The sequence below is a fragment of the Perca flavescens genome, chromosome 23, assembly GCF_004354835.1.
Source record: "Perca flavescens isolate YP-PL-M2 chromosome 23, PFLA_1.0, whole genome shotgun sequence".
Taxonomy (NCBI): Eukaryota; Metazoa; Chordata; class Actinopteri; order Perciformes; family Percidae; genus Perca; species Perca flavescens.
Genome location: NC_041353.1, coordinates 10498730 through 10570818, shown reverse-complemented (window position 1 = coordinate 10570818; position 72089 = coordinate 10498730).

Genomic DNA, 72089 nt, shown 5'->3' with positions numbered 1-72089 from the left:
CAAATGGGGTCTAAGCAGGAGCGACACTCCTCTGAGGGGACATGGAGTCCAGGTTTCAACGCATATACACACATTAACACACTGTGTTTTTATTTTACACACACACCTATACGCACTCAACCGTGTGCATATGTGTACCCCTCCATACAGAGTCTGAGCCTACATGGGAAATAAGTCTGAAAGAGAAGGTCAATTTATCAAACTTGAGCTACAGACAAAAAAGAAATCTCACAAATTTAAAACAGGCAAAAAAAGTCACACTCATGCATTCAACCACACATTTGCGCACATGAGAAAGAGATGCCTATTATACTTTGGCCCTTATCTTCAAAAAACATAATTATTCTTTATTTTTCTTTGAAATAGTCATCACGACTGGCATCTATTCGGGTTTCAGGTGTCATTGAGAATAATCTGAGCTGCCCCAAATAATAAGAGCTTCTACAAGGCAGAATCGTCAAGGTATGACTTAAAAAGAAAAAGGGGCGCTTGAGCTGCCTACGAACTGTGCTGCCATAATCACCATTAAATATAACTACTATTGCTAATGAGGTTAATTAAGGCAGTTAAGTTGGTCAATGCATTAATCTCTATGTCAAAATACATACAGTAAAACGCAAAGGGCATTAATATAAACAGTAAGCATTATGGACTATGATTATTTCACTGTTATATATTTGACTGTTCTCTCATGCAAAGAAAAGCCTCATTTTTTAAAAACATCCCACTGATTTAAACTGCAACTTATAAAGAACAAGCAAATTCCCTAAAAATCAAACTCTCTCTCCAAGTCCTGCATTTACTTGTAGGGTCAGAATATCATTGCTACACTGCTCTCTGTGGGCTGAAACTGGCCCGACATCAAACAACTTTACCAGGGCTGTTGTTTTGTATTTTACTATTGGAAAACTGTTCCCATCCTCATGTAGTAATCTGTTTTTACAGAAACAACCGCCTTATATGCCCTCCAACGCTCCATGCCACTTTTCTACATCTTTTACAATTATGTACTCTGTAAACACCAGCTGACACCAGTGTGTTTATGCACTCTTTAGGGTCTACAGCAATAGAAAGGAAATTGATTAAAGCATTTATGCTGGGCAGTTTACCGCACATACTGCTGTTACACACGAGAGAAATGGGAGCGACCAAGCAAACATTCTATTACAACTGATGCTGAAAACAAGTTGCCAGTGTAAAAGCCCGGGGCAACTTTCATAAAAATAAAGTGATACTTTATTGATCGTACAAAGAAAAGTCTCTTTCCACTTCAGCTATACAAAAGCAGCCCTGGAAGAGATTCAGTGTCTTGCTCAAGGACACATAAGCAGGAATGATTCATGCCAACATGGGTTGGACCATAAAAGCCTGCTGCACTGATGGGAGTTGTCTGAATAATTTAAACTATCGCGGACATTTGTAAGTTTGCACCAACAACGTGTAAGATGAATATCATCGCCATTTGTGTGACCTGATTTACATGATACAGTATATGATAATTCTTTGTATCAAGTCTGCCTGCTATATGTCATGTGTAACATTAGCTGCCCTATATGCAGTTTCTGTTTTACGTGTGTTATGTGCTTCTTGTAATTCTTTGAAATGCTACATTGTGTTGACCTTTTTGAATGGTTAATCTCATCTGTTATTGTGAAGTTAATGTTTAATAGGTTGCTGTAACTTGTTTAATGTGTGCTTAAATGTATTTTTTGTCTCTTTTTTGCCCTGGGACAGCAGATGAATTTGGTTAAATCCGGCCCATTTACATTATCATAAAGATGATAATTAAGATAATGTAAGTAAAGCAAAGCAAAGTCAAGTAAACTCAATGGTGGAATGTAACTAAGTACATTTACTCAAGGGCTGTACTTCATGCTTCTACTCCAATAATATCAAATAATGTATTTTTAATTTCACTACATTTATTTGACAGCTCTATTTACTAGGTACTACATATGATATGAAAGGTAAAATATGTGAATATATGTTATTCACGGTCGGACCGGCTATCAAAACAAAGAACAGAGAAGCTGTTACAACACACACAGAGGGAGTGTGACGTCATTCTCTGCTCAGGATGCCACTGCACCACTATATCTTCACAAATTTGATTGCTGCTCTATTAATGTTCTGAATGTCGAGTGGTAACCCCTAATTTTATCAATAATAATAATGTTATACAATAGAATCACACTCACATAGAATTTTACTTTTAAAACTCTAACTACATTATGCTGATAATACATATTTTTACTTGAGTAGCGTTTTCAATGCAGAAACTTTACCTATGATAAAGTACTTTTAAAGTCTGTTATTGATACTTAGTAAGGATATCAGCACCTCCTCCTTTAGTAAGAGTAGAGTAAGTGGAGAAAGAAGTAAAGTAAAGCAAAGTTGTAACTTCCAGTTTACTTATAGTGTTGGTTTAATGTGGTTTGTTGGTGCCTCTGAATGTTGCACTTCCCAATGTTTGTACTTTCTTACTGTCTCCTATCTACAGGCTTAGCCCATTCTGCAAACAAATTTACTTTTATCTCATAAATCCTTTTGCTTCTTGTCACCTGGAAGTAATTGCTATTCTTCATATATTTACCTGCATATGCTTTCATTGTCTTTATGTGCTGTCTATTTTAATCTCAAGTTTTTTCAAATATATTTTAGGATTAGTAAATTCCATTGTAATATTGTAACATTGTAATAAATTGCAGTAGTATATATGTAACTACAAGAAAGAACTCAACAACAAACCAGAGCACGTTTTCCTCCCATACCCGAATGCTACGTGGAGTAGCCGGACTCTCCTCTAGCGTGCTTTGGAGGAGGATCTGGCAGAGCGAGAATAGGGTCTGACTGACGCCGGGTTCAGTAAGGACACCAAAACTGTAGTTGCAGATTGAAAGCTCGTGCAGCTTTGCAATCATGCTGCCCACCCATGGAGATCCATGAGCAGGCTGCCTGGGCTCCGTGAGACAGCTTTCTGCCTGTGGGACTTTGTGAGCAGGCCGTCCACAAGAAGGCTGCCCCGCCACCCCTGAATCTGGCTTGAGGTTCAAACATGTAGGCCTATGGCTGAATCTAGCCAATGTTTCTAGCCATCTTGATGCCCGCTGCTTTTATACCGGTTACCTAAGGTAGATGCTAGAATGTAGTCACTGAATGAGTCTCAACCTAGCACGAGCAGTGGTTTTAGGTGGGGCAGGGCCAGATCCAGAGTTTGTCTGAGGGAGAAAGAGTAGATCTGCTTCCATCCCTGTTTCAGAGTTTTGTTTTATTTTTATATGGGAAAACCATGTTAAACAAAATATTAATCATAACAGAATATTTTTACATACTTTGAAACATGTCTGGAGAGGGACTTAAACATTATTTTTTTTTGAAGCACATGTGAATTAATCTTTTATGTAACTACAGAGGCTTAAACTGTTGTCCATCTACTTTGTGCCACACTGAGGGTGAGTGATTAAATATTCAGGGAACAACACAGATCCATCAGAAATGTCAAGAGGACCTAATATTGTCAGCCTGAACACAAATCCTCTCATTGTGTTTTGACAGGGGCCTTGACCTGTCCACAAAGCTGCATGAGGAAACATCTCTTTTGTAATTGCACAGCAGAATGCTGTTGTTCTCCTCCTCAAATTTTTTATGGAGCGTCTACCCCAGCTCATGCGAATGCAAATGTAAAATTTCAAGCCAAAAGGAATACTTGGAATTGATGGTGGTGGTAAATATTAATGAAAAAGGACAAGTTTGTGAACGGGCAACACAGATTTTGATAATGAACAACTAAACATGTTACACACTGGACCTTTAAGGAATCCTTAATCTCTTCAGCCCTTTGATTATCCTCCAAATCTCCAAAGCTCCTGCGTTGCCAACTCCTAACTTGAGTAATTAGTCCAGTTTTGGTGCTAAAACTTCTTCAGATCTGGCACTTTTGAAGATGCTTGCTGGAGAAATATTCAGACTCTACAATACTAAAAGGATCATGTGCAGTAAAGAAATACATGAAAAGCTTTATACACACTTTGGATGGCGTCAAAGACATATACCCTATCAGCAAACACACCTTTACTAGGCTTAGACAAGACACTGAATAAAAATGATGTTTTGCATTTTGTGATAGATGTCTGTTTTATGCTTTATTTGAAAGTGATCATACAGATTAAAATCAAAATCATTATATTAGTTTTTCCATTTGCAGTGATTTCATTATAATCCTTGAGGATAGAGTAAACCCTTCCCTTCTGTTATATTTCTTACTTTTGATGAGGTGTCTCTCTCTCTCTCTCTCACAATTAATTGGTAAACATGCTCACTCACAGTACAGTACAGGTCTATTAGTGGTGCGGGGTGAGGTAGGGGTTAATTAAAGGTCCCATAACATGCTGCTTTTTGGATGCTTTTATATAGGCCTTAGTTGTCCCTTAATACTGTATCTGAAGTCTCTTTCCTGAAATTCAGCCTTGGTGCAGAATTACAGCCACTAGAGCCAGTCCCACAATGAGCTTTCCTTAGGATGTGCCATTTCTGTGTCTGTAGCTTTAAATGCTATCAAGGAGGAGAGAAAGGGGGGGGCAAGGTGGAGGATGGGGGTGTGGCCTTGACCAATTGCCACTTTGGAAGCCATGATGTCTCTCTTTTTCTCATGGGTGGGCCAAATTATCTGGGCGGGCAAAGCAGAGAAAGGGGAGGTAACCTTGCTCCTTATGACCTCATAAGATTCCAGATCGGCCCATCTGAGCTTTCATTTTCTCAAAGGCAGAGCAAGATACCCAGAGCTTGGTTTACACCTTTTGCCATTTCTAGCCACTGGGGGACCATAGGCAGGCTGGGGGAACTCACATTAATGTTAAAAACCTCATAAAGTGAAATTTTCATGCCATGGGACCTTTAAGATGTATAACTAAGAGATTGCAATCAGTAAATGGACTGTTTTTATATAGTGCTTTTCTAGTCTTAACAACTACTCAAAGCGCTTTTACATAGTACAGGAACCATTCACCATTCACACACTGTGGCCGAGGCTGCTGTACAAGTTGCCACCTGCTCATCAGATAAACATTCACACACATTTACACTCCGATGGTGCAGGGGAGGGATCGAATCACCAACCTTCCGATTGACAGGGGACCGCTCTACCACTGAGCCACAGCCGCCAGGTCATTTAACTGTTGGTTGGAGCGTGCAGCACAGCATTTGCTTGGATTATGAATGAACATGCTAAAATCTGCCTAATTAGCAAAGCTGATCTCCTGCTTTTCTTCCTTTCATTAGATGCTTTGGGGACTGATGAGTATGGAAGGAGTAGTGTGGTACCCCTGGAGCTCCTCACACAGATAAGATTTCAGGATAAACGGTGGAACGGCATGGGGCTTCTCTCACCAGAGGGCACATGAATCAAACGCACCACTGTCATTTGTCCTTCACGTCGGGCAGATGGAATTGCGTCTGTTGCTGCCTTTTTGATGGCCGCTGAATGATTGTATGCAAGAATGATGGGAACACAGAGGAAGCTGCAGGGGTGGCGGGACTACAAAGTCACTGCTGTTATTTCATCTGTGCAACAAAGATCTCTCTTTGAAAACTCAAAACTAGTCTGTTATTTCTGGGTAATTAAAATTGTACCGACATATCACATTTACTGATTTTCTGATATTCAGAAAAAACTATTAATCGAAAAACTAATTACCAGATTATTCATCATAAAAAATATTGTTAGCTGCAGCCCCAATACATAGTACTAGTCTGAAACTATTCTATTCTAATTTATTCCCAGTTTCAATGGGACTGTACATACAGTATATCATGTCATTGCCATTATGCAGTTGCTTTCTCTGCATATGGTCCTTCTGGAGTGCATCTTCAGTGTAATTACATTTTGTATTGTTTTACCCAGAAAATCACATGGCATGCTCTTGCAATCCACTTAGATTTTACCTGGATGTGATATACTCTTCCTCCAAGTTGTTTTAATGTGAAATGGACCTATTAGCGCCCGTCCCCAAGAGCAATCACTGTTAATGATATTCAAGTGTGATTTAATGTCCCAGGTGTGGTCATGGTGTCTTGCTTTTTTTTGCCTGAGCTTGTCTGCTGGGCAAACCAATCTATCAACTTCATACTGTCAAGTCCCAGCGGCAAAGCTCCCTGGTCCTCCAAGGTCTTCTTAGACATGACTAACTGACCACATCCCCATTCTTTCCATCTCACTTACATGGAGAGAAGCAGTGAGTGGTGAGAGGGGACATGGCTGCTGACTAATATCTCCATAAAAAGATAAAAACATGCTGTTTGAAGGAGTGGAACTAGACTCGTTAGACCTTTTTTTTCTCCTCCAGCAGCCATTTGCCCATACTAGGTAGGATCTATTTTAAGTGTGTGACCTTTACCAGCTACCTCATCTCTAGTGGAGCGACTGGAATCAAGGGTTATTGAGCAAAATAGCAGCTTCTTGTGCACTTGTTGAATTGTGCATGTACCACACACACACACACACACACACACACACACACACACTTATAATGTACTGTAAATGAACTGATGTTAGAGAAGGATTATTGGCATAAAAGCAAATCCTTTGCAGAAAAATGATAGTCTTGAACAGTAGCCACTTTTTAGCCTCTGTGATACTATTTTCATTAACAAGCAATTTTGAAAAGCCTTAAATGGCTGACGCAGCTCAGCTAATTGTTGGCTCTTGATTCCCAGGGGCTGCTCATGGACTATGAAAGAAAGAAAAAAATGAGTAAGCCCTGCCTGGCACTGTTACCCTGACAACAAGCTTAAAGATATATAATCACACTCCACTAACCCCCACAAGAAACCATCAACACACACACACACACACACACATACATATTATCTTACTGTATAGACAAAAATACAGCTCCAAAAGCTCCTTGACTGAAGCTGTATAAGCACATCATGCTGGGCTGAGACGCACAGCTGTTGACTAGTGAGCATGCCAAAAGTGCCCCACCGCCTCAATCCTTGGACCGAAATCAAATCCCCAATTTGTTTATGTTATTATGTTAATAAAGGGTAGCATTTCCATATGAATATCAATATTTCAGTAGCAAGCCAGGCGTTACTGTGAACACAGTGGATTGCTGGCAAGAAGCACAGTGTAATATGAATGGGGTTCCATTTGAAGTATTATTTCACTCATCTGACTTTCTCTTCCTCACATGTTCTGAAAAGGAGGTATTTTTAGAGCCCAGGTGCTTATCCTCTTTGTGGTGCTGGAGGCTAATGTTAAATGAACACATCAATCTTAGGCGTTTGAGAGTGAGAGGGGAGCAGCGGTGGCAGAGTCACAGTGGTGGTAGTTTCCCTGCCAACTGTGTGATTCTAAAGCTTTCTGTTTTCTGTTGCTATAGTTTGCTACGACCACAGGGCATTATTGCCCTCTCGCTGTGATTCATTCAAGCCACTTGAGAGTGATGGCAACTTTGACTAAAATCTGGGAGCATAAATAACACTGTGTTCAAAACACAATATAATATCAGTAATAAACAGCTAATGGTATTAGAGTTATTCCATAGACAATTCTGAGCTTCTTTTCTCACATGAATGATAGATCATCAAGGCATTTAGCAAAATCATAAATGACATTGCATTTAAACATATAAGTGTATGTGTGTGTGTGTGTGTGTGTGTGTGTGTGTGTGTGTGTGTGTGTGTGTGTGTGTGTGTGTATGCTAAGTGCCAAACAATGTACTGATCTTAATGCAACCAGTTCATCAATCATACCACAGTGTGATAAGTCATCACTCTTTCAGCAATCTAAATCACCGTGGGTCAGTAATCATTAATGGCAGTCTAATACATCAAGGACATATACACTATTTAGACAGTGTGTATGAGATTTTTGAGTTATGTGCTGTTGTTAAATCCTGATGGGGAGATGGGAAGGCCAATCGTTCATTTACTTGCTGGTGTAGATTATTCAGTTAGTCTGTGTGCGCACATGATTAAAAGGTCTCATAAGAACCCCTTAGACTAAACTTCAGTGCACCTATGCAATCATTCCTTATTAATTTTGCTGTAATTCTTGTGATCATTTTCGAAGAATTACAGGACTAGTTGCAGATAAAGCCAATTTAATTGTCCTGTATTTAGCATTGATGCTGTATCCATCCTTATTAACACTTAATAAGTGTATTTTAATTTCCTAATTACCAGACTAATCATTGTAGCTTCTAATAGATGTCAATCAACCATTAATTTCCAAAATAATTCCAATAAATGGGTCTCCAATAATATTAACAATTGCAGGTGGTTTGGGACTAGAAGGGTCAAAAGTTAACTGACCTAAGTCATATATTTTAAGATAAAGTTTAAATATAAAGTATAAAGTTTGATAGAAAGTATTTAAATGTGGAAGAATTCCTCCCCCCCAAACATACTGTAGTCAAACTGGGTAATTCTACATATTGCCTCCATCTGATCTTCAATGATTTTTGAAGAAATATATGGTCAAAAGCTTCCTGCTCAGTGAGTCCTGATTTCATCAGGTAAATAAGTTGGTAAAGTTTGAATGACATTCAAGAAAAAGTGCGGTGGGACAATCAGATAAACAGGATTATGCTTCTAAGTAAATACAATGAGTTTCTGCAGTAAAATGCAGCTATGCCAAGTTTACTCCATTATCATTATCAGTGGAAATATTGCTATTTTATGCAGTCTAGGAAACAAGTGATCCCAGCTGTCATCAGTAGGCATACACATTTAACAACTGGCAGCACATGAAAACAGATCAATACACCAGCCACAGACCTGGATGATGGTAGATGGTGTGAAATTGTAACCTCTGGCCAAGTTGTCAGCTGTGCATCGATAGTTTGAAATAATGCATTTTTGAGCTTCTCAACTCAATTCCTCTAATGTGGTTTGCTGGGACAACAAATGCCATCATCTCAATGGTCATTGTGTTCATCTGCAGGATTCTGATTGATTAGCCAGTCTACTGAAAGTTGACTAGGAATTGTTATACAACGGAAGCTCTCTGTCATGGTCTTTTGTAGGACATTGATCGATTTATAAGTGGGACAGCATTCTGATGCGTCCAACTGACTATTGATTCACCACTGTCCATATCTGATTATGTTGTTGAAGATGTCGCAGTGCGACTGCAGTGGTGCAGAAGAAGACGAGGTAATGTCTTTCTTCAGAAAGAATTGATGGTTATGTAGAGTATTTCTTTATCTCTTTTTGGATCTGTGGAGTGCTTTTTTACAGGTGCAGCACCCATAATGTTAAATTAGCTTCTCCTCATTGATTGAAAATGTCAATAATGTGCACATTTTCAGTGCACAGATGACATTAAGTGACTATAAGTGCTGTTTGAGTGCAAAGCCTATGTGAACTACAATTATGTTCATCTTTGCAGAAGTAGATTATGAATGCAATAGAAGAATTATAACATACACAATGTGCCCTTGGAACACAATTTGCCAAGCAATACCAACACTGACATATTATGAAAGGAGAATAACACCAAGCCTATTTCGAAGTTTGCTGGCTCCTGACAGGACAACTAATTTACTGAACTGAAAGACTGTGAATGTTCAAGTGTCTCCTAATGATTACATAAGGCAGAATGAGCATAAATCATGTTTGGAAATCAATAAATACAGCAATGCTACAGTGCGTTCTACAACACCATATCATCTTGGTCACAGCCAATGAAGGCACCCTGGGCTTCCGCTACACTCTTTACAGAAAAACACTTCAATCATCCACGCCGCGATGGGATAAAGACCCAACAGTGGGCCTTACACTCCACAAATACGGACTATTCTCCTTGCAGAAAATTGTCAATAATGAAACTAGAGGATGCATAGGTGCCTCTGCAATCAATAATTCTTAGCAGTACCATATAGCATTTGTGTTGGGTTAAGTGCGCCAAAAACACTTCGTAGCCATAATAAATGAGCGATAATGGGGTATATTTTGCTTGCCTGTTTGGATGTGCACTCTCTTGTCATAATAGGTCTCTTTGAAATTCCATTTACTCCACTCCAGATTGACAAATAAAGCCCTAATTGAGGAAAATCTCAATTTCAAAGCAAACTAATTGAGTCTGGTGGTGGCTGAAAGGGTGGGTTTGTTTATTGGCTTATTATTTCTTTTGTCAATCGACACATTGTGTGTTCTTTAAGTTAATCCAACCGCTACTTAATTTGTAAAAAACAATTAACAAAAGGAGTATTAAGGGCAAACTCACCGGGAGTAGAACCTTGGACTAGAGCCACGATTTTCACAATCATGCTCTGGCAGAAAGAGAAAAGAAAAATAATGCATTACGAGTTTGTGCTTTAAGTTCACATAAATTGGGCTGATGTGAATTTAATGAAAGGATAAAAGTCCCCCCTCCCTCTGCTATTTCAAGGCTTAAAACGAGACCATATGCCCAGTGAATCCATGCCCATGGTCACCTTGAAAGTATTAGGATTAAATATGATTGACCGTGCAGTCTTAGCAAAGGATTAACGTGATGTTGCCCGTATGCTGCCTGAAAACGAGGGAAGTCAACATTATGCTTATAGGTATGAAACAGATGTGAAATAGGCAGTACTGGGGGAAAGTGCTCAGGAACTTTAAGGCCAGACAGGTTGGAAATGTGGCTGTAATGATCGAACGTAGATGTGCGGGTCACCAGAGGATGAGGATCCCATTATCTTGAAAAAGTCTGAGGTGAATGTGATGAGCTGCGAGACTGAAAATTGCCACCCCCCCCCCAACACTCCTGCCCTCTCTGTGTCTCTCCATTCATCCTCCACATTCAGGGTCAAGCATGGCTTTATAAATGTTATCTGATTTCTGAGAGCTTTCCAATGCCTAGATTCGGCGGTGAAATTAATCTCTGACTAAAATATTGACGGTACACAGAACCTATCAAGTGAGGCAAAGCAATCAGGCAATAAGGGAGGAGGTGTTGGAGGGAAAAAAAGAAAGAAGCATTGCAGATAAGCACAATCAATCGGACAGCGTCACCCCGGGTTTAGGTGCGTTGGATGGGAGTTGAATTTGATCAACTACAGTACAGGTGAAACACTGAAATAGAATGTAATTAATCTAAGATTGTTTGACCTTAAAGTCTGACCTTTCATTAGGGTAATCCCAGAAATCGCAAAGGTTTTAAGTTATTACAAGGCATGATGATAAAACTGTTTTTAAATCAGCTTCCAATTCCCTTGATTGAAATGCCATTAAGACTTAACTTTAAGAAATTAACACTTCAATGAAGGATTTATCACTTTCAGTTCATGCACAGGAGCATGACTGCCAATACTGGCTTATATTTTATAATGCAACATAACCTTATGGCTATGGTCTCTGCGTTTAAGGCATCACAAACTGCTCCTCGTATGTTACGCTTCAGCAGCAGTTAAAATTCCATTGGACAAGCCTTAATCCTTGACAATGGCAGGCATACTTTATATTATACAGTATACAATGGTGACCTTCCACATTCACCTTCCAGGGTTTAGAGAAATAATACACGCAAGTGTTAATCTTCTCTGCTGTGCTTCAATCCTCTGTAGAACCCTGGGGGAATGTCACAAAGGCACTGTCGAAATGCCTCCTGCGTATACATCCTGGCAACTATGGGAACAGGAAAATAATATAATAAAACATTCATCATTCATTTTGCAATGCTAAGGTTGAAGGAAACAGGAAAGAGAGTGTGAGAGAGGAAAGGAGCGCGAGAAAATCAGGTGCACATGTATGACAGAGACTGACAGGCCCTTTTCATGTGGAAAAATAGCACTAATTCATTTCCCGCACAGTAAGTCCTCTTGTTTGCAATATTCATGTCACCTAGCACAATGAAAGGAGGACAACCCCTGTTACTGGTGTAGTGCTAAGAATAGATGTAACCCCCTTTTGTTTTTGTTTTTGGGGGAATAAATAAAGAAAAAGCGGAGGAAAAACTCCACAAACTGACCCAGATAACAACAACAGAAAGCAGAAGTCTAGAGGGGCAAACAACACAGTCCACAGAGAGAGAGAGAGAGAGAGAGAGAGAGAGAGAGAGAGAGAGAGAGAGAGAGAGAGAGAGCTGTAAAGACAGAGGAAAAAAGGCTCTAAAATTGTTCTCCTGACAAAAAGTTAGTTGAGAAGTAAGAGGGAAAAAAGGGGATGAATATTTTAAGAAGCAAGACAAGCTCTCTCAAGGAGGAGAGAGACAAGTAAGAGTAAGAATAAAAACAAGCAGCTCTAGTTACGGTTCAAATTGTTGACTTGCAAAAAGGGGACTTTTTCAGAGTACATGAGCAGGCAGCATGTGCTGAAGCCTGCCTCTGTGTACATTTCATTACATCAGCTTATTGGGGCAATCATCTGAAGAAGAGAAAAACACAAATATAGCAACCCAGGGCCGGTTTATCGACATTGTTAAAACATCTGCAGTTGTTGCAGTTTTATTTCCAGAACACTTTCTTGGTTGCGCTGAGGTAAGTGCTAGAGTAAGCTGCTCGAGTAAGCTGTGTAACAGTACCCTATTCAATGCAACCCGAAGCAATGCAATGGTTTAACATTAACAATAGGCCCACCTAAGACTTTGCAGAAAGCGAAAATTCTCAGATTATTTTTTGATACTTTGAAAAGTGCCTGTCACTGAGCTAAGGGTTAGCCAATGGGCCTTTGAGAACATCTACCCTGATGCACACCAAGTCAATATGCTAATTCTACCCCACCAATCACATTCATATGGCAACTTTGCATAATTTCCTAACTCTAAGACTAAATGCTATGCCAGACTAAAAATGCTAATGTGTGTTGCAATATGTCATTTGTCCTTGTGCCTAGCTGGCCTGCAGCTCCACTGAGCATAGCCTACGGTGTCCAGGCTGTCAACTCCACTCCACTCTCCTTCCCCCTCCGTCCTGGCGAGAGGGGACTCTGACCCCACCATGATGACACTGTTCTAGAAGAGATTAAAGACCCTGATACTCCGCCGCGCCAGCATTATGCACACACTGCCCTTTAACTAAGATACATGGGCTGGCTGCCAGCTCTGTCCGGCCCCGTCAGATCTGCCTACTCACGTTTGTGCAGGAGAAAAAACAAATAGCACAAGAAAGCAAAGAAAGCAAATGGCACATACATAGGAGATATGGTGATGTATAAACATCATACACACAAATGGCACTATAAAAAAAGACAATAATAAACGAGGTGTAATAAACGTACACAAAATCAATGAGCAGTAGCGTCCAACTCATGTGGCTTTTGGGAGGCTGAAATCAATACCAACCGTTTTAGACTGAAGATTCCAATAGTTTCTACCGCCATGATATTAAAGGGATAGAACATAACAAGTATGCATTATTTCGCACCAAGGGAAATATGAGCAGCAAAGCAATATAGAGTATGACGCTAACCATGTGTAAAATGAAAATGAATCGGATCAGGAAAACTGCTGATGCTCTGCTCTCTAAGGGTTGAAACTTTTAAGCATGTATGCTTCTGGCCACACCCCGATTTAGTGATGTCACAGCAAGTGTTTTCCTTCATATATGTATTTCAAAAGGTAAAAGAAGCGCTATGACATCACTCAGTGGGGTGCGGCCAGAAATGCCACTTGCTTGAAAGCTCAAACTCACAGAAAGCAGTGTAGCAGCAGTAGTTTACCCTTTGTGATTGTGAATGTTTAATAACCCTTTTAAGAGAAGCATCCAATGTTTTTTTTTTACAAGTTCCAAGGCTGGTATTAAAAACAAAAATCAAGAAAATTACCTTCTCTAAAGTCTTTCACAGAAACATGCGATGCTAGACCTCCTTCCAAAACCTGTATTTCTTTTTAGATGTTTGTGATAAGCATGGAAGACATTTCCCTACTCTGTAAAACGTGCTTGTGGTCAGGACAATAAAATTAGTTCTGTTAACTTAAAAATGGAAAAAAAGACTGACCAAGTGGGGAGCTAATGTAAAGGACATTGCATTTTACTTATATTTTTATACTAAAAGGCACTACATATCAGTTAAAAAAAAAAATTAAGGGTGTCATGGAGAATAAATGGTTTCAACTCACTTCCCTAATAGGGTTATATATTACTTTGATCATATTAAAAGTAGCTTAATGTGGACAATTCCCCAGCCCCCTCACATTTTCATCTCAAATCCATCTGCATTCCATCGAGTATGAAACTCTGAGTCCTGAATGTCATGTTCTGGGTTCTGGACATAATTTCCGCTCATCTGTCAAATTAAATCCACTGCTCCTTACATCTTTATTTAATTTCTAAATTAAAAAGACTTAAATTGAATTTCTCACTTTGACTTTGGGGAGTCACTTATGCCGCTGGGTGAAAAGAAACCCCTGTCCCAACATTCCCCTTGCCTTCCTCTCCCTCTCCTGACCCTTCTAACCCAACATCTCTTCTCAGTGCTTCTGCAATATTGTCTTGTTAGAGGGATTTCATTACACAATTATGAACATTGAGCCTCTGTGCTTCCAAAATGTATTACCTCCTGACTAAAAATGTATCGTTCATTTCTAAGGCCCGTCTTGACACCTGCGGGGATATCAGGTATAAAATAGTTAAAGTCTTATAAATGACATATTGAGGACAAGCAAGCAAGTATGTTAAACAAAATTATTTAGCCTCGGAGGCAAGAACGAGGGCATATAAAGTCCATTTAATTCATTCAGTTTGAGATTTGCCCTAAACAATCACCGAGTGAGTGACACATTCTGCCAGGGTCATTTTCATTTAATGTGGAAGCGGCAGTTATTCAAGTTTTTCATTACAATAAAGAAAATGTTGATTTAAACGTTTTTATTATGTGAGCCGAATAACAACAACCCATGCAGCTGCACAGATCTTATCAAAGCGTTGTAACTTGTAACTAGGTTGCTGGCTATCTATGTACGAAGATGAAGTCCCCATTCATGATTCCACGTACAAAGCGCCGAATGATTGACTGCATCTCCAAAAACAGAAGCAAACGGCTACAACACTTCAATTGACTTTGAAGTGACTGGCCCAATGTAGTGTAGGTTCAGCAGTTGGGCATCAATTCAGAAGTCTGAAATCAGGCTACGGTTTCATGGGCATTTATAGAGAAAACAAAAGTAAAACTTTAAAAGAAAAAAAATAGTTTTATCTTAGAAAGGAAAAAACATTCACTCAGAAAACAGTTTAGCTTGTAGTTAAGTTTAAGATTGATTTCTTACTCTGTTAGAAGGAGCAATTAGCAATAAATGACCTTATACTGCATGCTGTCTGTCATCATCATGTTTTTCGGTGAGTTCGTAGTTCTGTGTGAGCCTGTGCCTAAAACAACTACCACCATCATAAAAATAAAGCTTGCTTACAAACGTGAAATACATAACATGATTGTTTTTGCCCAATTTAGTCCATTAATCCTGGAAGGAATGTGGGAGAATGCAACTGAACTGCTCTACTCTTGGCACTTTTCTCTGTGCGTCATTGCACAAGCAAAGGAGCTGAGCGAGATAGAGGGAAGAGGGAACGAGAGCGTGTGTGTTTATGAGTGTGTATATTTTTATCCAAAGAGACTCCGCCCTGAAGGCAACAGCTCAAAGCTGCTGCTGTCACATATAAACAATGAGACCTGATTTGATGAACAGACAATGACATAGAGCTTGTGAAATTGTATGCAAAATACCAGAGACTATTTTTATTACTTTTTCAGGACTGAGGGACAAAATGGGAAGTGACACATAAGAAGACAGAAATAAAGACCACGCTCCAATAATGGAAACTGAAAGCTTGGGTGTAGTATGATTCATAATTATATAACTGCCACCAAATCACTGTGTTCGGTACATACACATGTGCACACCAGTAACTCGTGCCTGCTGTGGTATTCTGTTGCAAATGTCCTTGGCCCTTCCTGCAAGGCAGCTGTCTCAAGAGGTGGCAGTGATCAAGAATGGAACAACACGCAAACTGATCCCACCGTCTTGGCATGCTGCTAATTAAATATCAGCTCTTGGCACAAAATGATGTAAATGCTGCTTCCCTGCCTGTGCTTATGTCCATTTTAATCAGCCCCAACCCTGCAACAACACTGATCAGTGGAGAAGGCGGTGCCAGGTCCTGTTGCTAGCGACTATTCTAAAAGATATTGTTAACCGCTTCTCTAAAGCAGATCCAGATCAGAGACACTCCACCACTCTGGGGCCCTCTGCTCTCCTGGCTGATAATGGCCCTTACAGCATAAGAGAAGAGTAAGAGAGGGTGTGGAAAACACAGATGCATTAAGTCAGGATGTGAGATACACGGGTGGCAGTGCAGGATGTGGAGTAAAGAACAGGGACGGGCTCATAAATAGCAAGGGCTCATAATTCTGAAGATGTCAGAGGCCAAATGGATATTTTCTATTGGCAGCGATAAGGCATGTGGGCAGTACTCGGATAGGGGCTTATTAAATTTCCCATAAAGCCTATCATCGTGTGGCAGAGCACAAGGCTTTCTGTTAACATGCCAGTTTATGGATGCGTGGCAATTGTTCTGGTACAGGCTCACTCACTATGGAAAGCCTGGGTTCTTTGTGTTACTGCGGTCTTATTAATAATGCCCCATCAAACATATTGCACTATGATTGCACACTTATTAACATTCAACCTGAAGTCAACCAAGCAATTAGAGTTAGCTTTTTTTTTAGTGGAGATTCTGAATCTAAAAACAACCCTTGACATTACTGGCTCAGGTTTTCATTCATTCATTTTTTTTTATTAGACCAGGAGCAGCCAACTAAGTGTGGCTGTGCATAAACACAAGAAGGCATTTTAGCCAATTTGTACTGTGATTGGTGCTGAGGAGCCCCCTGTCACTGGCATGGAGGGATTTATCAATCACAGCGTCCCTGGCTGCAGCTTTTGCTCACTTAGACTGCCTAAGCCTGTGAGATGTGATAGAGAAAACAAGGGGGAGTAAATGGGGATGTAAGAGGGATGTAAATATCTGGAAAATATCTGGAGACAGGAGGAAGAAGGATGATGAAAGTAGGTGTGGGGAAAGAGCTGCAAGCGAGGAAGAAGGATTGCAGAGGAAAGAAACTGTTGTGAGAGAAGAATGAAATGGTGTAAAGAACAGAAGACAGAAATAGCCGGAGAGAAAAGTCATTAAAAGAAGCAATTTATGAACGCCTTTAATACAAAACAGTGCTCCCGATGCTGTCATTTCGAGACATAAGCCAATTAAGGTGGGGTAGATGTAGTCAACATGCAATAATGCATGCATGATCCTACTACATATGTAAAACATCACACTACTAATGCTGAGTGTTACTGTCAATGTCAACTACAATTGAGATCAAATTAATTTTCCCTACGTCTGTCTCTTTCCCTTCTGTCTGCCTCACCTCAGATGTATGCAACTGATTAATTCAGAAGAACATTCAACACATATGGAGCAGAAGCCAAGCATAACTGATCTGCAATACGCTGTGTACAACAAAGAAGAAAAAGAATTATAATACAAATCAATTGTCTAGCTTAGAAGAACCATTTGGAAAATCGGATGACATATGAAAAAGATGTTATCCTTTGCTGATAAGAGACAAAGAGCCTCTGTCTTTTCCACTGCTAAATAAATAATCCTTGAGTCTCAACACCTTTTCATTGACTCTGCTCTATCTTAACCTGATTGAGATCTAAGAAGAAGAGCACGAACGCACTCAGTAGATGCATGCAAGTGTGGAAAACAAGTTTTGATCACAAAAGGCGCAAATGTATTCTTTGCCAGGCTCAGTTGATTGAACACCTCCTCAGATAAGGCTTTCCGAAAGATAAAAGAGAAATGTTCAGACACATTAATGATTAGTTGCTAATGAGTGATCAAACAAAACATGCTGCCACTAGCAAGCACTGCTCTAATGAAGTCGGCTGAATACGAAGCAATCAATAATCCAGAGCCCAATATCTTTTCTGAGAAAAGTCTGAGAAATATAAATTAAAAAGAGCCGCTTTGAAACACAGACCCAAAAGTTTGTCGTGCTGGTTAATGTATTGCAGTGCCCTTTTGAGACTTACACTTTTGACCAGAGATACACTGTATAATGTCACAAACCACCTTTATATAATGAATCAATGTGCCTTCTCTGTATTTTTGTCTCCTCTGCCCGCTGCTTTCTCTCTAACCAATGTTGACATTTGCCTCAAAGTATATTGATTTATGCTGGGAAGTGGAGCGCATATACATGACGTGAAGTGTGAGGAAGAGGGTGCAAAATGGGAACAAATTGCATTCAGTGGATCTTTTTAAGGTGGGGACTTTTCACTTAAAGCACACTAGTCTCATCGCTCTTGAAAAAGAGGATCACAACTGACAATTTATTTACCTCTGGAATATGTCATTCCTATTCATCCAAACTGGATTGCACCTTGAATTGTACACAGAAATGTCACTGTGAATGTCCCTCTAAAAGTGTACAGTAGATAAATGCCTTCAATGACAAATTATTAAAGTTGTTCCCGACTTCATAACTGAAACAGCTTTGGAAAGTGAATATACGTGACGGTCAGTAGTTAGGAGAAAAGCCACACGAAGAACATTCTTCTGATTAGCATTTCACGCAGCAGATTCTCATCAAATTGTATCATTGTTTGACAGTTCTCAGCAGCTTGTCCCAGATTGCCTGTATTTCTTTCATTTGGTTGACTGGGAACATCTCTGCAATTGTACAGCCTTGCAGCTCAATTGACTCCATTGGTGAATATGTATAGCAGCATGTCTTGAATAATGTATTGCAATCAGACACATTCACTATGGCGGTACAGCTCCTATTGTTGGGCACAGTGGCAATCTTTGATGTTAAGTCTCAGATATGTTTAAAAAAATCCCTGATGTGGGAGCTGTGAGAGTTTTTGTTACATCAATGCATACATTTATTAAAAGTTAAATAATGGAGAGAAATAGCCCTGGATGAATGTATAAGAAGGCTTTACTGTACCTCAAAGCGGAGTAAAAGAGGAGGGCTGTTGTGGCGAATAAATAGGTCTTCTGAACAGGTCCATTGAGTAGAAATGGCTTTCTTCCATCCAATATCTAATATGAGAACTTAAAGTAAATATAAAACTGATGATATAATAGTCATAGCTCAGCATGAAAATCAATATGACTGAGTTGGCTTCAATGTTACATTGTCTAATTCCTGATCAAACTTGTGTAGATATTGCATGCATCATGAAGCTATAAGAAAGAAATGTGACAACCTCCTTTCTCCATATTCACCAGCACTGCTGGACTACACATTAACTCCATATCCCCTGGATATCAAACAAAAAAAACTAAAAAAATATGATAAAAATAGAAAATTGTAGTAAATTCACTGTCAGTCCTCTTTGATAAAACAAACAGAGAGAGAGGGGTTATAGATGAAGAGAGATCATTGGGAAATATGCAAATGAGAATATGAATACAGATCAGGCTTCTCCTCGGTAGGAGATGAATACATTTACCTCTCATCTACATGCTGATGAACAACAATAACAGGCTTTTTTTGGGCTTTGGCACAGTGGAGTATACAGTATAATGCTTTCATAAAACTTTCATGGTCAGTTGTTTGAAATGAAAACAACCTTCATAGAAAAAAAGCATCAAAGGCTAACTTGTCCATTCAAATATTCATGTTTAAGTCTTCTTTTTCTATCAATCTTTCTTCCAGGTAACATTGTAGATTCAATTATAGCCTACAGTAGGTTTATTTCAATGCATTTGTACCACAGATTGCTGCAGGAAAATGAGTATACAGTAATTACCAGCTAATATATCCTCAGTAGAAATAAAACTTAACACACAAGATATCTAACAGGCAGAGCATTGACCGAAGACTGAAGTCTGTAGTTACAGGAGGAAAGTACTTGCATAATAAACTCACAGGTGTTATGATGAGCAGCTTGAATAGAAAGTCACAAATTGCCACTTTGTAAGCTTATCACTATGAGTGAACTATGGCTGTGTGTGAGTGCAGTACATACATGAATGAGTACAAGTGTGCTTGTTTCGCTCTGTGTGTGGTTTCATTTTTATTTCAGGGGATTGTTTGAGTCCCTTTGGAGACATAACTTTTCCTGGTAACACTTTACTTGAAGGTATCTACATTAGAGGTACATAACACTGTTACGAACACATGACACTGTCATGACACAACCCTAACCCTAACCATAACCGTAACCATAACTTGTCATGACAAAAACCGAATGACACTTACTAAAAGAAGCGTTATGTCATAAACGTTTATGACTTGTTTATGTTTATGACACGATCATGACAGTGTCATGTCACTCTTATGTAGATACCTTCAAGTAAAGTGTAACCCTTTTCATTTTAAGCTCTGCTTGCACCCACCAGAAGCACGTTTACTTTTCTTTTCATTTTGCTTCCCTTCAACTTACTGTAGTTTATTTTTTTTAACCTGCAGTTGCACACATTGCCAGTGTTTCACCAGTGTTTAAGAAGGGAACCATGGTCAGAGCCTGGCACAACTGTCCCCAGGCTACCTTCAAGCATCAGCAGAGCGGTCACTAGGAAGAGAGGAGACGTTTATAATCTTAAAGTGGAGAGAGTGCTCCCCTAACCCCTGTGGCATGAACCTACTATATCTTTTTAATGAGACTCTCAGTGTCATAGGCCTCCAGGCTGGTGGCCGGAGGGGATGGAGTTTTCCAGAGGCCAGCTTGACATATGCGCAGCGAAGCCTTTGAAAGGTACACTGAGACAAGCCACTAGGTATCAACAGAGGACCTTTGACCCAACACACAGAATTGCATTTATATTAATTTCAACCTGGCAAAGGTGTTTAAGTGCATTTACCTCCCACTTGCTCCAGGGAGTTTATTCAATAGGCAGCATACAGTATATCAACACGGGACACCGCTGTGCGTGTGTCTATTTAGAAATGTAAACACTCCTCTGCAATGCTATTTTCATCCGTGACAGTGTCATTCCCTATGAGGAATTGAACTGCAAGTTTTGCACAGGTCTTTAGTTCAGCAATAGCTTAAGGTCTAACCTCAATCTGTCAGGTTTGTGACAAATCCATATTCATTTCTCTTCTTCATATTGCATACATATGAGTTAAACCCCAAGGTGGTACAGCTCTTTTATATATTACACAAGTATTAAAGCACTGAGCAAATTAATTATTTACCAACTTTCATATGGTACTCTAAGGGTTGAGAACATAGCATAATATTAGGCAGAAAATTACTTTTTAAAATGAGAAATAACACATTATTCCTTTTATAAATAAAAAGCTTAATGTCAACACACTCAGGCATTTTGCTGCTACTGTCTTATTTAGACTGGTACAGTAGCTGCTATTATTATTATAGTATTAGTAGTACATAGTACTACTATGTTAGCAGACTATAAATTAAAGTAAATATTTCTGTGATATTAGTGAATTATTTTGCTGACTTTATTACTCTTCTTTGCTTGTGCTACTGTTGTACACTAGACTAAAACATGTCACAGATAAACATTTCAGTAAAAAAACAATGTGTTTACTTTGTGTGATAAAACCATTTAAATGTTAATCTGTGACATGATAGCATAGAGAATGACCAGTATAAAAAAAAAAAAAAAAAAAAAAAAAGTAACTCTGTTAAGTTTGCTAACATTAGCCACCATGAGCTATTGGTCATACCAGACTAAGACAGTAGCAGCAAACCTCGGGCCACAGTGAAAAGTGGGTGCGTTTTAATGCTTAGGAATTCAACTTTTCAATTTTGTTTCTCACTTTAAAACACTTGATTTACTATTATTATAAAAAAGTATGTTTTTCTTACTACATGAACAGTGACTATTCAGTCCCTAAATTATTATTTATTGTCTTAAATCCACCAGCCATTTTCATATTATACCAACATTTGCAGCATCCTGAGCCTTTTTGGTAAGGTTACTAGGAAAACTCAGCCCAGAGTAGTTTGATTCTCCCCAATTATTTTTAAAGAACTATACAAAAAAAAAATTGCAACGTTTTTGCAACTTTCACTTCATTGCAACAAACATACAAAAGACATCGCAACTTTGATCGCAATTTTTTACAAAAGCTCCCGCGAAATCAGGCATTTTGGGCCTCAACAATCCAGGAGGGACTGACTATTCTAAGAAATGTTAAGTTCTTGGCCAAAGATAGGGAGGATACAGTGCTGTACATATTAGTTATTTCTACCTTGTTAGTGCAGGACACATTGTAGAACATTGTTGGTTAACAGACCCAATTACATCTACAAGTGTCACTCAAAATAAATAAAAAAAGGCTGCGAGGTGGATGCTAATGAAATTTCTGTAGAACAAGCTTGTTTTCTCTGCCAGGTCTGTGTGCTGGAAGACATCTGACTGGTGCATAACTAACTAATTATCAAGCTAATCACCCAGCAAAACTACGAGCGCTTGTTGTTTGCTACCCTGTGTGACTCACATGGGCTGAAAAAACGAGAAAAAATAATCTTTGAGTGTCAGAATTTGAGAGATGAGCGTGAATGGACCTAGAATTACAGGCAAAGTGGTAAAAGTACTTTCCAGCACTCTTTTTGAAGGCTGTGTGACAAGGGTTTCTCCGAAAGAGCCGATTCAGTGTTGATTTGTTGTCATCTCTTTTTCGGTATAGTGCAATGCCAAGCAGCTGGGAGAGAGGTAACACATCACTCTTGAGAAAAGATGGCTGTTGCTTGGGTCGCCCATATGCCTCAGCATCTGTGAGTGAGGATGAATGCTTTCGTGTATGAAAAAATAAATCCCATTGACCAATTCTCTCTTTTTTGTAAACACAAAAAAAATGATCTCCCAAAACAGATTGCTTGCTCTTTTACAAATTAGTTTTTATGGTTATACATACATTAAAGATGGATTTTTAATCAGACTTATTCCATGATGCTGGTAAACATCCACATCCAATAGTTTATGTCTTGAGTATAATGTTGTTTTGATATAAATATTACACCAGCGGGGTCGGATGTGCTGTATAAATGTGAGGTATACTGCTGCCATTGTTTGGTCCAGAGACTTTATTTAAAAGCTGTTCTTCTGTGCTTCCCTTTGGCTTTCCAGTGAGTCATCACTTGCATTTATACTGTAGTATGTTCAGAGGCTTTGTGATCCAAGTGGGTAATTATGGTGTTTTTAAATCTGTTCAGCCAAGTTATAATTGATAACTGAATAAAACAATAAGAATATAATTAATTCAGTTAGTAAGTGAAGTAAAACTTCTTATCACTATGTTCATCAGCTGGTCGCAAATTCTGGCTGCTGTCTGGGGATGGACAGGAAGCGTATTGGGTTTTTAAAGCTTTTTAACGGTGGCCGACAGGGGCAAACGCACTGCAAAAACAAACAAAAGGAAACACACATTAAGAAAACATCTTCATTAATTTTACAACAGATTTAGCAAACATGCTGCAAATACACACAACACAATCAAGTACACAAACAATTCAAAATGAAAAGCACACAAACCCCGAAAACAAATGCAACAGAAAAACGCTGCATCCAGTTTATATAACGGAAGTTCTCCAGGCCTCTAGTGTGAGTGGTACAGCTTGAATTTTTGACCCCACAGAGAGAGAGAGAGAGAGAGAGAGAGAGAGAAGATGAGAGGTTTGTTTTGGAAACGGGAAGAAAAGTGTAGTAAAAAGGCAACATAAAAAGGTGCATATTAATTTGTACGTTTGTTCCTATTCTTTTACAGTATTATGAAAGAGCAACAGGTTAACGTAGCTACCGTGTTAGGTTTATCAGTGTTTTAAGCCTCCACCGTCTCCTTCCAGGGCACTAGGATTAGGCAATGGTTATGGTTATGGTTAGGTGCCTTGAAGTCAACGTCGCTGCCTGAAAGGAGACTTTGGGGGCTTAAAACACCATCAAACCTGTCGGCCACAGTACTTTTTTGCTAAAAACAGCTGCCTGCTATGGCTGCAAACAAAGCTATGAGAATGGTGAGAACAAACCAAAACAGTGCAGTTGCTGGCCGAAATCCACAACAATGAACTGAAAGACACTAAAAGGATCCACTTCTCTGTGGGTTTGTCACTTCGAACCACTAAAAGCTGTTTCATGCTTCTTGCGTTCAAACCCCGGCCTGGGCGGGGAGGGTCTGCGGAGGGTCTGATCACCGAGCCCGGCACCTCCAACATTTTGTAACATTACGGACGCGGTCACATAGACCGTGTTGCAATGATTGGCTACAGGAGAGAAGAAGTCCGTTCTTTGAACCGCTCTGACCGCAACCAGAATGAAAGACCAGACAGTTTGCGGCAACCATGTGCGCTGTCCACACCACTTTTTATTTATTTAGTCAGAAAAATGCCTTCGCCACTGACATAATTTGTTGATTTAGGGATTGAGTTTGGGAATTTGGGAAACTAAAATATTAATGTTTAATAGCTAAAAAAAAATGGAAAAAGCTAAATAAAATGAAAACCTTAAATAGTAAAAAAAATTAAAAATAAATAATAATAATAATAATAATAATAATAATAACAACAACAATTAGAATTGGTCACAGCTTGTTTTGTATGATTCCTTTAATTAAATAATTTGTAGGAGGAACCTACAATGTCCCCCCACTCCAGTTTGCATCTATACTATATATGAACGAAGACACCTTGAATGCACCTGGTCTGGATGCAGCCACAGCAGAAGCTCCTAAACAAATGCAATCATGCTCTCTGTGTACAGTAACTGAATCTTGTTGGTGCAAAGGGAGCACAACAGGCCAAAGGGAGGTCTGCTTTGAATATGCGCTGGCCGGAGAGCCTAAACAACAAATGGGATTAAACAGTCTGGAGCCACTGCAAACACGTCGGAGCAAAACTCAATGCTGTTGCGGTTAAACATACAATTATGCATCCCAACATTAGGTGATTATACATCACTGAGAAGCAGGGACAAAAGACACTAAAGTGATTATCAATGATAACTTGTCATCCAAGACCTCAATGTAAAACCATGCTCAGACAAGATGAAACAAGACCTGATCTCTGGGCACAGCTTCTGTTATCTAAGACAGGTATCAAGAATATAATATATTCACTGTAATACATTTACAATATATACAACAACGTATAAAGGAGATGGAAGCAGTCATTACGAGCTACGTTAGATATTGTTAAGACAAAAGAAGATTTACAGGATTATAATGTACATTCAGCAAGGCAGTCCTCTAAGAGGAAAACTAATTTCTATTTTGTCTCATATTTCATGTGACTATTTTTTAATCTTGCAACACCAAATTTAATTATTTCATATGCTTAGTTCAAGGAGACAAGCCAAGAGAGCGCCACCCTCTGCGGAAAAAAATGGAGTATGCTCTTGGCACACTGTATCGAATTATGAATAAATAACCCAACATGCTGTTAGCTTTCACCCAAAAAACAAAAAATGAAAAAAAATATATCACCATATCCTAAAACAGATGGCTGCATCGTCCTCTATACGTCAGGTCTGTCTAGCTTTCACAACCTTTGGCTGTGGCCTGAACCTCACAATTGCTTGCACATGCAACACACAAACGTTCTCTCACACACACACACACACACACACACAAGGTATCTCTTTCTTTCTCACACACACGTTCTTTCTCAGTCTTTGTCTGTCCATCTATTCTGTCTTTTCCCTGATATCTCCTCTCTCCCAAAAAGCCTTTCTAATAAATATTAATGTCAGCTCCCATGTGGCAGAGCAGGGCTTACTCACAGCCAAATGATCCTCACACAGAATAATGAAGCCGCTGGGATCCAGGTGAGAGGACAGAGGGAGGCTTATGTAACTCTGTGCCTTGTCAGGTAGGTTTCATCCATAATTTAACACCCGAGGAAGGAGATTGGAGATATAGGAAGAGACGTGAGGAATTAGCCCCATAACCTGGGAGAGATGTGGAAATGGGGGAAGCAAATGTAAAGAGAGAGTAAGCCCACAAGGGATTCATTGCACAAACAGTTCTGCAGCCAAGTTTTGGGTGTGTGATTAAGTTGCAAATACATCATGCGTATACCTGCTGAGAGCATTATACCTTTCCTGCAAATGAACAGCAGGATTTCTGTTTATTCATTGATTCAGCAATATCACTTACATGCACTGACTGGCCATTACTAGTGCAAGAATAATCAATACAAAGACACCTGCAAACAACTGTCCACCACAGGAGAACCCAAAACTCAAGCAAATCATAGATTGTGGGTTTGTCTTATCTACAGTGTCCCCTGTTGACATGTATAAACAAGACCAATGGCCCTGACAAGCAGTTTGATGGACACAGTCAGTTGACAACTTCACATTTTCTGGAGATCAATCTGCCACACACAGAACAGCCGTACACAGGCCAAACTACCAGACAGGGACAGGAAACCACGTGGTTATTGATCCAGCTGGCCGTTGAACTATACAGTTTGACCTTGCTATGATCACATAGTGTAGCTTGACAAATCTGGGGTGAAAACAAGCTTGCAGATCATCTGCTGTTTCTTCCAGCACCTCAAATGGTCAAATTGCCAATGTGTTGCGATTTCTTTTATACCCTTCAACATCAGCCCTGAAAATTAATCATCTACTGTACAATGTAAATTATGAATCTATTAATCTGTGAATAAATTATGTGTGTGTGTTTCACACAATGTGCAAGGGTGTGAATAACCTAGCATACTTTTTCAGCCAGCTGGGAATGCTGTGCTTTATTTATTTTTGTATGTTTCTGTGCAAATGTGTGTATGTGTGTGTAAAGGCCTGTATTTGCACATTATAATTATAATGGAAATGTATACGTGCATATTCATAATACCCACTGTGTAGGCACACATACAGGTGCCTTTAAGTGTGTCTATGCATGCATAATACATCTGTATCCTTGTGTGTGTGTTTGCCCTTGTATCAGTAACGCTTGCCAATACAGGGAGTGTGCACAATGTTGAATCGAGGGCCACAGGCCAAGCAGGGGCCAGATTGATCAGAGGGCCCCTATAGAGCCCCAGGAGGTCCACTAATGGAGCTGTCATTATGCCACGTCCTTGCTGTCCAACAGCCTCCTCTGCTGTCTCACACACACACACACACACACACACACACACACACACACACACACACACACACACACACACACACACACACACACACACACAGTGTTTACTGGTCTCAACAACTCAGCAGTTTCTCCTCAGCTGGACTCAGTACAAGAGAAAGTTCAAAGATACAACTGTGTCAGACAGACGAGACATTGTCATCTCGGCGGGATGCAAAAAATAGAGTAACGTTCAAAGGCAAATATAGCTGTTTAAATTTTACATCATGTGTTCATTGCTTTGACCTCAGGGATCTGACAGGCAGTTCAGCAGAGAGGTTTGCTCAGCCACAAAACACTAAACAGGGTTGAGATATCTTTTGCAAGTGTTACACAAGTCACATCCAGGATTTTTTCCTGCGCCTCAGAGACCGCCACTATTTGCTAATTGCTATTGTATTCCGACTGGTTGTTTCCACAGGCCGACGACTGGAGGTCTGGAAATAAAATGCAGAGACTTTCTCTCTCTGTCAGTCTGTATTATATCTGAAAGTGATAGTGAGAAGAATGGTATGAACCCGTTTACCTATTTAACTCTAAGTTTGTTTGGATGCGGAGGAGATCCAAAATCAAAAGAGAAACTTTGTATGGTTTAGCCAAAGTCATGGTCCCTGCATCCTCTCAATACCAGGTCAAAGCCTGGGGATTTTACTATATAAGGTGGTTCTCAACACTTCAGCAGCTTGTTTTTGTTTTAGTCCTTGGAAAAAAAGGAAGCTTATACGTGTGTTCATTTAGTCTTTTATCAATAATAGGTATCAAACAGGAATAATATTTGATCCTATTCATTTCCGCTTCCTTTCACCTGTCTCTTTTAATCTCACCTAGTTGACACAAAAAAAATGTTATTATAATTTAAATGAGGTGGAGTTCAGCTTAATCATATCATACTAATTACAGAAAGTCCAATAGGAGCTAGAGGACTGGTAGTCGGGGTAACAAATTGGTTCTTTAATGTCATCTATTCCTTTCTGAACTCAAACCGCAAGAATTAGCATTAGCCTATCCTGAGGAGAGGATCTGCTATTTCGCAATTATAGCCTGACTCTCTGAGGCTTCTTTCTTTAGGTGTTGTCAACCAGGCTCAGGAGTGTCACTGACGTTGGTGACGTGTTGCAGCCCTGCAGGTTGGCTGGCAGCATATTTTACAATGAAAGTGTTGAAAGTCTGTGAATAACTGCAGTAAATTATGAACCACAATTGTAAACGAAAAACGAAAAGAATCTGACATGTTTGGATATTTGCAGAGTCATACTACGAGTTTCTGTTTAGGCTGGTCAGTGTCAACTCATTTTTATTTATTTTTTTTAAATATGCATTACAATTACAGCCTTACATGTGGTTTAAGTCGTTTGTTATTTTTGTTCATTATCCATTCCATTCTATAACATTTCCCGTTTTAATCATGTTGAATCATTTTTCAGAGGGAAAAATCTATTAAAATTCTTAAAATCTTCCCCAAGCTTAAAAACATTTTGATTATTTTTTTGGCCAGTTAAGGCTGTGCAATATAGCTATTGTTATAACTCAGGCTTTGATGCTGCAATAACCCACAAGGATCAATGAAGTTTCATCCAATGCAATCTTCAAATGTTGTATGTAAAGGTCACTATATGACCAACACCCTTGCCAGACAACAAAATAGTTTAGCTCTGCAGCAATCCACAGTCCATGAAATGTACTACCTATGACCCGAGAAGAGGTGTGAACAAGACCGATATCTCCTCAAAGAAAAAATGCTGCTAGTAAAACAATATCTAATAGGCCATGAGTGCATCCACAATACATAAGTGACTCAGCCCAGTGTTGAATGGAAGGAAGAGAGCAAAATTGGTACCCTGCGGATACACTCCAAATGTCAGGTCTGGTAAGAAGAAGTCAAGGCTGTCTTGACAGAGAAATATAATTTGAACCCAATTTTGTGACTCAACTAGATATATCTGCTCTTTTTCCTTCCGAGTGAGTGGAATTAACTGCCACTGTCATTTTTAGAGAAGAGGAGAGAGGAAATGAGCCGTGGAAAAGACGGATTTGGAAGATGGGATGGTGTTTGAGTGTATTTGTGTGTGTGTGTGTGTGTGTGTGTGTGTGTGAGACAGAGAGATAACTTGCATATATGAGCATCAGAGACTATTCCACAGAGAGAAATGGATTCTTTGCAGGGTAGTATGTTCATGATCTATACATGATCTATACTCTTTAAAAAATGTACATGTCATAGCGTGTAACGAAAGGCTGTGAGAGTGTGTTGCCACCTATGACGCTCTGCCATTGCTGGTGTGAGACTTTGGTGTCACCCATCACTTGTCTCATCATGTCAGCAATGTTACTTCCAGTACGTCAATCAATGATCTCTAGGCTGGCATTGGGTGCCACAGCAACAGGAAGAGATGACACCGGAGGTAATGCCTCTCCGTGTTGAGAGTGACGGAAGTTTGGTGAACCTTTGAGCATCCGACGAATACGAAAGATGAATGACGACAAGTTCCGTGCGCATGTGTACAAATACGCAGAAATGTGTGTTTTTGTGTCAGGGGGAGAAGAACAAGGAGTAAATCTGAGTGATTGGGCATGGACTGACATTTTACTGACAATCAACTTGCGGGAATCATGAAACATTCAGGCGGTGTGCAACAAAAAGGTTTGGATTCCAGGAATGGAGGTGGGTCAAACTGTGAAGTATTATTCAGAGCTGTGACACCTTTTACAGATAACCCACAGCACTCTCAACTCTTCACCTAAATCAAAACAACCGCCAGCTACTGTCTGTCTGTTTGCTGTCATGACATGCTGCTTCCTCCATTTCACGGTAATGTCAAGGCTGCAAAAGACACATGAGGTATTGATCACAGCCTCTCAACATGGCTGCATCTGTGTGGTGGAACGGAGCGAGCAAGGGAGCAAAAGACAAACGGGGGAGGGTATGGGGGTGCCACAAGTAACAAGTAAGGGAAGGGAAACACGATGACAGGGAGGAAATGCAAGGAAATGGGGGAAGCAAGATGGGAAAATTTGATAAATGCAGCCGGTGCTGGCGCTCTCTTCCTACCGGGCTAGGAGAATAGATCCACGGCCTCCCGTCGACCGGTCAATAGGGAATTCCTATTACACTTGCTGCCTTGCTGGCTGTGGATATGGACTTGACACAGAGGACCCACGGGAGGTTATTGGCTGCACTCTCCTTCAATAACTGCAACACATCTCCCACTAGCTCTTCTCCATCAATCAGCTCTGTCAGCCAAGTTTGTGGTTTTCCACATTTGTTTGTTTTGGCCTTTCCATCTTGACCTCTTCTTTTTTTCTTTTCTTTCACCCTTTCTTTTTTTTCACATGCTCTCTCCATCTCCTGTAACACATTTCAGACACCCACACCTGATTTTCAGTGGCTTCTCTTGCTTCAGAAGCTTCTTTTCATCTCCTGTTGCTGCCTGGCTTTCACACCCTTATCCAATCTCTCCGTCTTCCGCTCTCCCACCTCCTCTTTTCATCTCTCCATCACTGCATCCGCTGGTGCAATCTGAAGCAAAAGATTTTATAAGGCTCAGTATGTGTTGCCAGAGAGACAGCGGCCCACGCAAAAGTGACCTGTTCATTCATGCCTTATTTCCTGCTTTTTAAATAAAGAGTGAAGGGAACATCATATCGTGCCAACACAATTCTCTTGAAGCCTCAAACCCACACAGACAGGAACATTGACTGGTTCAAGCATATTAAATGTGAGGCTGTTTTCTCTGTTCTATGTACTCAGTATTTTGGGGTTTTGTGCTGCTGGTCCAGCACAAACAAGCTATTTGGAAAGTTGTGTTTGGCACTGTTTACTATGTTCTACCATTTCATAGATTAAATGATTGATTGATTTGAAAAAATATTCACCGAAGTAATCGATAATGAAAATAATAGTTAGTAGCAGCCCTATTACTAATCAGAGGCAGTCTGTCTGTTTTGCATCCAGTAACACCAAGAGAAGTTACAGAAAAAAGAACAAAAGAAGCTAATTAATAACTTCATTTCTAATAAAGTAAGATGTTTCACCAATATTTATACGGTTACAAAAGGCAGGGAAAATGCTTCCCATATCCAAGCAAATTATTCTCAGATAGATTATGTAACATACCATAAAGTTTCTTGTTTTACTCGACACCATAGTGAACCCTCCCTTTTTTTCCCTATCATCACCTTCCACACAAGCCTCAGGCAGTCAATATCAATATTTGGCTACAAACTGTACTGAACACCGCATTGCATGCAGTGGAAAGAAAGAAAAAAAAAGTAAATGAAACAGCATGCTAGACCAAATCATGCTCATTCAATGAAGAGAAACTAGGACAGATAGATTCCCCCCTTTATTTATTTATATTTGTCCTGCAGTTTAATATATTCTACTGCGCCTGGCATAAAACTGCCAAGCTCCTCTCCATCACCAGAAAATACAAGATTGAATTTTGGGGGAGAGAAGGGGAAGGGGGAGAGAGATAGATAGAAAGATTGAGAGAGACCGAGAGATAGCAGCCAGTAGGTGGTGAGGGGTGGGAAGTCATGAAACCAGTAAATATGTGAATGTAAGCATACTAGCTCAGTGGAAGTTTGATTTCTTTTCATATGCCTGTCATTTCTTAAGGGAATTAATATGTGACGGAGACAAAATGAAATTATAAGGAAACATTAAATTTAATAATGTGAAGCCGACACTGCTGTTATTCAATATTTCTTTAATGCTCCCTTTTACTTCTTCCTTCTCCTCCCTCTGTGCTCCACTCCCCTTCCTCATTCTAGGATTACAGTACTGCATGTGATGTAATAAATCAAAGGGTACCGTAAATACGGGACTGGTAGTGTGGTCGTTACCAGACAAACCCCAACAACCCCACAATGCTCGCTCTGCTCAATCACTACCAATGCTCTGCCAAGAAATAGAAATAAGATCTTATCCACCGTATCCCATCATACACCCCTGAACATACACACAGCCGCACATACAATTGTGTTCCCTATCGCTGCCAACTGCACACATACTCTGTGCTGTATATGTGCCGTCTCTGGTTCCCTACATGCACCGACTAGAATTACCCAGACACAGAAACCTATGCATACATCAGAGCACATGCCTATCAAGCATACACCTGTGACCAAATCACTACATCTATCGCAAGGACAGGAAATTCATCTGACCTCATTTCCCTTCGTTCCAAAAAAAGAAGTCAGGAATTGAATCAGGAACTGAACAGGAACATTCCTCTCAGCATTTCCACCACACCCATACTATGATTAGGTGATTTAGACCAATAGTAGAAAGCAACAACATTTTTTAGACAATATTTTCACGTGAAGAGGCAACCTCACTCAATCATTACATTGTAGGGGGATTACAGTTTTTTCCAACTGCTTACACACGTTTTCGAAACTATGTCTCCTTTTTTCAAAACTCTACACACAATTCCTAAAACTGCACACACAAAATGCAAAATGCCTCACATCTCCTTCAAAATGAAACACTGCATTCAAAATACCATAAACACATCTCACAATGAAGCATTTGCATCAAATGGCAAACACTTTTTTCATAATAGTACATTTTTGGATATACCATGTACACACTGTTGTTCTAAATCTAAAACTCTTTTGTCTTTCATAGGCTTATAGCTACATTTACAATGTTCTACAGAGAAAGTAATCTGCTGAAAGTGGTTGAAAAGTGCACTGTAAAAAACAATCTAATGTTACAGTAAAACAGAAAATATTTATTGGGCAAAACATTACGTTTGTAAGAGTAGCTCAGTATTGTATACAGTAGCATAAAACAAGAAAACAAAACTACAAACATATGTAAACCAAAGGTATCATTTTTAGAATAAACAATATGTGTATGTGTGTGTGTGTGTGTGTGTGTGTGTGTGTGTGTGTGTGTGTGTGTGTGTGTGTGTGTGTGTGTGTGTGTGCGCGCGCGTGTGTGTTGTGAGTGTTGTGAGTGTTTGTCCGTGCTTGTGTGTCGGGGCGGGGGTGTGTGTGTGTGGGGGGGGGGGAGAATTGTATGCACTTTGTGCTAAACAAAGTCTGATTGATTTGTAATGCTGAAATAGTCATTAGATAGTTGCATGCAGTCTGGACACCACTGTAAAGCTACTCAAGATGGGCTTCTCTCCCTGATCTCATCAGAGATGACTCTCCTTCTTACTCTTCTTCCCTCCTCCTCCTCGTTGTTATCCCCTGTCTCTTCCTCCTACTCCCCTTGCTCTCTGTCTATTGTTGGCATCCATTGTTCAAAACAGGTAATCTGACCTTTGACCTATGTATAGGCCTATACTAAAGCAATGATTGGTTAGTGTTCAGTTATGACATAATGTGTTTGCAAATGTGAGAAGTGTGTGTGTGCCCTGGTAAATAAGTGTAGCATTTTGATTGGTTGTGTTTAGAAATGGATAGCAAGTCACTTCCTGTTAGATTTTTGTGTCTTAGGTAGAGAATTGTGTGTAATGTTTTGAAAAAAGTGTTTTATGCAATTGAAAGCTGAGTGAAAGGCTGAGAAATAGCTTATGGTTTTGGAGATTTGCTGTGTAGTTTTGCACTTTGAGTGAGAGGTTTCAAAAATCGTGTGACATGAAAAGATTTTGTGTGTAAGCAGTTGGAAAAAACTGTAATATTAACGGATACATATTGGAAAACTGATAGAGGAGTCAGAGATCACAATGACATCTAAAGCATTTTTGTATTGCGTTGTAGACCTTATATCTAGATCCATTTTGAATCATGTGAGAGCGAGGGATGCACATACTATTGTTTTGGTCTTTATTTCCTGCAGCTTGGCTCTGATGTTCGAATCAATGTTGGAAAGGTGTCCTATAAAGGCAGAAAGGGAGAACTCAGCCTCTCCACTTCCTTCTACATGCTGATGACTCTGCATTATTGGTCTCTGGGAGTGATAACAGTGAGATTGAGAAGACTCTATGTAATGAATTAGATAGTGTTAGCAAATGGCGCATAGACAACAGGCTTTCAGTACATCTGGGTAAAACTGAGTCCATTTGGAACAAAAAGGAAATTGTTTAGAACAAAGGCACTGAAATAGTGTAGGGTCTCAGAAAAGTGTCACATACCTGGGGTTAACATTAGAGCAGTCATTAACCTGTAAATCTATTGCTGACAAAATATTATCCAAGTGTGCCGGTAAACTGAAATTCCTGTATCGCAGGACAAGGCATCTAGATATTTCCATCAAGAAATTACTGGTTGTATCACTGATTCATAGTCATTTTGATTATGCATGTTCTGCCTGGTACTGTGGGTTATCAGTTAAACTTAAAAACAGACTGCAAGTGATGCAAAATAATGTTATCCGCTACCTGTTAAATGCACCCCCCCAGACTCATATTGATAGAGATGCTTTTAAAAGGGTAGGACTGCTGCCAGTACATGTTAGAGTGGAGCAGTTAAAGTTGAATCAAATGTATAATGTCATAAATGGCTCTGCTCCCAAATATTTACACTTTCATATAAAAATGGTTCATACACAGCATAATCACAATACTAGGGCCAGTGTCTGTTCTTGTAAAGTGCCCAGAGTCAACAATGCTGCTAGAAGTGCTTTTTTCTATACAGTTATAACATTGTGGAATAATCTGCCGCTTTCCCTCAAAATTGTAAATACCAGAGGGGCTTTTAGACATCAGGTTAAGGCATTTTCATGGAATAGAGTAACTGATCTTTTTAATTAGAGTAAACTGATTATTTTATGTGATCTGTGATGTCTGCTATTGAACCTTGGATGATTTGCGTTAAATGTTATTGTCTTTGTCCTGCAATAGGTCTTTGTCATGTGTTAAATGTTCTAACACCAAGGACCATGTTGGAAATAAGTGTTCACACATTAACATGTTATCCTTTGTATTATGTTGTCTGTCTGTCATATCCTAAATAAATCAAATCAAAATACAGCAGGCAGTTATCATCATCTCATTAATCACAATAATCAAATTATGATACTATTAATTTGTGAGTCAAACGATACAATTGACATTCTTTATATAATAATAATATGGCATATGTGGTGGAAGATATATACTTAGTGATTTACAAAAAGAAATGTCTATAACAGTCAGAAAAATCTGTCAAAAATAGTGACAATCAGTTCAGTTTTTGAAAAGTCTATATACGTATATATATATTATATATAAATAAGGTCAATAAGCATTGCAAGATACTCCTAATCTTGATAGCAATAATAATGGCAATGCTTAGGCTACAAGCACTGCAAATTACATCCCAACAGTTCTTGGACCATCCAAGAGTGCAACCCCCAGGTCAAAGACTTTTTAAAGACCCATATTTCTCCTAAAGAAACAAAGAGAAAGTTCCTGAATGCCTAAAAGGTCTCTGAGTTGGTAGAAAAGTCTCTGCTTGGAAAAGAGTTAACAGATACCAACATAGACCATATCAAAGACTCTGAATGTGGCAGAACTGAGCAATGTCTTCATTTATCGCAGTCTATTTATCTTTCATATAGGTACTGCAGAATTTTCTAAACAGTTTCACATACCCATGCAAAACAATTGTGGTCGTGTAGCAAACGCAGAAACTAGGTTGAATCTTTGCAAAAAAAGAGGCCTGAGATTTATTGTTAAACTTCTGAAAACTGAGATAGATCACCACTAAGATATTATTAACAGCTTCATATTATTCATCTGCTCTAAAACACAGCTCTCTATGGTAGGAAATATTATCAGGGTTTAGAAATGATATATCTCACGAGGATAACTTCTATTGGCTTGTAAAATATTACAACCCCCATTCAAGACACATCCAACAAGACTTCAACAGTGAAAGCTCCATCATGCTTTGGTGAATAGATGGGTGAATAGATTATTCTTCTCTGTTATCTAAGTGTAGGAGAATACTACTACAGGCATTCTGAGTTTAGTTGGAATTCATATAACACAGTGGACTTCATATCAAAGTATATTAGTGATAAATGCAAGAGAGAGAAAGTTGTAACAGGAATCACAAAGGTGGAGGTTGTGTATGTTGAGCAGTTGACCATGTATGTGTGGCTTCCATATCTGAGGAATCCGCACCGCATCTCATCAGTATTCTGAAGGAGTGTGTCCTGTTTCCATCAGACACTTCGTGCCCACCCCCGAGCTCCAATCTCCATGATGCAAAGCATGTATATGCCCATGCGCAGAAGCATTCACATGCAAGGTGTGCGTTTCAAAATTTGCTTTGAGTGTGGAACAATTGCAATATGATGGAGGTAATAATAAGGCCAGCAAAAACTATAGCTATAATCTGTATCAGAAATGCATTTCAAACTAAGACATTTAGGAAAGTAGGTGTATTACATTTGTTTTCTGGAATTAAAAAACAAAGGAAACCTTGTGTTCACGTTTTTACGTACCTAAAAAAAATGATAAGGATGGGAAACCTGTACATGATTGCATTTAAATATCATATAGATTTAACCTGAGGATTATATAACACAAACCCAGGTAGAGTTCCCTCTTGTTTGTTGCTGAACTTTCTGAAAGGCATTGCATGCAAATATGTTCTACACATATGCTAATGAGCAATGCAAGGCAGACACAGCTGAGCACAACTGTAAAGCTGGGAACAGTGATACTCAAACCAGCATTATAACTATAAACTGTACCAACTCTGGTAAATAAGTCACTGTGACAGTATTTGTTAATATGGCACTGAAATCTTAAGGACTTGCAAGTTAATCCTAAAAACCATGAACCATCATGCAACTCAAACACTAACCAAATAATTAATGTTAACAACTTTAGTCACTTAACAACCTCAATCAGTGCACAATGTTAATGTCTCAGCCTTTCCCATGAACAGGGTCTACAATGAAAGAACCGAGAAAAGGCTCGTCACACAGAGAGCAGGAACTCGCAGGCCTGTGTAATTACAATCGATAATTCATTTTCCCCTTTTCTGCCACCGTTCCATTCAAACGACCCCTCACACACCGTTTGAGAGAGCCTCCAAATATCTTCAGGAATTTTTTTTCTTTCCCCTCCACTTCTTCTTTTTGCACCCCACCAAAATCTCATCAGCCAAATGCAGAGGACGGCATTCTTCTTGGTGTAATTGTCTTCGACTGCCATGTGAAGTTTTTGCTGCCCTTTTCCAGGTGCCGGTATTGTTCTTTTGGGTTGGTTAATTTGGGGAGAAATAGGAGCTTTTGGCCATTGAGTTTACGGGTGCTAGACAATGAGGGTGTCATGCTATTTATCCTCACAGCTATAATGGAGCCTATTAAAGGTCTGAAATCTAATGCTTGCAGTCTGTAAGTGGATGAGCAATAGGACTTGGATTTGGATGTGTACTGGCTGGAATAATTATAGGAGTTCTTCAGTTTCTTCACTTGGATGGTGGATTTAATCACCGTCAGTGAAGGAGCTGCCCATTGTGGGAATATTCCAATTCCTTGCGCCTCCTCTATCTGTCCATTTTAGCGAAGGTAATCACACCCTGCTGTTAATGTGATGGACTTCAACTGCACATGTTCATATTCATTTTCACTCCCCTGATAATTGGGGCAATTTTCTTGACAAATCAATCATGATTAACATCTACATACATCATCACCACCATCATCACTATCATTACAAGCACGGCTGCCAATATTGATCACCACTGTTACTGTCATTGCCCTCGCCATCATACTCATCATAATAATAATTTTGACTGCAATCATCATCATCATTCATCAGTATCGGTGTGACCATTGTAATCATTGTCATCATCATCACTGTCATCATTGCTGCTGCTGTCAAGTGTGGGACTCACATCACTTTAAACTTGTGAAGTGAATCACAGTCGGTGTCAGGCAGGAGATTGCTCTGGGACATTGTAAAGATCATGGCTACCTAAACATCTCTTTACTTCCGCACAGGCACACTACAGCTGCACATTTCTATCTGTGGGTGTCACCCACAGAGACATAGATAATGACGGTTGTGAATGGCTTCTCTGTCACTCTGCCATTCCCATCTCCCTGGCTGGGATTTAATGTGACACTTATAGCTATTGCATGGCTTAGCCCCCAGATAGCAGGAAACCACGCCTGAATGGAAATGTGATTGTCATCTGTCAGCTACACCCATCAAACCACTGGAAGACTGACAAAGAGAGTCGGAGAAAGATTGAGAGATACTGGGTGATAGAAAGGGGAAGGAAGAGGAGGAACTCTGTAGTTGCCTCTTAGATTGGACCCCCATCATTGACACACTATCTGAAAACGGCAATGCTAGCATGGCTCACATGGTACAGACATGAATCATTGGTTAATATAAAGCAGGTCTATCAGCTGGTGGGATTTTTCATTTCAGCTACATGATGTAACAAACTGCATGGAGGGCAAAGAAGCAGCAATTTTCCAAAGCAGGGACTTTTGTATGTCACTTGTTATGCAGAAAGTCAAGAGAACCACCTAAAACCACAAGAGCGACGATCTGAAGAGAAAACGCAAAAGTGGCATTGAGTTCTCACTTTTTATTCCGCGTTTAGACAAGTGTTATGGGGGGGGGAAATCTGCGTGCATATGGTGATGCAAAAGTGTGTGAAATGAGATCCACCAAGTCTGCACGCCTGCGTAGAACCTTCTTCCTCCTCTCTCCCTCTCCTCTCCCTAGTAGCGCGAAGCGAACAATAAAAGCTGACAATTTTGTCTGGACACACAAGGAGGTGGAGTTATTGTTCCTGCATGCGCACACACACAAATACACACACACACACACACACACACACACACACACACAAATTTTTTCCCCTTTAAAAAAAAAAAATGCCGCCGTGTCTAAAAAAAAAGGCACATCTGATAAATATTTTGTCGTTTTCACCCGCAAACGTATTCGTGTAAACAGGGCCTAAGTATTTGGACAGTGAAACATTTTTCTTCCTTTCATTGTTTTGGCTTGAATCCAGCACACTGGATTTGAAACAATGACTAAAATGCTGACTGTCATCTTTGAGGGTGTTTGAGGTTGTTCACATCCATATTGGCATAGTGACATTTTTATGACATTTCCTTTTTAAAGCCATAAAATGCCAAAGATTATGACTTAATTTAACTTTATGTTAATTCTTCTAAGTACTTTTAGATCCATAAAACTTGGTCACCATGCATACAAGGGCTACAACTGTAATGTGAACACCCTCAAGTTTCAAATCCACTTCAACCTCAAAGTCAAAAACTCTCAGGCTGGCCTGTATGAGTACATCTAGAGCAGCCTAAGGAGCCTGATCCAAGCCTCCTGAAGGTAATCGCAAAAGGGAGTGGGAGTCCAGTGAGCTGAATCAAATTAGCATCACAATAAATCAGCAGTAGACAGACAGCAGTCAGTGTAAAGGTGAGGGTAGGAGGCCATGGATTTTCTGCTGCGGAGATGACTTGCTGTCAATCAGCTGCCTGGATGGAGTGCTGTATCTGAAGAGCAAAACCACAAAGGGACATACATACACGCCAAACTTTCATGTCATAACGGCTTGCACACACTCACTCTCACGCACACACTTTCTTTCAAGCATTGATTGTTCAAAAATAACAAATCATTGACTGTGGCCAAGTTGACTGGGTGTGTTGACAAGACAATGATCGATATTAATGTCCAGAGCTACAGTGAGAGCGGAGCTCACTCATACAGAGTAGGTGCCTTGAATTGCATTACTGCACAGCAACATGCACAAATATATATATACACACACACACACACACACACACACACACACACACACACACACACAAACACGTTGGTAATTAGTCTGACAGAACATCCCATGGCATGTGAGGACAACTGCAGCTGAATTAGACAAGGGAAGCTACTCCTGCAAACATACACACAGTCTCAGACTTACACACAGTCACCACGGAGGGTCTCTGCCTAATTAAGACACAGAGATAATTGGGAACGGAGGGGGTACGTGTGTGTGGCTATGTTTATTTCAAAGAAATGTTCAATTAGTCAGAGCGACAGATCATGCGCACAAACCCCAACAATAGTTTCCCATGGGGGGTCAGATAGAAAAGGAGAATGGTACTGTAGGGGAAAGCAAAAGGACAGCAGTCCACCGACAAACATATACACAGGGACACAAAGGCATGCACAAAAGGGATGTATGCCAAATTTAGCAAGAGAGAGGCAGGCTGAGAGGTCACAGTGAGAGAGAGAGAGAGAGAGAGAGAGAGAGAGAGAGAGAGAGAGAGAGAGAGAGGTGAGGGATGAATGGGGGAGAGTAAGAGAGAGAACACCAGATGAAAAATGAGGCATCCTAGCGGACAGGCCTCAGACGACACCACCCACTCCCAACGCAGTAGAGCCTTGGGGATACACAGGGAATTTTGGGTAATACGGTCCGACATGGCACAGCTCAGTGGCCCCCTGACTGGCTGCTCTGATTGGGCCGATGAGCTCACAGGGGGGATGGGTCACGACAGAGGTTCCTGATTGGCCACAGCTTTTCTGGAAGAAGCCTGTGAGATTGCAGCCTACGTAGATTTGTCCTCAGAATAAGGTCGATAAGCAGCCGAAACTAAGCTTCAAAGCATTTATCATCAGCATGGGTTCATTCCTGCGCTTAAATTGGACAAGATCTAGTATTCTGCCTACACAGACAAACTGTGCCTTTTATCTCACAGCAAAATCTTACTATTTCACTTGAGGTCATCATATTATCTAAGGGGTGTTTTTACAGGAACATATTGTCAACGGGTTCACGCATGTACTCAGCAACAAAAGCACTTAAGGTACTTAAGGGAATAAACGCATACAACTTCAAGTCTTATTTCCATGAAAACACCTTCATTGAATCATGTGAAGGCATCAACTACAATTATTACACACATCCTTCAATGAAATGATCTCTTCAATAAAAAGCCTCTAAGCAGTAGTGGCAGTGTGTGTTTGTGTATGTGTGAATGCATTTAAGTACGTCCATGTTTACAGAAATGGCCAGCTGAGAAAAAGGTGTGAGCAAGAATGTCTCTTCACACATCAATCCCATTTTGTCCTCCCTACACTGGCTACCTATCAAATTTCGCATTGAATTTAAAATATTGGTTTTAACTTTTAGAGCTTTAAATGGTCAGGCCCCAGAATACATTGCTGACTTGTTACGCTCATACTCCCCAGGCCGTGCCCTTCGATCAGCAGGCCAAAGTCTTTAATGGTCCCAAAGACTCGCTATAAAACCCGGGGAGATCTGTCTTTCGAGGCTGTAGCCCCCAGACTCTGGAACGCCTTGCCCTTGCTCCTCCGTGTAGCGGATTCTGTTGATTCTTTTAAAAGGCAACTCAAGACACTGTTATTTAAACAAGCTTTTAGTTGACTGGGTTTAATTTATCTTTGACTTTTTAAATGTTTTAATTTTATTCAATGTATTTTAATGTGGTTGTACCTTGTAAAGCACTTTGTGATTTTTATCTGTGAAAAGCGCTCTATAAATAAACTTTACTTACTTACTTACTTCTAAGACATCCATGCCCATAAAAATGTACTTCTTAATATTACACAAAAAATACTGTATACACACACATTTACCTTGGTCTCCTTCCCCTGTACATGCCCTTCTCCTTACTCAATGATAATATCTTGCAAGCATGCATACATTCATAACCTAGGGCTCTTTGCAGATTCCTGCAAAAGCCTCAGAAATGCTTACCAGCACAACCATCAAGCACACAGAGTGATATTAGTTTAATGCAAGACATGATTAATTGAGAACCAGGGAAACTCTGTGGCCCTGTTCTTAGTTGCATTTAGACATCTCTTCTGTACGAACTGGCTGTCCTTTGGTGGCAATGTCATGTATCATGCATTAGCTATCATATTAATCACCATAAAGATGACTCAAATATAATTACATTTTTCCCCCTGGTGCATGCCTGATTTGGTGTTTCACTTCCTCGGTGTGAAGTTGAGGTCATCTCTCTCTCTACCGATCCCCCAGCAGGAATGTGTGCCCGGGGAAGAGTTAGGGGCTATCCCTCACCTCTTCTTATATTGGGAGTGGCTCTCGCTTGCTCTCTCCCTCCCTCCATTTCTCTCTACTTCACAGATATGAATGGTGCTTTTATGGATGAGCCAACTAATGAAGGATCCATCTTCTGTGATTAACATTTTCCCAGGCCTGGGAATCGTCTGCGGGTTCAATTATCACTCAGGAGCCCACCTATTGTTCAGGTGGCATGGGCCTGCTAAGTGGAGGTTTATACCTTCAACATTGCACGTTAGTGCACATCAATTATGCAGGTGGCAGCAATTACATATTTATGTATTCTGATAATTACATTTTTAATACAGCAGATGTCAGAGTCATTTATAGCAGTTAATGAAAATGAATGACAGTCATTTTACAGTGGGAAGATCATAGGAGTGCTGAAAATACGTGGCCGAGTCAGCTTTGCAAGGGTGAGTTCGGCTGCGTCGTGAATGAAAATAATGCCTCCTTTATTGATTAGGAAAGCTTAAATAACCTGAAGTTGTAATTTCATTGTAGGGATCATGATGAATTTGCATAATCATGCACTAAGTGCTGTGTTACAAAATTACTGCAGCACATATCCCCCCCATGAGCGCATGTGTCTTTCATTAATGGGGCGAGTAGCGCTGATACCATGCAATACAGTACTATACATGCAGTACTTTACTTCTGCAGCACTCTTGCGTAACCAGTGTTGTACGCTATAAAAGTAAGAAACTGGGGCAAAAATTTGAAGGGGAGGACTCTGCAGCACGATAGGGCAACAATCCTAAAGAGTAAAATGACCCAAATTAAAGATGGCATTTCATCCAGCTACTGACATCTGAAAAGTGAGTCACCAGCTGTGAGTGGCATCCCCACAAAAGAAGCCCAGGAGAGAATTGACAGCAATTCAACAACAATTTGTTCTGATTTTGGGGGGAAACGTTGCGTTTGCTGTCCAGTCATTTGTAGCAATGCAAGCAAGACTCATCCTCACATGTCCATAGGAGAATGACTCCATGCACTGATGTCGTGGTCCAGAAATATCGCTGTTTCAGTCACACAAGAGTAAAAATAAAATCAGTGCACATGGGCAACGTCATCACAGGCCTAGCCTCTGTACGCTGGAGCCCTCTGACATGACTCCCGCTTTGAACTTTTCTGTCATGCCTCATCATCACTGCAATGGCACTCGTACACCAAGCACTTCCTATACCCAAAGGTGTGTGAATTATTTGGTGGCCATTAGGAGGACTGCTGTGTTCTTGGAATAAGGATTTGTTGTCATAAGCAAAGATACTTCTAAGATCCACTCTAAATGCAGATTTTGTGAAGCGTTTGACAAGTGCAAGGAGACTAGCCAGTGGGAAATAACCTCGACTATAATCAAATAAAAACACAAGAGGCCTTCAGTTCCACTTAGCTCTTTGACAATTGAACTGGCCATTGCTATGAGGTCTCCACATCAACCCTTTGTTTAGATTCAGAAAGAAAGACAGGAAATATGTGTGTTGACTGTGCTTGATTAATGGCATTTGTAATAGTTTTCCCAAGGTTTTTGAAGTGTATTTCTTAAACTAAAAAATAAATGAAAGGATTAAAAAAAGCCTAGAGTAAAACAGTTCCATTAAACCAAACAGATTGAGCTTAAATTAAAAAAAGAACTGACAATTGTTTCTCAAACTATTGGCATATTTCCTTGGATTGCACCATGTTGTATTTGTCTTGATTTTTCATGTGTTTCTTATTACAGCTTGTTGTTTTCATAAAGTTCAAAGTCATTTCATGACAGACGATTAGTTATTCTGAAAACAGCCTGATCTGTGAAATTTATTGGCTATAAAGTGCAGAATTGGACAAGGCTCCCCTGGGTGTAGGCCAACACTTCTGTCTGGGCTTAGTTAAATTTACTGAGCCTGTGTATCGCATCCTCTTGGCAGAGGAGGGCCCCACACAGACCGAGAAACTGTGAAAATGAGTGTGATGTAAACGACGGCGGGGGCCGTCGTGACATCCACAGATTTTTTGTTTCTTTTCACTCTCCAATGTCGGTGCTATGTTGTTGACTTGTTTTGATGGCTGGCAAAGTTAAGGGCACATTTAAATGATAACTGATCGATACCTGCCACCACTTGCAGAGAAACTGGACCTTGCAATGCATTCCTGTCTATCAACCACAGACATCTGCCCTAAATTGAAAATCCAATACTCGTTTATGGAGCTCCAGATATTGCGATTAATTAAATTTTCGTCATGCCGTCAGTCTTTCGCCTCCTTTCCCCTCTGGTGATTCATGGGGTGGAAAAGCAGAGTCCATCTTCCTTACTGTCTCTCATTCACTCATCCTCCTCCCCAGCTTTCTTGCTTGAGTACAGATTCCAGAATGAAAAAGATGTCAAAAAGAAAAGGGAAAAAATAACAGTCAGAATAATGATAGGCCAGTGTCAAAACAATTCACCCGCGGTAATGTTTGTGCAAAGGAGCTTTAACATGGTGACAGAAATGCACATACAATATTCATGAGATAGATCTCAGGAGCTTCTCAGATGGGTTTCATGTGCGAGCTGGTGATTGACTGGCTTATAATTGTCTTGGTCATCAATCGAGCAACACTGACAAGGACAAAAAGGACATTCAACAAAGGCGTGAAATGTGAGAGAATGCCAAGACTCACTACTGAGCTAACAAGCCGTGCCAGTAAACAACGTTGTCCCAGTATCTGCGTTATTTGACGAGGAAATGAATTCTCCAGACGGAGGGACGTTGAATAAATTAGGTAAGCAAGTATCTAATCAAAAATGAAAATCATTGTTAATCAGAAAATAAATCAAAACATCCAAATCATTGTGGCTGATAATCCACAAATGGCTTTCAAGTGCAGTTTGTTCATCAACCCTCACTCCCTTGTGTCCTTCCAGCCTCCATGGTGAGGCTCCACTGCAACCTGTTGCCTTGGAGACAGTAGAGCTCCAAAACAGTAGTGTTGAGGCAGTGAAAAGCAGATGGATAATGTTTCATTTGCTTTCTGTTAATTGAAAACTGTGGCGAAGCTGTGTTTGTTTCCTGACTCACTGAGACTTAATTATTTTTTCACATGAACACATTGACAGGTAAGAAGCTTATCCTGTCATACAAACATTAACTTGACACTGACCATTGCTTTACATCTCAATGTCTACAGCCGTATGACAGCCCAATTACTGTTTAAAAGCAGCGCATTGGACATTGGATCAATTACAACTAACTTGGAACGCTTGGGCCAAATCCACTTATGAAAGATAGAGGAAGTCATTATCATGCTACTGTACTGCTAGTAATTAAGTAAAGCTAATTGCAACTGGTTATTGACTTCTAATTAAGTCTAAGTCAGTTTTCACCTCTTCCTCTCCTCTTGTATCATCGTCATCATCATCATCTTCATCACCACCACCAGCATCCTTTTCTTCTGCCTCTGTACTGTAATTGACCCCTTGTGTGCCCTAAATCCTTCAAAGAGGCTGGGCTGAACATTCTAACAAAATACCACTCCTCACTTTTCACATTTGAACCATTTCCTCCACACACAGCCGCTTGGCACACAGTCTTTCCAGGGAGGGTTATGTTGGTTCTCTCCACAGGGGAAACAAGCAGGAAATTGATGGATGAGTGGGCTGGAGCTTGCCATTTCCCATATCAAGTCCTGAGGATCTTAAAAGCAAAGGGGATGAAAACAGGATGGGGCTCTGCTAGTATCAATCTACCCGCTGCCTGCCCCTGACGGATGGCCCAAACCACTATCCATAATTACCTGCTTGTTAACAGTAGAGAGAACACAGTGGACCGAGGGAGGAAGTCCCTCCACTCAAACATGTTTTTCAGACTCTCCTCTTGCTATAGATATTTGCTCTAAAATGTTTCCCTCATTGTGCCTTGTTCAGCAAGATCGGCATCTGTCACCTAACTTTGGCTTTGGGACAACCTTGCTATACGGCAGCTCTGGACCCACAGATTGATGCTGGGGTGTTGATTAATGCCAGGGCACACCCGCCCAGGTTAGTGGAGGCCTGACAGCTTTATTGATAAATTAAACACATGGCCACACGAAAAGCATAAATCTCTCAACTCCTCTCCTCGCTTTTTTTTTTTTTTTTTTTTTTTTTTTTAAACCATCCTTGAGCATTACTCAGGGCTAATCTGAAGTGGTGGTTTGAAGTACTGTCAGCTTGTAAGCTACTCAGTCCGTGTTTGTTTTATTGGCGACAACAAATATCGGTTTGGCATTAGAATTCAGCAGCAATTCAAGGTTGTAAAAAACAAGCCTTTCAAAGTTCTCTGAGTCGCTAGACTGGAACTTCTTGATAAATTCAGAGCCAGTGTTTACTTCACTTTGATGTCTTGGTTCACTGGAATCAAATGTAACCCAGTGGATCTAAGTGAAATTGTTGCAAAACAATGTCATTAAAGTAAAAGTTTTGACTGTAAAAAGTCAAATGTATTCAGGTCTACCACTGCAAATTAGTGGCGGAACTGCCTATGTAGGTCACAGACACCCTTTTAACATCCACCATCGTTATTTGATCAGAGTTAACAAAGCTGATCAAATAACGAGCCAACTCAAGCAGGAGGGAAACAATCTTAAACCAAGGCTCTAGACCCAATCCATCAGGGATCCGAACAGAACGAGAGGAGGAGCGTCAAAGGAAATTAAATCAAAAGGGAACAACACAAGGACTCAGATCGAGAGATAATGTCCACACCCCTTCCCCACACACACATCCCTCTTCACATTCCCCTCTATCGTCTCTCTTACCAGACAGATGGATGCACTTCTGAAGAGGAGTCTGAGGAAACTTTTAATGAACAAGAAGCTGACTGAGGGCCTTTTTGAATTATCTCATGGTCGATAAGCATCCCACAGCGCAAATGGCACTGCGAAGGGCTTTGGTCAGATAAACAGCATCTTTTCAGAAGGAGAACAGAGGAGGGTGCTGACGCTCGAGGAGAGATTAGCGGGGTCTCTTTTCAGGGCTTGTCAAGTCCATTGGACAGGAATCGAAAGTGTGAAAGGGAGCTTGAAGAAGAGTAGGAGGAGCCCCAACAAAAAATGTCTCATCAAGTTTTCGTTTTGCATCTTGAAAATGTGTTACGTGCCATGGTTTCTGGCTAATCAAAAAATAAGATGCTCAATGAATTAGACAAAAAACACTTAGCTGAAACGGAGATCAAGGTGCATTCTTTTCCGTCCCTAACATACAGCGACAGAACCCACATGAGCCTTTTTGCCAAGTATCTCTAGGTATCAAATCTGTATTGGACAATTCTGCACCTCACGATTTATGTCCAATGCCAGCATTCAGTGCCAATGCCGAAGGTAGTGTGCGCTTTATGTAGCGAGGCAAAAAGAAAGGATGTGGATGTCTGGGTGGAGGATGGGTGTGTAGCATGTTTGACTTTTAATGGGGTAGTTTGCGTCCTGTCACATACCTGCAATTTAAGTTAGCCTTGTTGCTAACCTTAACTACAATCTTTTTCTAACCTTACCCAGGTATTTTAGTTGCCTCATACCCTGACCATAGTTTACTTGCCATAACAACGATCTTTCCCTAATCGTAACTATAACATAGTTGCCATGCGCAGATATTGAGAAAAGTATAAGTGTCAGCATTGGACACACATGAGATGAATATCAACCGGAGAATCAGGGACCCAACTCAACACTACACATGATCTGCATATGTTTCTAGGGATCAAATCTCATGACCTTAGACCTTCTGAGAGTGCTGTCACAATCTCCCTTTGATATCCTTTAGATCAATTAAAGGTCCCAATGGGAAGTGTGGCAATTGCACCAAGGTTAGACATCAAAGGTAGGGGTGATTGATTAGTCGGTGCCCAGACACGCACAACAAGCAATGAAAGCATGATGGATTCCCCGGTGTCACAACCTGGTGGGATTGAACACATTTAGGCTCTCACACAAACCAGCTTGGCATATATGTAGCGTGTGCACCGAAGGAAGGAAGAAAGAAAGGCAATACTGGTTGGATTTTACCTGTATGCATACCTGTTCTAATATTATATCAGTGCAGAAAAATAACCACGGAAAGTATAAATGTGAATAAACACACACACTGATTCCTCTGCCTACACACGCACACAAACCTCAAGTCCTGCATCATGCAAATATTGGGAATTTTAATATCACCCTAGACAGAAGCCTTTTAAAGACACAATTTTTGGCAATTACTGTCGAGAAGATAACCCATCACTGTAAGTCATCAAAGAAATATTGTAATACATCCAGTGATTTTCTCATAATCTTAAATATGTTTATGGGAGACCGTTCATCAGTGTTAGTGATTAGTAAAAATGCAATAAATATAAAAAAAAATACGCCGCAACAGTGTTTGAGTGAATTATGGAAGAGCCATTTGAAGGCGAGGGAGCTCTGTTGCATTTTTCACACCGAGTCAGAGCAAGGCAGCTAATCTCAATTTTCTGCAGCCTGTGCCTTTAAATCAGATCTGCCATCATTTACTGCATTGCAGATGAGAAGTCAAGTCATTAGAGCCACCAATCGTACACTTCATTGACCCAAGCGGTATTAATGATATCAACCTGTTCGCCTAATGAGCAGCCTCACATCGAGACCTGGAACGGTTGAGATTGATCCCAGCAAGACCAGTTTAATTGTGTGTTGTTTGGTTATGAATGTGTGTGTGTGTGTGTGTGTGTGTGTGTGTGTGTGAAACCCAGGTCAAATAAGTGGTGAGCCTGCGGAGACCAGCCTTCAGCATTCCTACGGGGCTTTAAAATCTTTATTGACCTGTGAAGGTGAATGTTTTAATGACCTCTCATAAGCAGGGAGGAATACTACGTGGTTAATGTGGTAAATGGGATGCACCCTTAATTGAGCTGAGCTCTGCACATTAAGCCAGGTGATATGATATGCACTGATAATTTTGAAGGAAGAAGCATTTCCAACTCAGGAGGTTAAAGATTGGGAATGTGCATAGCTAAATGTTTTATTACACGGTTCCCGAATGATGTGGCGTGTCATTTTAGGGTGGAATATCTGAAAACTTTAGAGACGTATGCGTGTTTCGTGAAGTCAAAATGATGTAAATAACTTTGAGAAAAATGACTTACTCTTCTTGTTTTTATTTCCTCAAGGAAGCTACTTTACCCTCTTCCTTAGCAAGCAGTAAACATAAACTGTCAGCCCGGATTTGCAATTTTATCAAACAAACTTCTATCTCCACGTAAAGCCCGTTAGGCCCAATCAATGCCAACAAACTGACACCCTCAGAAGAATCTGTTTGAAAAATCCCTTAGCCTGGAGAACCGGCGAGCAGAGAGAGCCTTGGCATTCCTAAGGAGCTATCCGTCATTATGATCTGAGCATACGCCAGAAACAGATGATATAAAAACATAATATCATTTGCTGGAGCTGATCATGCATGAAATATAATTTTTCAGGATGGCGGGAGGAGAGAAAAGAGCAAAGAATGTATTTCTTTGGATCATGGAAAAAAAATTTAAGTCATTTGTTTTGTTGCTACATTCCTTTAATAGGCAGAGAGTAATGTCATGTGGTGGTTTAATCAAAATGACATGAGATGTTTTTGCTGAAATCATGTTAATGTGAATGAATTCTATGGACCATGTTAAATGTTTTACCAGAACACACAGACAGGTAAGAATCAATCAGAGGACAACATGAATTATCACAATTTGAGTTTGGTAGAATCTCAAGAGGTAAAGAATTATAAAATATGATGGACATAAACACATTTTGCTTCTGTACATTTTGAAAATAAATCATCTATTTTAAAAATGTGCAATCCAGGTCAACTCAGCCCAGCCAAAATAGTGTGAAAGACATCCAAGAGTCCTTCAGATCTGTGTTAGTGCTGCCTCTGTGGATTTAGTGGGTCAAGGGGAGCTGGGCACAGCAGGATGGTATGAGCATGGTGGGAAGAGTGCAAGGTACCAGACAAGGTCTGAGAAAGGGCAGCTTTTGATCAAGACCTTTCTACTACATTGCATTTTTGGAATGTCCACCTGCACTGCTGCTTTAATACAGCAAGGTTAGACGTATTGGCAACCCTGTTAGGTGTTAGCTCTAGGTCAAAAGCTGGGTGCAGTGGCAGATGAATTGCAACACACTCTGTTGGTTTCTATTAAAAATCAAGCAAATCTGGGTTTAGGTGGATGGGTTTGTTAGCATATTTCTGGGGTGCATATTTCACCTTGATGACAACTTGATGTGTTTGTGTGGGAAGGGTGGCATGATTTTATTATTATTATTGGGAAATTGGGTCATTGCACTGTAAAGTCATCAAAGAATAGGCATCATATATTCTCATTAAGCGTAAAGGTCCAATTACTAAATATATAAAAGCACAACAAGGAAAAGCCCACACCCTTTTGATTTTGAATATCTATAGAATAAAAAAACAAAGCAGCACAACACACCATTTTAGCCGATCTACTCGTCAAGGTCTGTCCCTTGATAACTGAAAGCCCTTTAAAAGTCACATAATTTCCATTCTTCATTGTTTACTCTGTGCAATAATCATTTCATAAAAGATAAATTCAACTGTGAAAGCACCTCCAAAAAACAACTATTTCAGACTTAATGTACTTTGGCTTGGTATTTGCATGATCTCTTATGGCCCTATGTTGCACGCGGCGTGGCGTGGCGAAGAGCCCGACGCAAAGCCCGACTCAAGTGTGTTTAATACCGCCCATCGCAAATAGCAAATGCACCTGCACCCATCTTCGCGCTGGTCTTACAGGGAGGTGTGTTCAGGTGAATTCTTGGCGTATTGCTATCTTGAGGCAGCGGGAAGTGATCGGGCCATTGACCAACAAAAACCTGGTCTAAAGTCAGTAGCGCAACATTTCAATGTTATTTTAGTAGTAAAATGCACCTAGGCTTATGCACAGCGCAAACACTATGCTTGTTACACACACACACACACACACACACACACACACACACACACACACACACACACATGCAAAAGTAACCCTAACCCTTAAGCCCAAATCACACCTATGAATTAATGAAGAACCTAAATGCAACCTTTTTGAACCATGAGCCCGGCACAGGGACCCTTTTTTCCGCCGTCAAACTAGAAAAAGTGGATTTGGACACGCTCTAAATGCAACTGCGCCATGCGCTTCACGCCGTGTGCTTAGATTGTTAAAATAGAGTCTCTATAAAGCAGATTCAGGACACAGTCTCCTTACTGATTCACTCGGCCTGTAGGGACGGCAGGGCGACTCTGTGCTAACAGATGATACCTGAAATCTACTAGAGAGGAATCCTGGCACTGATGCCCAGTCAGGGCTCAGCAACGCAGGCTGATGGACCACCCCATGGGAAATGCAAGTAGCTACCCAAGCATGGCAGGCAGGAGAGAGATAGAAAGAGGGAGAACCTAGGGAGGTGAGGACATTTAGCTTGGAGGGAGAGGAAGGATGACTGGAGAGCAGAGCAACCAGGAGAGACGCAAGGGAAAGGAAAGTACTGTAGAGTGAGGGTGCCCACGTGTAAGACAGGGCATGGTCAGTTACCCTTCTGTGCTACAGTAACACTGGAAGGTGGAAGGTAAAAGAAGGTTAAGAAGCGGTATAACTTGGACAGCTTGGTTGTTACTGAATCGCAAAGAAACTAAATCCCACATTTACTGTCTGCCTCCTTTGACTGTGTACACACTGTGTGCATACATTATAACTAAACACCAAAATATGACCAGATGTTTTTTGTTTCACCAAAGTTAAAACCAATAAAAGTAATCAAAATTACGCAAACATAATACATGTGGGCAGGAAATATAAACTTGGATAACTACAGGCACAGGAATTAGCAGGAGACATCTTCAGCATCCTAGTGCTCCTCTGATTGCCATCACTTCAGAAGCTCTGCGTTCGGGATAGACAACTGGCAATAAGTAAATGGCATCTTAGAACGTGGTGTGTTTAAAATTAGGTCTGATCAGGCAACTGTGGAGATAACGGCTGCACTGCGGTGAGGCCAGCAGCTAATAAGTGCGAGCCCTTTGCCAACAAGGGCTGAAACCGAGACATGGCACGAAGTATTAAGGGGCTTTTGAGATAGACAATGTGGTACAAATAAAAAGCGTTTTCATCTGTTATTGTGTTGAAGGACAGCATTTATGGCAAAGCTTACCCTTGACTAAGCAGCAAGGTAAGTATGCATTATGTTGGAGAGTGTTTTCTTTTTCTTTGTTCAGTTGATGAAGCCAGACATAACTGCCAGGCAAACAGTAAAAACAACAGAATATCCATTATTTAGATGACATAACTTTTATTTTTTTCATTTTTTTAAAGAGTACAAAATTAACAACAAAACTGATGCCAGGCATTTTTTCGATTATCTCTCGCAATTGTGCATCCTGTATTCATCCAAGGCAGCACAAATTACCATTGCCAAGCTTGGACCCATTACAGTGCACTACTTGTACCACCTCACAGGACATTGGACACAGCTCTGACTTCTCGGAGGAAGGAACAGTAAAACTTTCTCTGGTAATTTTCCAGAAATTTCTCTTGGAAATCACTCAAACTGGGCACCAGCACACATTTGCACAGGTAGAAAAAAAGGCAAATATGGATTGACATGTGAAGCTGTCAACAAAGCAGTGAGGTTGAGCGTATGTGTTCTAGCTTCAAGGTACTGCATTGTTCATGAATTTGGAAGCCGCAAAAGCAGAGCTCCAATTCCCTAAACTTGCCGGTCCACCTGATAAACTTTGCTTTCGAACAACTCTAACAAAAGGGTGGAGGCCCAAATTATATCAGAGGGGAAAACGCCACAGAAGGACTACGGTAAGAAATTCCAATGCCCTAGTTATATTGTTTTCCTTTCCAAATGTGAATAAACACTTTAAACTGAGAGTATGTCACCTATAACATGCAAGATAAACAAGCAGCTCTTATGCCCTTAAAAGCTGCATGCTTGTAACATATAATAGATACTTGTGTCCGACTCTCAGGTGTACGTGCTAAGCATCACTTACAGTATGCCCAATTTTACTGCACATACTTTTATTACAGAGAATTAGAGGGAGGGATAGAAGGACAAGGAAGTAACAAGCTGACATTTTGATTAAGGTGCCAACAAATTTTATTTGCAGTTTCAAGTGTCTCCTCCCTATTTCCCACTGGACATCTGAGGTTAGACAGCAAAGGAATTCTGTCCCAACTTCAGCTGTCAGGCATCGATCCTCTCTAGATTACACATCAGTGCAGCCACAGTTCACGGGAAGACAAGTGTTATAAATTATGGAGCAGGTAACAGATGAAGACTGCATCTCCTGGGAAGATTTGCTATGCACCTAATGGTAGAACTCAATGTACAGTTTAAACTGATGTAAAGGTCAATGGCATCCAAAGCATGGAGCTGGTATTGACTTTGTGTAAATATCAGCTTGAATGGAATTATTAAAAAATGTGGATATCTGTCTGCTGCGAGTATACTAAAGCAAAGTGGTAATTTTGCCAAAGCCAGATTACCAGTGTTCCATGTTATCCAGCTCCCTAAACTACTGCATATAATACCATTTGACCATGATTAAGAGCAAACTGAATGTGTTTATACCCATTTTCTCTGGACAAACAATTTACACTCAATTAGGCTCCTAAATAAGCCACTGGTTGCAGAGATGGAAAATGGGCACTTGCAAACATGCCAACTGTGAACTCTGGGAACCCTCTGTGCCTTAAATAGGCAATTATCTCGTATTGACTGACTGACTGACTCCTGACTGACTCCTCCTTCCTTTTCCTACTCCGATCAAACAAGTGTGTTTCCCCCTTTTTTCCCAGTTGGCCACTTTAAGTGAATAAAAGCAAGTACAGTAGGATAGGTAGGAACCAAATAATCATCTCATCTAAATGGTACAGAATTCCACCTAGGAATCAGAGAATAAATCAGATTCTGAATAATTTTACTCCACTTGCACATAAAACTACTTCAATTTATTGTGGTAGAGCCACACATGAGTGGGTAATCTTGTTTTGTTAGCGATGTGAGCAGAGAGTTGAAGTAAACTGGAAAGTCATGAACCATAAATTGTCAGTTGAGGGTGGATATGTTAACAGCCAGATTTATTTACACAGGCACAAACTGCGGTTTATCTGCAGTGAAATTTGCCACATCCTGGGATTGAAATGGGTGTTTGTATGTGTGAACGTGTATCTGGGTGTATTTTGAGATTATTTATGTATGAGTGCTGTTCTTTATGGGCTGGGTTTATTCAGTTTGCCTGCCAGCCAGGAAATGAAATTGTGGTTGCTGTGAGAAAAGGACACTTCCTGTTTACTCATAATCCTCTGCCAAAGACTTAACCTGATGTGTTGGGTGTCTTTCTTATAATTCCATAACCGTGGTTCGCCTGCTCCCCTTAAGATGTGCCCTATAGTATGAGCCTGAGAGGATGAGAAAGCCCATCTCCTCACTGCTCAGTCAAAATCTGACAGTCTCTCTTTGCCTTACAGGGTGAGGAGGGGACATTTTTTCACTCTTCCCAGAGGGAGATGGGCGAGTGCCATGCTCACAGCATATAAGAAGATCACACGACGATGCTGAGGAGTTGACCATTTCATGGCAACTCTCTGTCGTGACAGATGGGCAGTGTGCTATTGCCATAGCCTAGAGTTTAAAAACCCAAGCTGCTTACTGAGTAAGTGAAAGGAACGGGGAGAGAGATGGTGGGTGGAGCTATGGAGGACGAAACATATGAAGCAGAGAGATGAAGAGAGACATAAAGAAGGGATGAGACGAGTGAAGTACGACATAAATAGTGTGGTTTGACAAAGAAGAGAAAAGAGTGTTGATAAGTATAGCTTTGAAAATACTTATTCTAAGCAAGATGAATGCATCGTGGCATGATGCGAGCAGTTGCAAAAGAAGACAAAAAGCAAAAAGAAGAATGAAAGAGACAAATTGGACTCTGCTGAAGCATGTGAAAGAAAAGAAAGTGAGTGAGGGAGAGAAAATACACCCAATAATAAAGACAGCCTAGTGGGAGATTGTCTACGTACGGTGTGAACACTAAATTAGTTTCCCACAGGGAGCTCATCTGCTGCTGGGGAGAACCACAGAAAACCTTCTAGCCACAATCCAAATGGAGACAATGACTTGACATATTTTGTTACTAGCAAATGATTTCCCAGGGCAAAAATTGCTAAAATATTTGATGTCATTGCTAACATACTGCATCGGATTCCTGTTTTAGAATATTAGTATTCACTGATGATGCATCTTTGAATCTTAATAAGAAAAAGAGGACAGGCTATGCTTTGATATCCGTTACTGTCATGACTTACAACCATATTACAGCAATGCCACTATCTTATGGTAGACTTTAAATATCCAATTCCAAAGAAAAAAAGTCTATTCCCCCATACACTTATCATTATCTTTCTTAAGACATACTATGAACAATCTTACGGTGACAAAGTGCTTATACAGCCCATCACTGCATGATAGTCCACAGTACAGGCTCAAATATATTTACAGGAGGGCAGTGTGGTGTGGTGGTAAATGTAAATGTTTTTTAATTAAAAAAGTGCTATATAAATGCATTATTTATATAGCGCTTTTTTTTCAACAACTACTCAAAGTACTTTTACATAGTACAGGCACCATTCACCCATATTATACACTGTTGGCCGATGCTGCCATACAAGGTGCCACTTGCTCATCAGATGTGGTACGAAAGAAGAAAAAGCAAAGTTTATATTCATTTTTTTTTAACCTATTTCTCTGGTCTTTGCTTTATTTGTGAAGTATTAGATCATTTTAGATCTTAGGGAATCACAGATCTGAATTGTGACAAGGGCGCAAACTAAGCAATGCTTTTTTGTAAAAGGATCACAAGCCAAAAAGGTAGGGAACCACCGTTTCAATCTTTAACATACATGTTTTCTTAAGTAAAATCTGAAAAGTAACAAGCCACTGCTGTTGACGAATAAATATAGTGGAGTTAAAAAGCACTGGGTCTGGATTTCCTTTGACACATTTATTTAGATCTTCTGCTGAGAAAAAAAAGCTCCTTGATGCTCAGCAACATCCATGTGTGCCCCTGCAGCCCCGTGGATTACTGTTGACATTTATCTGAATGTGTTCAGGTTCACCAAGTCCAATTCTTTTGCTGTTGCTTGTCTATTAACAAGTAGCTTTAAAAAGGCTTCTTCCTTTGCCTTTGGCTTTTCTTCTTTTGCTAAGTGTATCCATCATTCAACTGGCAGATTGTCAATTATGTGCTTGGTCTTCACAGTTGACAATTATCAGGAAAGGAAGGACGTGACAATTGTCAGGGCTGTAAGGAAGTACAGCAACTAAATAAAAATCCCTATTGTCCCCTACTGCTGTCTTACTTATTATTTCTCTTTAACAGAACATTTGTAGCAAGCCTTAGGGAATTGATTAATTTGATGTAAACAAAGGGGAGTCACACCGATAAAGTCATCAGGTATCAGTGCCTTACTGTGATTGTAAGCATGTGTAAGAATGTCTCTCAACCAATTGTACTCATAACTAATTATTGTTTAATTGCAGCTATATTATGCAATTGTGGAGACATCTCTGGAACATCTTACCTCTTTATATCTCTAAACTAGGTACTTTGGTAATTGTAGAAGGTAGCATATATTATGAGGATATTATATAATAATAAAGACTAGCAGGATAAGAAATTAGAAATAAAGAATTACACATTCCTTGTAACTACATTTATGTAATGGTTGTGTACACCAAACAGGAGTTATTGGGTTGTTTGAAGACAAGTGTTGCAAAGAGCAGCACCAGAAAAAAACTACTTACATGCTTATAATAAAATTATTATCTAAATAACAAATATTTTATACAATTCTTTTCATTAAATTCGTAAGCTGGATGCAAAGTAATTTGGTTCTGCTGTGCACTTGAAATTGTACGAATGACAATAAAGTAAATCTTGATCTCTCTTACAGCTATCCTGATATACTTTATTATACAGTCACTTTATTCCACTGCTTTATCTACTTAACAGAAATGTAAGATTTATGGCAAATCTTATTGTTGATTAAAGATCACAACTTTATTTATTTGGGGTGTGGTTGGCGGAGGTAAAGGAAGTTCTGAGACCGTGACAAAGTGTGTGAGTCATTTCAAGAGCTCTTATGTATTTGTGTTCATACATTCAATAGGGAGTTTCACTGTGGCTGATGCCACCAAGCAAAGGCTCCAGATACAGACGATTATTTTGTAAAGCTGAGGTGCGATCCTAGCAAGCCCCTGCGTGCCTCTGGAGCACTGACAGAATCAATACATCTAAAGTAGAAATCAAACCCCAGCGAACTGAGACACACTCACACACACTTCCACCTCAGTGTGCATCCACTCCTGATACGCCAGAGCTCGGATCAGGCACTTTCCCAGAGGACCTGTGAGAACTTTTGGTCAGCTCCACTAGGTGTACACATGCTTTCCCATTCACTCTTTCTCATGCACTTTTCCCATCCCCTGCAGGGCAGCTGGTTTCCTTCAGTCCTCTAATTTATTGCGAATTACCAGTAAACTACTTCCTTCCAGATCTGCTCAGAGAAAAAAAAAACACTCCCTACTTCAACAACTAGCCAGGAGAGAGTCATGACACCGCAAGGTGTAGCACATTGAAAATGTAACAAAACAAAGCTTTTCATGACTAAATATCTTGTCCATCAGTTCTGTCACTATAACAGGTTAGAGAGAAATGGGGAAACCGGGAGCGGCAGCGGAAAAGAAAGGGAGGAGGAAGGAAAGCAGAATATACAGTAAGAGAATGAGAGAATGTGACTGTGTGTGCTGAGGAGAAAAGAAGCACACAACCTTCATATGATCCCTATGCATTGCAAATAATGCTTACGTTATGCGGCCATCATGTTTTATGCAAATTGTTTGAGTGCTGCAACAGTGTCTTATACATATTCATGCTGCAGGAAGAACATGGCACCTGTCTGCAGGCCGGCTGGTTACATTAAATTACTGCGTTAATGTAAAGCTTATGCAGGGAGGCCAGGGTGATTATTCACGGGCAGATGAGATTATTTTTCCAAGGGTGAGACATGGAGAGAAATGGCTTGCAATGAAACCACTCAACATTCTTTTGCCTGATTTTGTATTACTGTATGTGTAAATATTCCCATGTGGGTCATGCAGGCTGTCTTCATATATTAAAAATACTCACTATGCCTTATTTGCATTTATTTTAATGCAAACAGTAGCCTAAACGTTATGTTTGTATGCATTGATGGGTACACGCCTCGCATTTCTGCATGCTGTGTTGCTGATTGTGGGAGTGTACTGGCGTAAATAAACAAAGGTAAAGTAGTTTCAGAGGGTGGGTGGTCAGTCAGTCAGTCAGTCAGTCAGTCAGTCAGTCAGTCAATCAATCTGCCAGTGGGAAGAGCAGTTGGCCAGGGGTCAGGCCTATAATGGTCTGATCACTCCTGCAAGGGGATTTGGGGCATGTCACAGCCATGACAGAACCAAAATGTGTCAGGATGAGAGCAACAGGCTGCCTCTATATTCTTTATATTTTTATAATTTATTCTTCTGGGAGGAACAGATTTTGTGTGTTTTTTTGGTGTATGAGTACACAAGCAAAATGGCAAACTAAATTTTGATCTTGAATCTGTCTTCTTGTGTGTTGCCAGAGCCCTGCCACTGTGCTGCACACTTCCCGTCTGATTTCATAGACCACAGTTTATACTCTTATTACATCAAATTGTGCAATTTGAAGACAGACTGTTAATATGGTACATCTGAGTATGGGCTCATATTAGTAAGATACATTGCATGTGAGGAATAAGAAAAAAAGTCCATATGGTCACATGAAATAACTACATGGTTTCTTCACGAGCGTGTGTGGGCGGTTTATTTGATAGTGGAAACACTTTAAGTACATGAAACTGGGCTCAAAAGATTAAAAAAAAATATCTATAAAATGAAAATGAATAAAAAAAACAACATAAACATGTGGCCCTGTGTGCCATGCTTCTGCAAGTCTGAATTTAGGTTATTACTGGAGGGGAACTAAGAAAGAGCCACAGGAGGTCCTCGATAGCACACACACATATGGAGTCACTCACAAACACAAACTAATCAATACAGGTACGCAAACACACAATGATGGACTTACACATTCACACAGACATGAAAGCTACGCTCAGTATATTGGACAATGCAAATTGTAAGGACTAAAAAAAAAGGAAGCGGTCGTCTTCCTACACTCCTCCCTTTCTCTGCCCTCCGCTCCTCTTGCTTTTGAAAGGCATATCTGCAAATTTCCGGGCTGTGTAATTATCCCACTGCTTTAAAGTAGACATTAGCGAAGACATCCTGCCACTCTTACGGGGATCCTATTAAGACAGGTAATTAAAGGCGTCGCAAAGGAAAGTTGGCCGAGAAATGCATTATGAAACAAGCCTCAAATATGGGCAATAAATCTCCTGCATGTCTGTCTTTAGGGTGCTTTGTTTGAGTGTATTATTCAGGAGCCTCTTGTTGGCTGAGGCCTAAGAGAAGCATATGCTGACAGGATGGGGAACGGAGTGTGGGGCCAAGTTGCGGCCATTTTGTAGGTGACCTACTTCTGTTTTAATGAATAGAGGATGTGAGGTTGCCTTGCCAAAAGGAGCCATTTGTCCTTGCTGTGCCTCTAGTTTATGGTGTGGTACAACTATTTTAGAGCCTTGCTATCCCAAAGGTGAAAGCAATGCTTTTAAATTACGCTGATGCTGATTTAATCAATTCACAAGTCAGCTACGGTAACAAAGGCATGCATCATAAGCACCCGATTTGCATTCTACACAGCGAAGAGACGGGTTTGAGTCCCTGTCACACCAAATGATGTTTATAAGCCTAATCATATTATGGCATTCCGATGAACATTTTCATCACCTAACATCCCGAAAACTCTATCGCCGAACCACTGATGAGTGCAGCCATCATCAATTGATTGAACATTCAAGTGGAAAAAAGCCCGGCTTGAAATCAAAGGCCTTGGCACAGCATGAATATTGACAATTCAGAGATGACGTGAGATAATGACAACGGAAAGGCAAGGCATTGATGCAACTGTAAATGGAAACAATCAATATCAGTAACATTCTGGAGTGTAAGGGTAATGAGAGAAAGCACTCCGATGCACATGTCTAACTCAGATTGCTATTGAGGTATGGGCCAATCCAATACCTGCAGCTATAGTGTGTAGAGTGCTTATAAGAAACTAAGGAGCAGCGGCTCTGAATTGGAGCCTGGATTGGATTCTTATTTGAAGTAGAGAAAACTTTTCAGAATCACCCTTAATATGGACAAATGACTCTCATTAGGTTCTTCTCTATTGAATACCAGTTACTAGAGTGGGACTTTAAGAAAGAAAATCTGATTCAAGAGGGCTCTGTATCTCCTCCTCTCTCGCTCCCTCCTTCACTGTCTGTTATACACAAGAGAGCACAGCCTGGAGAATACAGGGATGCACACTTCAATTTAGAAAGCATGAATAAACAATGGGGTTTCCATGTGCTGAAGAAATTTCCCCCGGCGACGTTGCTCACACACTCTATAGCCAATGCACTTGCACACGTGTGGAACTCGCGCCTGCTCTGTGGGTCACACACAGGCTTCTGTGGATACTCATACAGATATTTGGTCTCATAAACACTGACACAATGTGAGATATCTGTGCATGCACAATATCACAAATCACTAACTTTCCCTCACAGACATACTCTGACACATAAAAAGTGAAAAGGAGAAATAAATTGTTGGCTGGATTTCATCACACACACACACACACACACACACACACACACACACACACACACACACACACACATGCAGTCTTGCAGACTTTGGCAACCACATAGTTTTATGTGTGGTGATAGAGAGCACAAAATTACTTGCTCACAGCAAAGTACAGTTTCACAGTGAAAACTGCTGTGAACACAAATTTGGATAATGCTCTTACACACAAATACACACGGAGAGAGGAACACAAACAGCCTGAAAATACACCACTGCAGAGATCTTTGTAACAATCTATTTGAAGCACACTTTCCTTAGAAGAGCATTGAGATGGAAACAAACTATTCCTGCAATAAAGCCTCCCTTGGTGCACAAATTAGGATAAGAGACTCAGCATGAGTTAGAAGTCCCTGTTTAGAGTGTGTGTGTGTGTGTGTGTGTGTGTGTGTGTGTGTGTGTGTGTAGGAGTTAGATAACAGTCTACTGTACTTCTTTGCCTTGTTGAGAGAGTGTGTGTGCATGTTTGTATGTATGTGTGTGCCCCCTCAGTCCTGGTCCCTTTAATTCTGTGAGCTAAGATAATGAGAATTTTATCTGCAGCTCCTCCGAGGCGTGGGGCTCTGATTGAATGGGAGCAGAGTGTAACAGATGAGACGAGCGATAGCGGGCCGGCTAGGTTACACTCAGGCAGGCTAACGCACCGCCAGCCTGCTCTATGGGGAAACATGGATAGTGTGTTTGTGCCAGCGCTGAGGGAGGTAATGGAATGTGCTGTGTACCTGTGACAAAATGGAAGCCCCTTGGGTTTGTGAAGGATGCCATGGCTGTGATAATAATAATACTCACTATGTGTCTGAAAATAGGACATGCTGCAACACTGCACCACTCAACCCTCAGCAGTCGTACAGCTTGGGCATGTTTACGATTATTCGAGCAGCAAACTGGCCGATACATAATTTAAGATTATCCGTTTCTCCCTGTAACACACACACACACACACACACACACACACACACACACACACACACACACACACACACACACACACACACACACACACACACACACACCTCCATCTGTACCCCTTTCTTGTAATTTTCATGGTTAATCATTTTCCTCCAAAAATGATCTCCCTTAATGAAACACCTGATAAGTCTGATGTCAGATTCACTTTTATAGCCAGCTGATAGAGAGCCTTAAGGTAAAAAAAAAATTAACAAGATTAATCAAATTAATTAAATTGTATCACTTCTCCTAAATGTGGAGCATCGACTTAGCCAGACCTGAAACAGTCCATATTGCTCTATTTCTCCAGTGGAATCTTGTTATGGTTATGTTGAACAGTTTTATGTCTAAGAAGCAGTAATCTTAAAATCATGTCTTGTTTAATAGGCCACCGTCACTTTAAAAAAAATCTATGACCCAGAAAGAAACGCTTATACAGTAAATGCATTTTACTTGCACATCTAATTGTGGAGAAGTAAATGAGAATAGATGCGTTAAAAAGTTTAAAAAGTCAAAAATAAGCCAATGTATGCAAGCCAGGATGTAAACTTTATTACTATGTATATTAGCATTGTTAAATTGTATGCTAGTTTAAACTGAGACGACTGACCTGTCAGTTAAAGCAGAAACACATCTTTAACATTCTAATTTAAGGTGCCTGAATGTTGTTATTTTACTTCTAAACAGGCAGAATAACAATCTGTCTCTGCAGCCCATTTATTACAACAAGGTATGCACCGACAATGATTTGTTAAGTATATTATGTAGCACATATGTTGTTTATAGCAGGACATTTTTTTTTTTTATCTTTTTACTTTCTTGAAAAGGTGACATTGTCCTCTATGTGTTGAACGAGGGACATGACCCTAAAGTCCATTATATCCATTCTAAGTCCATTATAGAATGGCTAATCTTATTCAGTTTCCTTCTTGTTCTGCTATCACCATTTGCTTCCCCTGTCTTTCTGTGATAAGGATGCCAAGGAAAGTTCTGAAATGACTTCATGGCTCACTATCAAACAAGGCCACATCCGCATCAAGCCTCTCACTTTCACGGGGGTACAGAGAATTAGTCTCTCATAATGAAGCAGAAAAAATGAGGAAAGAAAAGAAAAAGGTACAAAAGCTTCTCAGCTTACTTATCTAGCCATTATAGTTTGTCAGGTTTTGCTCTGTGGGGTGCTTGCAAATCATTAAATCCTCAACTCTAAAGTATATTATTATTGTTATTATTATCAAAAACACATCTTAGATTCATTACCTTTCACTGCATAGCTTACACTGCACTTTTTTACCTTGTAACAAAGCTTTTCTTCAAATAATAAATCAGAGGAAAAACAAAGATGACATCCAAAAAGCTAATTTAGAAACAATTGACATGTGAGGTTAATGGGCAAAGGAGTAGTCTTTGATGGCACATTAATTGTTTGGCAGTGTTAAGCGAACAGTGGTCACCTCAGAGGAAAAAGACAACCCCCCTCATTCCATGAATTACAAACAGTCATTTGAGTAAAGCTATGTTTAAACGAGTATGGATGACTATTAAAATGGGAAATGGGTGTTGTTTGAAAGGATTTATTCATACCTTAGGAAAAATGTCAACAGTGATCACACTCCAGTTGAGATATGAGCTAGGCTTACATTTGATGGCCATAGATGCATATCATATTTGCATTAAATATAGGCCACATGAAAGCTTTTTAGTGTTCCCTCCATTATGTCAGTAATACTAAACGCTTGTCACTATATGTTTACATAAGGTGAGCATTTTGCTTTCCCATTAGGCTGATACATAAACCTTCAACACACTGGCATGACACTGAATATGGAAAAGAAAAAATACTGCAGTTTACTGTACTGTGTCTTAGATGAAAGAGAAGATTATAGAAAGTGGTTTGTGTGCCGTGGGATTGACGATCATTTTCAACCTAGAAAGTCTGAGTTTAGGAAGGGAATGAATAATGCTTAATGCGACTATTATCGCCATCACACCCCCAACCGGTCCCATCAGACACCGCCTACCAAGAGTCTGGGTCTGCCGAGGTTTCTTCCTAAAAGGGAGTTTTTCCTTGCCACTGTCGCAATAGCCACTGCCAATGCTTGCTCTTGAGGGAATTACTGTAATTGTTGGGGCTTTGTAAATTATAGCGTGTGGTCTAGACCTACTCTATCTGTAAAGTGTCTCGAGATAACTCTGTTATGATTTGATACTACAAATAAAATTGAATTGAAATTGAATTGATCAACGCAGGTGGAAAAACTAAAACCCAGCTGCTGCAATAAAACTACTCAGTGGCTGAGAATAGACTATTGTGGTATGAATGGGACAATACTGTGGCACATGGAGTCCCAGGCATTTTAACCTCTGGGGGTCTTTCACACCTTGATCTCACATGAGAGTTGAGAAGGCAAGGGAAGCAAAACCAAAATCTTTTTATTTTATACTTTTTATTGATCCGGATCTTCTGGTGCTGGAGCCGGCGGCGGGGCCGAGGCTGGCGGACCCAACGGCTGTGGACTAGCGGTGTCTGGGCTACCGTGCTAAATTCATCTTGAGGACACTGTATGTAAGTTTTGGAGCCAAGCTTTAAAGGAACATTTAACCAGACCATAAGAACATGATGGATACTGGCTATTCAGTTTATAGTCTATGTTTTGTTAACACTTAACCAGACTGGAAGAACATGATAAAAGCGGAGGACACTGTATGTAAGTTTTGGAGCCAAGCGTTAAAGGAAAATTTAACCAGACTGAAAAACATGATAAATGCTGACTGTCCATCTTATAATCTATGTTTATTACTCCAACCAGGTTGGTGTGTTTTTCACATAGCTTATTTCAGAATGTGATAGCTGGTTGAGACCTACAGTACAGGCCAAAAGTTTGGACACACCTTCTCATTCAATGAGTTTCCTTTATTTTCATGACTATTTACATTCATACTATTTACCGACTTTCTTTCTATACCCTGCATACTTTATATATACGAATCCCACGGCCATAGTCTCAAACAATGGCTTGCATTCTCAGCCATTTCCCATCGAGCGGGGCTCGCAACAGGGATGCGCGCTTTCCCCCATGCTGTTTGCAATCTCTCTTGAACAGTTAGCCCAAGCCATAAGGCAAAATAAAATCTGTAATGTCCAGATTAGTGGAATTTGTTTTGTATGTCTGAAGGTGCTAATAAAAAAATTAAAAAAATAAGCTCTTTTTGGGTCAGGTTGTAAAAATTGGTATGTAAGATAAAACCTTAACCCTAACTCTAACCTTTTTTAAACAATTTTCTGATTGGCTTCTTTGGTAATACTTAAAGACATGGAGCTTTATAAGTGGACCCTAAGGGATGATACTCAATAAAATGTGCTTTTAATAATGCAGAACACAGAGGCAGGAAGCCCTTCAAAATACTGCCAGGTTTTTGACAACAGAGACAATGAAGACGTCCCGTTTTCTTTCTAACTACACAGTCTAGAGAGAGCAAAGTTTAAACATAGCTGACAATTTGAGTAAGATATGGTTTAAGCATTTGGATTAGGTTTAACACAGATTGTATTATTGTGAAAATTAATATAGTATTCATCTATCACTCACCAAAATTTGAAAAGTATACATTTGGACTAAATGATGTACAAACTATTTATTTTGTTACTGACCTCACACTAAAGCCTGCAAGGCACATTACAAGATATCCTCAAATAAAAAAATGCCTTCCAAATGCTAATACGTAAATATGTTTCCACACATTTGTGAAATATGAATCACACACAGCTACAAATGATTAAGCTCAATAATAAGTCTACACAGTGGCACCGTGTTAATGCAATCTCTAGTTGCTAATTATGTTAAATCATAATTAAGAAGACAATGGAGGCGTAAATTTTGTGTTGGATCCATTGTTGTGAAAAGAGTTATTTTTCACTTGGGAATCTGTATAATGAGCACTGCTGTGCAATAAATATTATTTAGACAGTGGTATTGTTCTGGCCTTCTGAAGCTAAAGTAATCGAAATACCATGCTTTATGTTTGACTGTGAGCCCTGAATTGCAGCTCCATTATTGTCTCCTGCAGCCTGTTTAAAACACACAAAAAAAACAGCTGGGTTCATAAGAATATCAAAAGTATGAACTGTTTTCAGGAATGTTAAAAGGGACCACAGAAAAGTGTGTAATGTACTGTATGTACACTATGCCTGTATAGTGTGTGGTTTGTCTCCCCAGCTGTATTTAGACGACGTAACCACCCAGATGCTAGACTTTCCTTGAAATGGATCGATGCAAATAGCTCGCTGTTGCAATCGCAGATGCCACAAGCAAGGACAGACAGGCAGCCAACATCTCTCTCTCTTCCTCCCAAACACTCTCTCTGTGGCACAAAATGATCTGCCACTCCGAACAAGAGTCCGCGCTACAGGGCGGCCGCTGGCATCAATTTATCAGCACCGGGCTCATCCAGAATATTGTCTCTCCTTCTGGCAGGAAGCAAATCAAACAAACAAGAGGACAAATGGAGAGCAAGAAGGAAAAACGGGAGGAAAAAGAACAGAGGAAAAACAGTGGGACTTATTTTGCCAACATCTTCAATCAGGTGAACAGATATGCGCCTAACTATAGTGAAAGGCTCAAATAAAAAAGCCAGGGAATCATCAGATCTCAGCTGCATAGGCCCCTGCTATTCTGCTCACTGCATGCACCTCTAATGGCAAATCCCTTTTTCACTGCATTCATCTCTGAGCAACCTTTTTCTCCTATGATGACCCCTCCTCCAACTCTGATTACAGTATCCATCCACCTTCAATTTATCTATCCCTCCTCCATCTAAACCCCCATTCTTTAAATTGGTTCTCTCTCTTTTGAGCCATTCTCCTTGAGCACATCCCTGGTCTCCTTTCCAGCTGTTCACTCCCTACTGTACAAAACACATTTTACATACACATCAGAATACCTCTAAAGATCTTCGGCAGGACATTTACTGAACTTGTACATATAAATGAAATGAATATGACATAAATATGATGAAAAATATACATTTGTGGCCACTTCTGATTTTGAAAACAATCTTGAAACCTATATTCTTATGTCTTCTGTGTTATTTTTTTTCATATGGGTCTCATTCCTCCTCCCCTCTCCTTGATATGCAGTGGTCTCGCCTGGCTGAATCGGTGCCGGTGGCCTTGCAGACAGCTAGCTGTGCCCATTACCTTAAGCACGTCTGGCTGGGGTGAGCTAGATTAGGGGAGAAATGAATAAGGCTTCTTGACTGTGAGCGCACGGCCATCTACCTATAAATCACCTGCTAACTCCCCACAGCCATCCACCCGCCCTGCTGTGTCAAAAGTCTCTGACCCAACCCGAATTTCACTGTTGTTCCCCTTTTGCCCCTCCCTTTCTCCTTCCCAATTTTCCACTTTTTTACCTGCCTCCCTCCAAACCTGCTTGCTTTACTCGCTCTTCCTTACACCCCCCCACTGCCTGTCTCTATCCTTATCGTTGCTCCACTCTGCTAGCTATACGCTTTTCCATCACGTTCTCTTTTTGTCTGTCTCTAGCACCCTTTCCAGTTGTCTTTATCTCCCTATTGCTGTCTTGCAGCCGTGCACTTTAACTAGCTGTCTTCGGGTTATTCCTTGTCATTCTCCCACTCTAACTCCTACATTCTGGTACTCCTGCTGCTTCTGGTGGAGCGTGTAAAGGAACAAAGTAGGCAGTCTGGGTGGTAAAATCAGATGTACTTTGGTTGTGAGCAAAAGGCACCTGAGAATGAGGAAATATTTTTCCTTAAGTTTAGGGAGAACATGTACAGCACTATTTGCACTCCGTGATTATTTAGCACATAGTACAATGGTTGAGCTTCTTTTTTTTGGGGGATTGTAATTCGTTCACTGTGTTTATTCCACACATTGTATTACAATAAAAATACGTGATGAACCCAACATGGTTTAGGACTAAATACCTTGGTTCTAATGGCGGTATTTGATGAGATTAGATTAAACTCTAATAATCCCTGCGGGGGGAAATTAGGGTTTTTACCACAGAAAAGAACAGCTACAGCTTGGAAATAAATAAGCACGGAGCTAATAGAGGGCATAAAATATGTGGCTGACAACTGCAACCAATAGAACATACTATTCCTATTATCAGCTTTTAAAAACATAAACATATACACACATCACAGTACTGACAACAATGTATTTTTGCCTGATATTGTACCTCCAGCACAACTATCAGGAATATAATATAAATATCCGCTATCTTGCCCACATTCAGGCCAAACAAAAAATGTGACTTGAATAAGTGAATGAGTGAGTGGCTCATAAGTCTGGATACATATGGACAGAACCATAACTGAACATATCTTGCAATAAAAATCATTGTAATGGTATTGACTGCATTAGACAAATGCAGCAAAGGTCTATCTATAATGCATACAGAGTTGTATCTTTATTGGACTGAGACATTAGGAGGTTGTCTACTTTTTCTTGCAAGTACTGGATTAAATTGCTAGAGCATCTTGAAACAAGACAGGAATGTGAACTAGACCAACAGCCAGAGTTCACTGGTTCAAATGTGGCTGCCAGGCAGCAGTGATGAGAATCTGCAGGGTAATTTGTAGTCTGAGTCAGGGCATTAGTTCCATTTTCAAATGGAATACTCGCTGCCGTTCATCCATACAATCAGAGAACCTCAGACTTTTGTAATGAGTCGATAATGGAAAAGGAATCCGGTGAATCTCCCTCTCTTTTAACCTACTCCCACCATCCCTACATACACAAAAATGAACAAAAATTTAATTTGCCAAAGTTTTATAGGGCATTTCCATTTCACCAATACTAGAGTGCTGGACTTATTTCATGTTGGCTGGGGAAGGAAAGTGACAGAGTAGAAGGCAGTAAGGAGGGAGGTCAGAGATGGATGGATGCATTGGTCTTGGGGAGATATAAATGGAGAGGCAGAGAGTGGGAGAAAGAAAGACCCATCATCCAGTGCAGTTACGGCCCACAGAATGACAGCACAGTTTGTGTGTTCTGTCTAAGTGCATGTGCGTGCACGTGTACAGTTTGTTTGTGTGTGCAGGTGGATGAGTAACGAATAAGCACAGCCCGCTCCATCTGCATGTGTCATCAATATCATGGGGTGGACAGAGCTAATTGCAATATGTCAGAGATAATGGATGCTTAGGTAACGTCACACATAAAGAGGGCTGACAACTGCATAACTAGAGTGAATGGACACTGCCATTGGCTTGGGAGCAATAAAGATGCGTTGTAATTATGTCACCAGTTAAGTGATGAGGTGCTATAGGCCTCATTCACCTTCCTAACCACGATCCTCAATTAGACATATCGCCCCCTGCTGGCATTAATGATGAAGGTGGAGGTCAATAGCGTTTGATTCAGGTAAGGTGGAGGACTCTAGGGATGGGTGATAATGGATACAATTTCTTACTTTAAATTGCAAGAAAAATATCCAGTATATTGTGACATGAGTTTGGTTGCAAATTCTATTGAGAAACAAAAATAATCATGTTGAAATTGCTGTTTTAGGTGATTTAGATGAATTAAAACTTGGTAAATTATCTCATTGATCCATTATTGGGTAACATTTGATTTTACAGGTCCCTAGATATCTTATAATTTCCCAAGACTGTTTTAATAATTTCCTAGAAAGTCTCAGAACAGTCTCATAATTTTTCCCTATAATTAAGTTAAAATAACATAATTCTTTTCAGGGAACTTTGAGAGCCTATTAAGAAAAATGTGCCTACGAAGTAAAATTATGTTACTCCAATACTGGAGTAAAGCAACCCTGCTTGTTGATTTGCGATCTTTTCCACGATCGCCTGATAAACACACTTTCTTTTTTTAAAGATTTTTTGGGGGCTTTTCCCCTTTATTATATAGTGATAGTGGATAGACAGGAAAGGGCGAGAGAGATGGGGGATGACACGCAGCAAAGGGCAGCAGGTCGGATTCGAACCCGCGCCGTTGCAGGACTCAGCCTACATGGGAACTCTCTTACTGGGTGAGCTAGAGACTGCCCCAGGTATGACACTTTCTAAAAGTTGACTCATTTTTAGCATCTCAAGTAGGGTTGTAACTAACAACTATTTTAATCTTTGATTAATCTGATGATATTTTTTTCAATTAATTGATTCTCTGTTGTCACAAAATGCCAAGAAAATAGTGTAAAATAACCAACACAAAGAGCCCAAGGTAACATATTTAAGTTATAAATATTCTCCCACCAACAATTCAAAACCCAAAGACATTACATTTACAATGATATCAAAGACAAAAATGTATTTTCTGTTCATCAATGAATTGATTAGTTGTGTCAGCTCTAGTCACACCATATACAGTATATTGTCATATCGCCTAACCCTACTGGTCCTCACATTTTGCATGAATACTTGGCAAGTACACCGGTACACAAGGTACACAAGTTTGTCTTGGGTGGGAACACAGATTCAGGAGACATGTGTTATCCATAGCTGCAACCCACAATCTCTCTCTGCGATTGCATCTCATCGCAGATATAGAAAGGTTGAGAAAAAATAGGTGAGTCATTATCAAGCATTCTCTACACGGAGGTCTGCTGAATCCCGAAGAATAGAACAGAGCTGAACAGTCCCAATCACGTTGATGTGGACTTAATGAACGGCTTTAAATCCGTCTGCCAATCACGGCGCCTTAAGATCCTGAATCCTCGGCCTGAAGGACTCTACCTGCGCATATCTGGGGGTAACTACATCAAAAGTTGATGGCGGAGCGGCCTGAGGTGGCTCATTGGTATGAGCATAGGGGTCTGTTCAGCGGCATTAAGCCCCAGCTAGTTCATTAAGCAGCATGAGAGGGGAAGGACGAACATTGGTGCAGATAGACTGCCTTGATCAATGTAGATGAATGTTCTGCACTGCTGCATGAGAGGCTACAGGAATAAAATCTGAAGTGAATTAATGTATGTGCATTAAGGGTGTGCCTGTGTGGGCATAAAGAGAGCGAAAGAAGGAACATGGAAACAGAATTCAAGTGAAGAAGTCAGTGAGTGTGCAACAAAAAGGAATGGATAAACAAAGAAAGTATGAATCTCGAAGGTGTCTGTGTGAGGCTACCATAAATACAAAGAGAAGCAAATTTCAAATCAGGAAAAAATGACAGCTATAATACATAACATAGAGAACATATGCCTCCTTAAAGTAAGTGTACCATTTTTCTACTGTTTTCTTTCTGTTATGATGGCTATCAATTTGCGTTTTGGACTGCTGCTGAGATGTCGGCCGGGTACTTTTCTCTGATCTGATAAGCACAGCTCCACAAACAGCCAGGAAACACAATAGAGATAGCAAACTGCAGACACAACCTGACGCCTCTTCATCATCCAGACGATGACGATGAAGGGCGCTGTGATGATGTGTGGGGAGGAACTTCACTCATTTTAGTAGAAAGTAAGACACAGAAGTAAAGAGGTAGGGGAAAAAACACCTGTTCTGTCTGTCTCCCAGCCTGCCTGACTATGTCCCGAGGCGCTATCGTCTCCCTAAATAAGAACACCTTGAAAAATAAGGGAGGGTGCTGGGGGAGCAGGGACGCTGCTCAGAGCAAAGAAACATATCTGAAAGAGTCTATTGTTTCAGAGAGAAAGCTGCCTCACCAAATTGAAATGTGTACACAAAAACACCAGAGAAGGAGAATGTGTGTGTGCGCAGGAAGACTCACAAAGCCAGGAGGAGGAAGTCAAGGAGGACCATCCGCCTTTAATTTACTTGATTTGTGCCGGAAAAATCTCAAAGACAGATGCTAGAATATCATTTGAATGCATATGGGTGTTGACTGTACTGGCAGACAAACAGGCTGGCACTTGTTGCTGGCCAAGCACAGAGTCCCAGGTCCCAATCACTACATTGTTTTCATTCCAGTCAGCCTGCTCCATTGTCAATCTGTTGTTGTTTTCTTTTACTGGATTTTTCATTTTTTTAAACAGCACTTTGCTTTTGTTTGTCTGTTAGCATTCTCCCCCCGAGGTAGAATGTGCTTAAGGTAGCAGTATTGGGATAATTGAGATTAATGTATGTGTAGCCCGCTGAGTCTACCGGTTTTCTTTGTGAGAGTAATAGAACAACACTGTAAAGACAAAGACAATATGACAGTGTCTGAAACAGAAAACATCTTCTGAGAGAATGACAATGAAAGCATATGAATAATGACACACTCAGAATCAGCAACACACTAATTAAAATAAACACTTATTTTTTTTCAAAAGGAAAGGCATGTGCTGAATGGACAACAGAGAGACCAACGCAT